Raw genomic sequence first — 72,089 nt, 5'->3', positions numbered from 1 at the left:
AATTGCATGTCATGTAATTTTTCTTTAACGTTAATATAAAGTAATAACTCCAACATGATTATTATTTCTACTACACAGTCAATCTCAAAAAAATATTGTCATTGGGTTTTTAAGTTTTGAATCCTCAATATTTTGCCAGAAAGGCAAATGTTAATACCACTGCCTCTCTACCAGCAAGTATGAGACTGTTTCAGTACATACCTGAAAACCTATGCCATTTTTTTTCTATATCACATTTTAGTGTATCAACCTTAAATAGTTATTTTTCCTAGTGCCGAAAGAAAATACACAGTTAACAGGTACTTAAGATGCCTGAAGTAGCGAATGTTCGCAATGACTCGGCAAATCTTCTCGACATCTCCGTGACTGGGGGCTTAAGATTCAAGTTCTTTTAGTACAGGAACTAGTTGTTGTGTATCGTTCTATTGAGGCAAAGTATAGTGCGGCAAAGTTGGTAGGTTGAAATTGAGATACTTTTGAACAAGAATGTCGTAAATCTAATATTTTGTCGAATGATTTTTAATTATTTTGGTGCATTACATTAATAATATTATTTGTAATACGTACTAGTAATAAATAATTGCAAGGAATTGTTGTAAAAACTTTTATTAGTGTGCGTTTTTAATTGCAATATTCTCATTTTATCAATGTTGTTGTAGTCTACAACTTGGTTTAGTAAATCACTTAATATTTAAAAATTACAGTAAATTATGGTTTATTGTATAACAAGAAAAATCGTACTCTACATTTTGACAATCATCTTCCAAGCCCTATACCGAATAATTTAATACAATTTGCACACTTTTCCTTCATAAAATTCACCCAAATTACTGAAATTTCTCTACCTACATGGTCTAGCTCTCTTCCTACATGAGTTACGAGTTGGCTCGCCGCGGAGTCACAAACTGTAGCACGTGCCTTCCCAACAATTTTACGCGGCGCGGCTTTACTCCACTCTCATAATGCATTGGCTACTACGATGTGATAACTGTACAGTTGTAACTATGTAATAAGTGTACCTAGTAAATAGTTACATTTTAAAATATGTTTGATATTTTTTGACTGACATTGTTCCGTTTTGACCCAGTCCAGGTAAAGGCAACACAAGATCAAGACGCAAAAGCGAAAGCCTATTAATAGCCTTGCGAGCTTGATTTTTCCTTTGCGTTCATTTGGCTTGTCTGCACAATGTTATAATACTACTAATCTTGGGCTAAGTTGATGTCGCTTCATCTCCTCATGACTAGAAAAAACTACAAGAAGAATCACTAAATAAAACACAAACACGCTTCCAAAAGAACTTTTTCGAAACCAAAATAATATTTACCGTGAAACGGTAACTACAAGATTTTTATCATTGACTTGTAAAAGGGCGTATTGTGGATCCGATTCGATTTGCCGGTCTGTCGAAGCAAGTTATTTAATTTATTCCCTACCAACTGGCCATGACTTAGCTCACTTGTTCAGGAAACAACATTCTGTTCAGAAAATTTCTGGGGTATATAAATTATTTCTGCGAATTGAGAATGGAGGTAATTGTTGTAAGTATGTTAAAGACATTAAATTGTGCTTGGTTCATAATGTTATTTGGTTTAAAACTAATTAAGTGTAAAGAGATATTTCAATAAGAGGTAAATACCCAGTTTTTTGTCTGTTTGGTTACAATTTTAAAACTCCAAAAATCCATTGAACCGTTTGTTCAATGGATTTTGATGAAACTTGGCTTGGTGGTCGAAACCAGAAAGTTTGTACATTGTTTACATTTTACAATACATTACAGAAAAAATGCCCGTCAGCAGTGCTGCGGCCGTAACTTAACGACAAATTAACATGTTTCATAAAAATCTATTTCATAGGTGAACGTATCATCCCCAATTAAAGTACTTCTAACTCAGGAACACGGATAGCAGCTCAAAATGTCGCAAGCTTAGGCTACAGTTTACTACACTAGTTAAATGCGGGTGAACAACAACTCAGCACCTCTGTGAACGGTTTTAGAGAACTATCTGTTGTCTGTTTAAAGGACCGGTGTTCCTCCACGATACTTTATCATTTACTAAGGCAATCATAGCGTACTGAAAATTATTATCACTTACAACCTTGCATGATTGAGGGAGTTCTATAGAACAGTTCTTGAAGGTATACAAAGTCTCCAACCCGTAGTTGGCCACTGTAGTGGACTCAAGGCCTAACCCTTCCCTCATTACGGGAGGAGAACCTGCCCAGCAGTGGGACATTAATGCGCTACATTTTTTTTAATAATAAGGCAATCAGAATAGCTTTGAGTTTCTTACCAGCCCTTCTCATTCGCTCAGACCTTCTAAACTACAGGTATAATAAATTATAGCTGACCTTTGAGCATCATAAGTCAGTAAATAAATAGCATACATAGTAAAATAATTCTATCATGTGGTTTTCACTGCAATTATGCATCATCCATTAGCCAGAAAGAAAGAGCATATTCTTCTACTATCTCTAGCCAAGCTTAAGAAACCATTGTCTAGCGAGCCAGTTCACAAACCCTACTATACTTAAACTCGAAAACTTTTAATAAATAAAAAAAAAATTACCGCCACCACAAATCATGGTCAGTCTTACATAATAAAACAAACCTATTTATCTGGAAAACCTCTGTACCTCAAATAAGAGTGGCCATAATAAAAATTTATAGGCAATTTGTGGAGTGAAATACAGCCTTCTTACTTGAGGCTTTTGTTTGGATAATGAAAGTTTTCTGAGGCAAATACAAAGACAACGTGAACGTGGGTAGCCCCGGGAAATTACTGGGCCCCTTTATATTGTAAGACGTTGGATGGTGGGCAGAATACCCGGTATGAGCTAAACATAGCTTGTTTTCTTCGAATTTTTAAGCTTTCGCCTTGCAAGATTTATGATCTGGAAGGTTTTGAAACTTAATAATTTTAGCTGTTCTATTCTGGGTATTTAAATCAATATAAAATAGCATTTTATACAGTTTTTAATAGTTCCGTTATTAATAACAGAAAAAAATCGATAAATAGTCGTCACTTTACAAATATCCATTCAATCCATTCATCACCAATAAAACACCTTCGCCTAACAAACTAGAAAATATACAAGACTATTTACAAATTGCACTATATAAACCTTGAATGGAGCTAGTTATAATTGAAGCAAATATACTACGCATTCTTTATTACATTGTGTTTCTCAAACAATATTAGTCAGTACCCAAAACTAGCAGAGCTTAAACTCGTAGCAAGTGACGAATGCTATACAATGTTTTAATCCAACAGCACCCGTCATACGGAAACTAGATCAACCGAACAGTAACGCGTTTCTCGCAACGATTTCCCTGTATTTCCGTCAGCACACACGACAGACACTGCTCGGTTGACAACCCAGATCATTTCGGGGAGACTGACCCAATTTACACAACTGATTTAATGGTGCTGCATGGTGAGGAGCTCGTGGCTTAGTTTACAACAGCCGCACGGATCGATCTCTGAGGTTAAGCTACGCTTGCCGAGGTTGTTCCGTGGATGGGTGACCATCTTATACATATCGAGTTCCTCCGTGTTTCGGAAGGCACGTTAAATTGTGGGTCCCGGCTGCCATTTTCGAAGATCTTTGACGGTCGTTAACAGTAGTCAGAAGCTTGAAAGTCTGACAATCAGTCTTACCGAAGGGTATCGTGTTAATACGCAAGTAACTGGGTTGTGGAGGTCAGTCGCTCCATGTAAAACACTGGTATCCAACTGCATCCGGTGAGACTGGAAGCCGACTCCAACGTAGTTTGGAACAAAGGCTAAGCGAATATATATATTTAATGGTGCTGCATCTGATGTGCATGATCATTTCCTCGTAATGCTTGAGAGAATGTTCTCCGAATTTGAGTGAAGGTATGTTTGATCTTGATACAAACAACCAAAGCTTCATCAAAGGAAATAGCAATGTTAATTATTGAAATTGATTCTTGGTTAAGACAGCAGTCTTGTATTTGCACTGCTACAATTGTATCAAATATGTATTCAAGCATGTTTTCGATAATTTCAGGAATAAAAGAAAGACTTCAATTCTAGTACTGACAGGATTTTTTTTTCTACTTTTGATTATGGACAACTTAAATAATAACGTAGGTATTAAGATTTTTTTTAAAACCTGATTAGCACTTGTGAAATTCGCAAGGAAAACAGCAAAAATAAAATCAAACGATTACTCTATAATACTCTATGATGCCTTATTTTAATTTTATTTATGTTTAATTCCTTTATTATTTTTATTTTTTTCGTTTGTACATATAAAATTATTATTTAATGTATTAATTTAATGTTTAGTTTTAATTATTATTGTTAAAATAGATCCCTAGTAATGTTTAATAATTGATGATTAAGAAAAGGTTCAATAAATAAATATATACAAGTTACTCTATAATACTGAGTATAAAAAATCACATTACACATGAAACTAGTAGTATGACAAAAGATTCTGCTTAGGCTAAAAGAGCAAGTCGATAGGAAGTCTCCACACATCGTCGGCTTAAATTCAAAGCCTTGTCATCTTAAAAAGCATTCTCATCATATACCGTCTTCCCCTTCTATTTTTAAAACACCAATTTTCTAAAAGTACAACAATCTTGGCAAAAATATACGAAATGACAATCAGTACGTTCCCTTGAACTCTTCCTTCAATCAATTTGAAGAGAGCACTTTATTTGCATCTACCCTCTTTCACAAAATTATGTAAATAGCTTAATATGCACTTTCTTGAGAGCGGAATTTATTAGTCCCGTTGTCATGACAACAGGTTTTTTCCTCGTTTCGGATTATTTCGACTCCCTTGTATTCAGCTATTTTAATCTTTTAAGGGGTTGGGTGACAATTGTATTTCTGCACGGACTGTGAGCTTTTCAAGGCTTGTTTATTTTTTAAATAAATCCTGCTGAAATGAAAGAACATTACGATTTATAAACATGGACATTTTGAACGATATTATCATTAAACCTAATAGCGGAACTAGAAACCAGATAATGTTACAACACAGAGTTTTTAACCGAATTACTGGTCTCTATTTAATGATGCGTCTAAGATTTAAGACAAAGCATAGAACTAAACAAATTGCATCTTAATTGATATTTAAATTCCGTTCCCATGATAAGCGTGTTTAAAAATACAAACATTTTATTTCAGACTAACGCGCGTTAGCTCCTGTATATTTATATTTTTTTTTACAGGGAGTAGAGTTTTCCAGTCCTATTAAAATAAGGATTAATCTTCTATTAATAGAAGCTATTTGTTCAACTCTGGAGTTAAACCACGCACTTCATAACCAAACCTCCAAACAGCAAATATTTATATATTTAACATAAAATCATATTCCACAAACATTTTATATTTACCACTCTCATAAAAATCATAGCCGCATTGTAAGCAGTTTCATACTGCGGGTACTCATTACTTTTTTCTACAAATTAACTGGACTGAGTAATGTACGGCTGTCATGTTACACTTTACAATGCACTGTACAACCACGGTTTAATTATAAACCGGGACTAGCGTATTTTTCATGATAATCTCGGAAGATTTTTTGTATTGTCTCTTTTTAATAAATTAAACTGGTTTTGAGCGGTTTGTGTGTATTATTTGTCGTTACAAGGAGTTAAATATCGTTCTGTTATTTGTATCCGAAGATATGTGTGAAGGTTTGTATATTTTATTTATCGTTGCCATCAGTAATTTATAATTCCATTCTATTCAAAACATTTGTACCCAAAGTTATAGTATTATTTAGTTGGTCGCTATGTAAGAAACTATGCCGTGAATGTCTTCTCTCTGTTTGCCCGTGATGATCTCGAAATCTACTCAACGAATTTTCAGGTGCTTTACGGTCACCGTCTCCCGTAAATAAAATTAAGTAAAGTGTACTTATTTTTATTTACGGGGTAGAATGAACTGTTAATTATTCTTTCTTAGAGGTTTTGAGTAAATAAACAGAAATATGGAGACGATTGTTGGATATGAGTTTAAATTTCAGCTACGAGCTTATCAGTAAAGATTGACAGTATTTCTAGTTTTGTGTGACCCATGATAACCAAGTTTGTTATATCGCCAGCAATATGAAGCGATCAACACCAGTAGCACGATTCTCTACAATTGGAACCAACGAGTATCGAGAGTTTGTCATTTATGTTGTACTGCCAAAATAATTTCAACGTCACCCGCTAGAGGTGCTGAATGTCATACGCAATTTTTCGATAGCTAGCTGGTTGTCGGTAATCGATAGTAGTAGAGAATTGAGCTACACATATCGCCGTAAAGCGAATCAGTAGTGTATAAACCAATAGCTCGACTGTTAATGTAATACAAATAATCTGGACACAATTAACACAGTTCTTCAGCCATTACTGTACGATTCTCACGATAATTGAAATTGACACAACTCGTTAAAACTTATAATGGTCACACACTGTACTCGCAGCCTTGTAAAGATGTGTCTACATTCATGAACTTTTACAGCTTCAGTATTTTATAACGGCACTGTTTGGTTTATTAAGAGTCTTAAAGTAATTTGTTACCAAATAGACCGACAAGCCAGATTGATCTAGTGGTTTTCGATTTTTATCGATACTAACAAATATGCAATAAGAAAGTATATATGATAGTGGCACGTAAGCAATGAAGTCTGACTTATTTTTTATTATCATTTTGGCAACAACGGTTAGTTACATACAAAAAGATCAACTTAGCAAGTTAATCATCAACATCAAAACGACTTACACAACTGGACGAAGGCTTTCCGCATGAGAAACTATTAATTTATATTAAACTTTAAACAAAAAATAAGTTAAAATATTCGTGTTAGTAATATCGCACCACTATGAACACAAGTTAACATTATATTCTGGTCTGTTTACTGTCAACGCGATCGACATCACCCGGGACATCTTTTTACAATTCAATTAACAAAAAAATATGTTAATTTTATTTTGTGAGGTCCCAACATTGTTAGCGCGGGGTGTGTTATTGTGTTATGTAAATTGCGACGAGATGTATGAATACGGAAGTAGAAAATGTATAAGCAATATAGGCTTAGGTGTGTAAAACGTTGTGTGAAGGCTTATTTGTTTTTGTTACCTTAGGGAGTATCGTTCTGTATTTAGAAATCAGTTGGGGGTAGTGTACACAAAGTCTGGGGTTCGAATCTTAGTTAAGTAAAATGTTTCCAATTTAAATACTTATTCTCAATATTGGTCTCTCAGGCAGTCGAGTCGCGTTAAACTTTGGTTCACAGTACTTTGCATTCAAACAGGTCCTACAAAACTCATACAGCGATACATAGAAACTATCGGAACGCAATACAGCAAGTATTCCGGACAGTCGTCATGTAACAGACGTGCCTATAACAATCACATCCAACGGCTTACAATGCCATTTCAGCCAGGGAACGATTCCGTGCGAGCAATCTACGCGGACCTCTGATTCACTGCCGCCGTGGCGGATGAAGCGATGCTTTCTACATGTCTATGGGAATACGTTTGGTATGCTGTAAAATTGTTTGTAAATGTACTTTAAACTTTGCTACTAGTTTATCTTGTAATAAAAGCAAATATGTATGTCCTGAAGGCTATATTATTAGGCTATTGTGGGGCTAAACCAGCATAGAGATGGTAAAGTACTTTTATGTTTACATGTTTAATTCTTTTTGTGATCTGCCTATGTATCTTGCGGGTCTTTTCTCTAATCAAAGGTCAATTAAAATATCTAAGTCGTTTACAGTCAGACTATTATTTACAGTCGGTCTATGTGACATGTGTATAGTATTCTAACATTTCAACGATTCTTTTAAAAGTATAATTGGTGAATAACCACAAATTTTGCACATTGTTTTTAAATTGTTTCAAAACATACGCTATAACTAGGTTTCCACAACACAGAATCAGAAAAACTTTGAATGAATTTAAAGTAAACTACTACCCCTGCAAGGTTTTATTGCTTGAGATTTTGCTTATTGTTATCAATTATATAGGTGCGTAACGTAGACCAGAAATAATTATAAGCATCAAAACAAACCATGCCATGTTTACCAAAACAACACCAATATCAGTATCACCTCTATTTAATTATCTCCAAGTATCAAAGTGTTCAATCAAAACTTGTTAAGCACAGGTGTCATAACTTGTGCCGTTACTAACTAAACTCATTTGCTTAGACCCTATGGTCATCACCGACTTATAATCTTCTACTTAATTACTGTTAGGACTTCGGAAGGGTAAATAAAGTTCGGTGAATTATTATATCGTCAGGGTGTAAGGGATAATAGGCTTGAGGACCAGTGGACAGACACGGAAAATGGAAAGTAGAGATATGATAATGTAATCTACTACAAGAAAACTGAAGAAAATTTGTGGATAGATGCACTTACGATTCGTTTTCTATATATTTTTAAGTTAGTTACTGATAAACAGAGATTTTCGCTAACTTTTCCGTCAATAATGTAAATTAATTGAATTAATTTAATTACATAATTATTTAGTAATTGCAAGATATAGATCCTGTTTAATGCAGTGATATTTAATGATCCGAGATATTTTGATTCAGATTCATACTACCATTAAATGATTATTTTTATTATCTTTCAGAAAGCTTTGCCGCAAGATAGTTCATTGGACTAAACCATTACTAAAAAACGCAGTCCAGACCAAGCAAAAGGCTTCCAAGTGGCTTTAAAACTTTATTAGTACAGCAAAAAGAGAATTACTTCTCCTAAATCATATATTTTCACGGCTAACATAACAGACAGCTACACCAACATCGTATAGCCATGGAATGTGTGGCATGTAGGGGCATCTGCCCCATTCCAGCCAAGATAGCCTCTAATTAAGTGTAATAACCGCCAAATCTAGCGGTACATCGCCACAGAACACATGGATGTTACACACGGACATTACATTGTTGTGTATGTGTGGGATTGGAATTATGGGATGAGATTATAGTAGTAATGGTGGCTATAGCTGTGTGTTGTGTTTATTGTAAAGACTTGGCGATTTTATAATCAGTAATTTTAAAACGGATGGCTTGACTATCCGTTTTCGTGAACGATAATCACGATGTTTTGTTTCTAGAGTATGCAAAGTGTGTTTATTTTTCTCATTATTGTATTTTTTTATGGTTACCTAAAGTTTGGTAATTTGTGGATTGGATAGTGATAGATTAGTGCAACGTGGATGTTTAAAAATACTACTGCATGCAGCTTCTGTTATAAAATGAGGCTTAAATTTAAAAAAAACCCTTGAAAGTGTACTCCTACATTGTTAAATATATTTTTTTCTTAGATACTTCTTAATTGTTTCGGATTTAAAGTCTATCTGTCCTATGAATTATTAGGAAGTCTCCTCTCTTTAAAATAAGATGCAAGATCTATTATTTTGCTCAAATATTTGTTTCCCATATAGCGAACAAATAACACTTTACCGGATGCATTCATTGGAAAATAAGCAACAGTAACGTAAATACACGACGCGTTTCTCAAAGAAAATATTTCGGTAAACTTATATGGTTCCCATGGGAGTAGAGTTCCGTTTTAAAAGGTAGACAGTTTGGACGGCGTATTTACATTGTCTTAGATATGGTTTGTTTTGACTGTAGAAAGGTTTATGTTTATTGAAAATGCAATTTGCTTAAGTAAAATGAATTTTGTCTGGTAGCTACCCACTAACAATGTGAACAATGTGAATTGGTTCAAAAAATTGGGTTAAATCAGAAAGTGGAGGCGAAATACTTCTTAAACTTTACAATGAGCTCACAAATGAAGGAATTATTATGAAGAAATTCATTACAGCTTAGGTACATCCTGGTTTCAATTATCATACATACTCTTTTATGTGATTATTAAATCAAAAATTTTAGGGTCTTTACTAAAGCATCAATAGTTTTCTCAATTGTCTTTGAAATAAAATTGACACACGATAGAAAAATAACATTCCTCAAATAAACATATTTGACAAACAAACCCATAAAATAAACCGACAGTCAATAGAGATTTATTAACCATTCAAATCATCGAGCAATTTCAATGGTCAATATATCATCGATGATCTAAAACAAACGACAAGCCGCTAAACTACAGACACTATATACCGATATGCTTCACTCACGATATTTAGCCGAACTTGTTTATTTGTCCCGCTTTCACACCTAAACGGCTCAGCCGATTTTTAAACTTCGGTCTCGCTTTTTTGCAAAGTCCAACCCGAACTTAGTCAGCGTGGTGGACTCAAGGCCCAATTCCTTCCTCCATCGTTCAGAACACTCTTGCCGTAGTTCGGATAGAAATCAGCTCAAAAAATATCATCAATTTTCATAATCCTTAATCCTTTGCTTTTTTTCAGTATGCTAGGCTGTCGATTAACCGATAACCAATAATTGTACAGAACACACATAAGAATACTATATATATCCACAAAACCGGTGTAGCGGTTAGTCTGTGGGTGTGGGTGTCGAATTATGTACAATTTTATTTGTGTTATAGTAACTATCAGCTTATTACCTAAATGAACTACAGATGACTAAGTTATTTTTAAATGAGTACATATCTGATTTAAAGTTAAAGCACTGTCGTCTACCTTTTGCCTAATTTGGCAGACTATTTACCCTTCCCGTTTAAATTTCCCAAGAAATGTTAAATAAAGTCCGTATTTAATTTTCAAACTGAACATTTCTGCTCGGAAAATGTCTCGCGATTCCGTAATAAGTAGTTTTGAGGCGAAATTATAAAGTTCCGTATAGCGAGCTTTATGACCCGGCACAGCTAAATGTATTCTCTACTTGCATGATAACCTGTAGGCTGACAACTTAGTAGAGAACCCGCAAGATACACGGTATACAAAACTAAGACCGGTTTTACTGTCTCTAAATAAATATTGGTTACTTTATCAATTGCAATATAAACAATTTTTGCGTTTGCTGTTACTTTATTTGTCGGATATTTTATATGGCACTTATGCATAAGCCGTGAAACTAGATTTGAGTCGTTAGACATCCGCTGACTAATGCAACGGACCGTGGGTTGCCTTTTGGGTACGGCTACTTGGTTTTGGACTAGCTTCAGCTCAGTACGTCTTACACGTGAAAGGATTCCCAGAGAAAAAGTATTTTAAGTATCTGTGTACAAAACTCATTGAAAATTCGTTTGGTACTTTTGGTATAATTGTATTAATAGCATCCTCTTGATATATGCTACATGCCAAGGCTCTCTATTAATTCGTAGGACTATACTTGCATGACAACCTATATTTTATTTAGAATGAAACTGTTCTCCATTTTGTTATAAAAGCTATTGTGAGAATGTATTTAAATACAGTTTTTATTTGAGTAAAGCGAATGTAAATCCATCAGGTTTATTGGATTGTTTAGAATTTAGGGTTTTATTTTTGATTCGGTTTTTCATATTGTAGTGTTTTAAATTATTATGATACTTGAAAATATGACGATTCTACGTCGTTAATTCCCTTTATCCTATTATTTTATTTAGTAATCCAGCAGTGTTTTTCTGTTTTCCTCTATAATGTTATTTTAATAATTTTTTAATTTTAATTCTGAGTACTTAATAGGATTACGTTATATACCTACTAAATTGAAGATTAAAAGAATTAAGTATATAATATTATTTTTTTACACAAGTAACTTTTCGAACACGATGGACACACACAAGGACACGATTTGTCGATACAATTTCTTAAAATGAAGAAGTCTGAAAATATTCAAATTAGTATTATGAATGTATGGATTTGAATGAAGCAGGAAGTTTGTAGGTATGGCATCCAAGTGGTATTATTTAATCTCTTTCTAAAACTAACGCGATTCCAATAACCAATCAGTTAAGCTTATACGTCAGTCAAAACAAGATTATTTTTATAGATGTTAAAAATATCAATTTTCTCTTCAATGTTTATAATACTCATCTTTTAACCTTTTGCCGTGGATGAACACGGTACGGCACTTTGCGTCGCGTCACTCCCAATAGCTGCTGGGATAATATTTAAATGTTGCTCAGTTATGACGTCAGTATGCATGGTATCCTTGTGACGTCACAGTGCATAGCTCAGTGCGTTGCAAATATACCGCCTTGGGATATGAATGAGTTATTTTCTTGAGAAGTCGTAAATCTTACGTTCAAGGAATTATTTTGTTGAAGTTACTCGTGGATTTAAAATTTACAGCTGTTGCACAGTGAGGCTGCCATTTTAAATATTGTGACACCTACGTCATCCGTACTACCATTTACCATTTGTCATTATTTATGTACTTTTTAGTTAACCACAAATAACATCTGAAAGGATCTTGTAGATCATTTCTGGATAATCCATTTTACCTACTGAATGTTTTTACCACACAAAATTAAAAACTGTCGTTAGTTTACCATAGATTAGCAACTATCTATATTTTTGTTACTTATTCGCATTCTTAGGTAATAATCTCTGGATAAACGTTTTACTCATTGAACCCATTTACCGCGCAGAATTACGGACTTTATTTAATTTTGGAACCACCTATATTGTTTTTACTTATTCGCATTTTAGGGTTCATTTTAACGTAAATTTTATTTGAGGGAAAAAATCTTATCCAACATAGTAACGTAAACCTTTCGAAATGCTCTTTTTCCACACACAATCAGTCAAAAGGCTCACTATTGCATCAGACTTGTTCAAACAAACGCATCGTATCGATGTAACCGCGGGCGAGAATGTACAACGTTGTTCAATCTCACGTGCACATCCGACAATCACTATTTCAAATATAGTTTTTCGCGTTTCAAATTTCACGTTTTGTTGGAATTTTTCTTTTTTTTTTGGACAAATCTAATCAATTTTTCTACCTGGATTTTGATTTGGATTGTTTTGTGATATGTTGTGGGTACTGAAGGTATTGTTATAGTGATGAAACCGAGCTTAAGATATTATAAGATACTAATCTTTTGTTAGGTGTCTTGAACTCTACTCTACTTTTTTATTTCCTAAGTTTTCTTTGATTTTTTACTGTGTTCGTGACCTTCGAAGATTAACAGTTAAATATTCTACGTCAGCAAAAAGTAATGCAAGTTTATAGTTAAATGTATTTTGTAGTGAAAGCTTATGATCCGTATCAACAAACTGAAGCAATGATTTTGAGACGTGGTTCAGATTAATAACTTATGATACCTATTAAAGACTAAAGTCACATGTTTACTACTAAGCTACATATTTTCCCGACTTAAAAAAAGAGGAGATGCTATGATCGAATGATTGTTTTTTTCACCACCATCACTATTTCATTGTTTTCTTTTTTCATCGATTTTCCCACCACCTGTGGGCGGATTTTAAAATTATTTTCCATAACACCTCTCAGTTCGCTTTTTTATTGCATGACCTTGGCAAAACTCAAACATAAAGTTAAAAAAATATCAAATTTTTTCAAAGTAAGATATTTAGTAATAGGGTATTTATAAAGTCCATTTTAAAAAGCAAGTTAATAAAATGAGTGGTGTACAAGTTTTTATTGCTAACGTTACGCCACTCAGTGTAAATGCAGATATTCTCGGGTTAGCGACCTCTGCAGTGCACTCACTGTGGACAATGTTGAGGCAGAAGGTTAGTTTTGATATGTGTTTCGATTTTTTGTATTTTTGGTGGCAATTTTGTTTTTTGGTGTGGTGTCGTTGCTAATTACAACACTACTTTTTATGTAAATTGGAATTTTTTATTGAGAATTATTTTCTTTTTAGCTCATATTTTGTGTAAAAAAAAGGGTTTTAATAGGTAACTAAGACTCTCTATTAGTATAATAAAAAACAACATGAATAATGAATATATCAATAACTTATGTGGGACTATTTGCTAAATACTGAAAAAAAATTTTTGCTAATAAGCCTTATATTTTTAATCGTCTCCGATTTATATATTTAAACAATAATCAAAAGTGATTTACCCAACGTATATTAAAAACTATAAATACGAATACGGTAAATGAACATTCATTCTTACGCACAATTGATGACAAAATTCACGTATCCTTTGATATGATGTAATATTCATTCTCCTACGTATTTCGTTCATTCAGGCATTCATTCAGTTCGCTCATTTTCATTACATGCTCGCATATTTTATTATAGTACGTTATTACCTTTTATATTGGGAAGTAAGTACCAACAAAAAATCGACGGACGAAAAAAAAACTGCTAACTGTAGTCACAGACACTGTTATGTGAGTAAAGGAATAATATTCTCTCTCGCTGTCTATTTGCTAAGCTTTCATGGTTATACTGCTAAATATCTTCATATTCAATTTGACCTAAGTGTATCGATATTATTCTTAAGTCACTTTATCGCGTTCAGACCTGAGTTTTGGGATGAAATGTCTAATCTTATTAGAAAATTGCTAAACATACACAGATCATAACGGTGTAGTCTTGCAAAACAGTCAGGTGCGTAGTAGGTACTCGTAACGGATTCTGTATGATCCTGAATCCTGTATGACAAGATGTATGGATGTGAATGAAGCAAGGGAAGTTTGTAAGGCTCATTCTAAGTAGCTTTCTCTTATCTCTTTCTATCCCTGTCGTAATAAGATGTTATTTTATGTATGTATGTAGGTATAAAATGTTTTCTAAATCATACTGTTCTTCTGATACTTTCCTGTACATTGACTAGTGTTTAGAAAATATCGTTTCACGAACCTCTAGCGTTGTCGGCGATCCTTGTTTTTGGTCGTTGTTTTATTAAACGCTGTTTTGAATGTTTCACGCCAACAAAATGTATATTTTTCGCTACTTTCTCCATTCTAATGTCTGGTATCGTACTTTTTGTATATTTAATACATTTTGTACTTAGAAATAAGTTTGTGTTAGTAAATAAATGGCAAACAATTGTATAGTGCTTTTATTGCTGTATTTTTCTTGAGGTTAGTGTCTAAAACAGCTCTTAGATTAAATTGGATTGGAGGTAGACACGCACAACATATGATATACTTTTAAAGAATTAGGATTCTTATAAAAGTAAGTATTTATTTTTTGAAATGAAATGTTTCTGAATGTGCTTGTGTGTTAATATTAGTTTATGGTGTTTCGAAAGCAAATAATATTGTCAAGTTAACATAAAAAAGAACTGCTGTTTTCGGAGAGGCTGTTTACATAAAATTCACCATGCAATGATAACAATAAGTCGACATTTATTTCTAAAAACAAACTCCAGTAATCGTACAAATCGTTCTAGATTCAGAACACACCGCTACAAGCAAAGATATCCCTTTATCCACCTTCACACAAAGTACTTCTACTGAAGCCTTAATATAGCTATTACTATGCATTTCCTGCAAACATACAAAGGATACAAGCAAGGATTATAGTGCCTTCAAGAGAAACCTTTTTATTTTATGGCTATCGAAAAACCATAGAACATAACGACGTATAGACGATTCTGCTTACCTAATCTGTTTTATGAAGCGTTAAGAGGATTTCTTCAGCCCTTTTTGTGAAACAAGTGTGAAGACAGTGTTGTTGACTGGGTTTTACACGTTTTATGTCAATATCTGTGTAAAGAGATACATTTTGTTGTACAGGCAAGCATTGTACAGGGAAACATTATTTTATTTTTATAAATAAAAGTTTTGAAGTTTTATTGAATTAATATATTGTTAGAGGAAGACAAAAGTGACATGCATATGTCATGATGGTGCAGGCGATCCGTCGTCTATAGAAGGGCCTGCGAGCTCATTCTGGGCTCTCTTTTCCACTGTGTTTCCTAGCTAGAGGATACCTCTGCTCGTTTGAATGGTCACGCTGTATTTTTCTCACTATTCATTTGTCTATAATTGATTCTTGAAGTGATTCAGTTGTATGCCTAAAGAGTAATTTTGGTGGCCAACAAACTTGTTACTTAAGTTCTATGTGATTGGTATTTTCTTTTATTTGCTTCCACTTCTGGTTTTCCTAAAATTACGAGTATATTTAATATTAAAAGTAGTTTTCGCCGATAGCCCATTATTTAGGCACTAGGCACTATAAAAACTCAAGAAAGGCTATGCGTTTAACTATTTTAATATCTAAATTAAATTAAATCTATTGTATTTGATAGCCGCAGTTTGTCTGTAGCAATCGTCTGACGGGTTATTCAGCGTAATAAAGCGTATAAAAAAGTGAAGTCGCGCAGGTTTGCTATAAAAATTGTCTTAGCCTTTAACTTTTTGTTAAGAAAAATAATTATTAAGAATTTTACCTTATGGGGAAGATATAAATGCTTTATCAGAATCTCCGAAATAATATTAATTGATTATTTTATACAGTTCAATTGATTACTTTATAGTCTTCAGCTTATTATATACCAACTGAGGAAATTATTTTACTTTTAGTAATCCAAGGGCAAAATACTCATTATTTCTTAAGTAAATACATACTTTCCTTCTCTTTATTTATTTTACTTCTTTGCCTCGTGCCTGTTCAGAAATATTTTCTTTCCTCTTACCTATTACTACAAAACAAAGGAAGCTCTATCCGTTTATAACGCTTTCAAGCCTAAATTGTTGATCTGATTTATGTATTTTAACGGTTACAAATTACAAAGAAGTCAATACATCCATACTAATATTATAAATGCGAAAGTAACTCTGCCCGTCTGTCTGTCTGTCTGCTACTCAATCAAGCCTAAACTACTGAAGCAATTTGCATGAAATTTGCTATGGAGCTATTTTCATACCCGAGAAAGGACATAGGCTATATTTCATCACGCTACGACCAAAAGGAGCAGAGTACCATTAATTAATGTGAATGATGAAAAAATAGAGTTTGAATTTAATCTATTCACACACAGAAAATAAATATATTCTTTCAGTAACCATTCTCACCCTTCTAAATAATACGTGTGATGACTTTCCGTTCCACACAAAGCCTTTAAGAAGTGCATATACCTGAACAAACCGTAAAACAGGTTCAATCATTGGAAAGCTTTTTTCACCAGAATCATTTCGCCGCGTTTTCCCTCTGTGTCTGTTTGGACACGGAGTTGAGGTGCAGAAGTACAATTGAATTAAAATTGTTTAATATTGAGGATTATTATTATGTTAAGTTTGAGTTAAATATGTGAAGTGTAAAATATATAATTCCAAATAGCTAAAAATATTGTTTTTTTTAAGTAATTAAACAAAGTCAATTTTTCAGACAAAAATTTTAAAGCTGATTAAAATAAAAATAATGTACCGTAACGTATTATGTGTACACGTCGCGAGAGTTTAAAATCGTTAAATAATTTGCTGTTGACTATTAAGTTTCTCATTTTCGATAGTTTAACTATTGAATAGTCGACATTTTTAAGAGAAGAAAAAAGTATTATAATCTATACTTTAATATTATAAAGCGGAAGAGTTTGTTTGTTTGATTGTTTGTTTGTTTGTTTGAACGCGCTAATCTCAGGAACTAATGGTCCGATTTAAAAATATCTTTCAGTTTTAGATAGCCCATTTATCGAGGAAGGCTATAGGCTATATAACATCACGCTACGGTCATTAGGAGCGGAGTAGCAACGAAAAATGATACAAAAACGGGGAAAATTTTGACCCATTCTCTTAGGTGACGCAAGCGAAGTTGCGCGGGTCAGCTAGTATCAAATAAAAAAATTATCAGATAGTTATTTACTTACTCCTTACTTATTGGTACCTAACAAAAATAACACTTCTGAAAAGATTTTCATAATAAATGAAACGGTACAAAGCATATAAAAATAACGAAACACAGTACTCACTTAACCTACCGCATACCCTTTCAATATGAGGTCCTTAAAAGAGATAGCTTGGTAATGTATCAAGTGAAGCGAGCCCACCGGTGGGTGCCTAATGATGTGTGAATTGTAATCAATCGCACCGGGTTCGACGCCGGGTCGACATTGTTAATCTTAAAGTTCGTTTAAGATACTCCTTTGTGCTTTATTGATGGTCTCTTGAAAGGTTTTCAGTTTTTCTGGCACTTTTCTGTATAATGATGATGTCCTGATTGGAGCCTTTGATGTTTGGCCTTTTTTTAGTCTTTTGATGGTTAGTGAAATAGGTAGTTTTCAAAGCGTGAATAGTGATTTTATTTGAATAAAATAGTACTAATAATTGAATTCTGTAGCTATGTTAGCTTATTAGGTTGGGGAAAAAGTCTTGAAGCCAAAGAGATTTTATTACAAGATCATACATACCATAATGCGAAAAGATTTTTTCTGGGACCTAATATTAATAGATCAGAACACTTTACTCCTCTTTTGAACGATTTATTACACTATATTATTCAATCATAAGATTTTGACTATGATTTTTTGACTATGATGTTTGCCTGTTTGTAATAACCCGAGTAAAAAAAAATATTTTTTAGTTTGTTTTAACTATTTCAATGACAAGCTTATTTTATCTACTGTTGCGAAAAATATGTTATTATTATTTACAAACAGGTTAATATTATTTAATAAAATATATTATTATAATGTCGCTCCCTATTTGTTTATGTAAATATACTTTGTTTGTGTCTTTGTGTATCTTTTTTAATACATAAGATTATTATTCCGAAGCTCGATTTTTATTCAATTCAGTCGTATGTTTGTAATTTTCGTCCAAATTAAAGTTTCTTTATGAGTTTACTGTAAAGTTTGTTGATAACTTATATTATACAGTAAGGTTATTATAGCCAAGATTACACCGTCGCCGAAGGATAAGCTCTGAGTCCCATCATCAAAGAGAATGCAACGCTGTATGTTAATATAACATAGTTTCAGATGTTCTGTACATTCCCTATTCTGTTGTGGACAGTATTGGTTTGACAGCGTGTGCGTTTGAAGTCTTGTACTAAATGGAATTGAATGATTTTAGAAAGCATAAGTATAAAATAATATTTGTTACAAACTTTACCATATAGTTTAAGAACGAATATTCAAATTACGCTTTGTTTCATAAACTATTCTACTGAAATTTTACGCATGTCCTCGACGCAAACAAACCTGAAACGATAGTTTACTTTTTTATACGATACTATTCAACTATATTTAGTCTCTTGCATTTCAAAATATAAGAAGGTTAGTAACTATAGTAATTTCATGACACACTTTTTTTGCTATTTTTAATCCTGACGGCTTAAATTTTGTCTCAAACTTCCAACCTAATACCCCTCTTTTCCTGAAAACTGGATTACATTTAATACCAGAGTCCTCACTACAGCTCCTCATTTAGCAAAACATTTGCCTTAAAAACCTGCAACTAGCAACAAACAATCGATATTTTAACAAAACAACAACGATACCGTTTCTTTTGTCTTAAAGAACAAAAACGCTCATAAAACGAAACATCGTCTAGATTCTTTTACAAAAGATATTTCAGCGATAAAATAAAAAGGTTTTTTCTATAAGCCATTTTATACAGTCGTATGGATATTAGAGATTAGTCCTAACGTTCCTACCTTCTCGATAAACAGGGTTTTGTAAATAATATAAAACTTCTTTGAATATTTAGTATCATTCGGTCTAAGCTTGAATATTTGAGGAGATCCATATAATCTGAGGTGTGAAATATATTGCATAAATTGTCCCTTTAAGGTACTATCGTATTTTTGTTTTATTCGGACTCTGAATTCTAATGTGTTGGTAGCATTTTTTTCAATCGATATGAAGGTACTATACCGATTGTAAATTTTATTTATTCATCGTATTGGCAGTGGTCAATCTGGTGTCAGAGTTCTTCATGCCATCTAAAGGGATTAGACGGATCGATTTTGAATCTTTATCCATATAAAAAGTATCTCACGGGAATTAACGCGAACAGAAATTTTACCTTAAAATGCTTAACGTTTCGGCGCAGGCTGCGCTCGCCGTGGTCGCAGGCTGATTGTTCCCGTATTGTATTATACATTAGGCACAACGCGAAAGTTTAAAAGTTATAAAAGGTACAACAATGTGATTATTATACCTTTAGAAGGATAGGTAGTGTGACGTCATACACACAAAGTATGGATGTTTAGATAGATTCTTGTTGCAATCGCAAAAACAACTGAACAGATTACTATAAGTAATCGGATTTAGCCAAGTTATTTCCAATGAAACCTAGCCTAGTTTAAAAAGAACGCTAGAACAAAAGTTTAAGATAATATTTGAAATATGATTAAATAGAGAGGTATCCATCGGAAACCATTAATTCTTTTCTATGATAGCAAAAACTAATGACGCGTTAAACTTGTAAACTTCAACGAAGCGTTAAAAATAGTCCAAGTTATAAGCGCTAGCTGTATTCAATCCAGGTAAACATAGGTACAGCACAGTGTAACTCTCCTATTCATAAAAATATACGAAGATAGCCTTCGTATATTTTTATGAATAGGCTTATAAAGTGTTTTGTTTCTTTCACTCCTTAACGATAAAAAGAGAAAACATATTGTAGTAGCTTTTTAACTAAAATAGGTTTATAGTATGAATAAGAGGGTTAGAAGATACAATTCTTAAATAAGTCAGTCCCTGATACACAAGGACTGCAGAACTGCCATTGGAAGGATTGACATTTTTGTGTAGTCATTTACTAAGATTTACATAACAAAGTGACTCATTATGGCAAAGCAAGAGACGTAAAGAATAAATTGTTATTTCTTCACACATACAAATTGTCTTGTTAAACGATAAATCATGTTTTTAAATTAATTTCTAGATGAAAGGTTTATCTTTATCTTAATTAAATGACCTTAGTAGCTTTGAGAGCTTAAAATTGAGGTCTCAAGAGTACTAGAAATAGCTTTTCGCTCGTGACATAAAACCGTATTATTTTCCCCAGTTACTTTAACCATCTTTAACGAAGTTTCGAGCAAAACTGTGAAACTTTAAACTTGTTCGCAATCGTATAAGTCTGGGGCTCGGGGCTTAAATTGTCGGTTAATCTGAAATATAATTATCGCAGTTAAATGCTTATTGGTTCAAAAACAATATTATTTAAGTTATTATTTAATGGTATACTTTTTAATTAAAATTCTGACTTTTTAAAGAACTTCGCAGTCAAAATTTACATATTTGTAGCCTACTATAAAAAATAACTGTCGGTGTTAAGTCCCTAGGATCTAACAAGCAAAAAAAGAATTAATCCGAATGTCAATGGATCTCACATCTATACTAATATTATAAAGCTGAAGAGCAGAGAAGCTTGTATGTTTGTTTGTTTGAACACGCTAATCTCAGGAACTACAGATCCGATTGGAAAAATTCTTTCAGTGTTACATAGCCCATTTTTCGAAGAAGACTATAGGCTATATAACATTACGCTACGATCATCAAGAGCGGAGTAGCAACGAAAAATGTTACAAAAACGAGGAAAATATTGGCCCATTCTCTTAGGTGACGCAAGCGAAGTTGCGCGGGTCAGCTAATGTATTATATAAATTATAACAAGTAAGTAACACTTGTTCATTTTATGAAGTCTTTTTATATTTAAAATCTAATTTTATTCGAGCAAGACGCAGAAGTTAGAGTTAATCAAATAAATGAGCTAAAGTGTAAAAATGTAAAATATCTGAAATTCATGGTGTCATGAATTTAAGATATTCTACAATTTCTATGTAAAGAAACTAATAAAAAAATTCAATAACTAATCAACAATATACGCAATCTTTACAATTCACTTACAATTAATCAAAAAGTCATCGACGTATAAACAAAGCTCAATAACAGTGTTGACTCACGTCATGTGGACCGAGCATGACGCGCTGACGTCACACGTGACTGTTAAGACGTATGAGCAAAAAATATCAACAGTCATCATTTTGAACATAGCGCAATGAATTGAAGACAGTTTACAATTTCTATTAAAAGAAACTAATATAAATATTCAATAACTAATCTATACTAATATTATAAAGCTGAAGAGTTTGTTTGTTTGTTTGTTTGTTTGAACGCGCTAATCTCAGGAACTACTGGCCCGATTTGAAAAATTCTTTCAGTATTAGATAGCCCATTTATCGAGGAAGGCTCTAGGCTATATATCATCACGCTACGACCAATAGGAGCAGAGCAGCAGTAAAAAATGTTACTCAATAACAGTGTTGACTCACGTCATGTGGACCGAGCATGACGCGCTGACGTCAGACGTGACCGTGAAGACGCCCGCCAGATTACAGTATTGACGCAGCCTCTCATCTCTGATGTGTACTTAGTGCAATTGATTGTCAATATTGTACTGATTGTACGAGTTTGACATGTCTGGTTTGGTTTGTGACTTGTGAAATAGAAAATGTTTTTGGAAATAGGAAATACAAGTAAAAACAATGCGGTTGAAATACTGTAAGTACAAAAAGATACTGAAAGACAAGCCAAGCTCTTATAGCTGAGCTAATATAGTATTACTATAATATCGACAAATATACATTTTGAGAATCTTAAATGTAATATATCATAATAGATGTATGGAAATGAATGAAGCAAAGAAAATCTGTAAGAACGTACCAAGAGGCGTTCTTTGGTCTCTGCTTATTCTTATGAGAAGCAGGCGCGATTTAATGTATGCATGTAGAACCTAAAAGTGAATTATGATTATTGCGAAAAATTACTATTTGACCTAACTAACTCCATTAACGTTTTACAAACTTAAAGGCCACCTAGTTGTTCTGAAAAGCTAGTTAAGTAATGATGATATATTAAAATCAATTAAATGCTATTTATGAGATAGGTAAGCAGGCCTTGCTTACGTTGCATTCGCACACTTATAAGCCTTTTGAATTAAAGTTTTACATAGCTTCATGACAGTTTTCAAAATCGTTGAAAATATAAAGCATATAATATATTTTTTAAATGATCTTATTTATTTGTAACTCCTCCATACATTACATTTGGTTCACCGCTTTCCTTGCCCACATTATTGCCCATTTCACATGGTTAATTGAATTATTGTTTTATTACCTGCATCCCATTTACACTGTCCATTACAGCTGCAGCATTCCGCATTATTAAACAGTAAACTTAATTAATATTACTCGTTAAGATTGATTACCCTGGTTTAATCAGATCAAGTGTACCCGTTTAATCGAATGTCAGTCACCTGTCAATACTTCGGACAGTTACGATTACAGAATCCAGGACGATTTTTAACCGACTTTGTAAAAGAGTATTATTGTCTGAAAGTTTTGTATTACATACATACGAGTACATAAATCATAAAATTTTTTGATTTAGATTTTCATCATTGCTCTACATCTGTTAAGAATGATGTTGAAGCGCTTATAGCTAGTTGCAATCACCGGTCGGTAAACAATCAAAGAGTTAAGCAAGCTTATCGCGGGCATTTTAATTATGGTTGGTATCGTAGTAGTATATAAACTGAGCATGATGAAGCAACGAAAATGGTGGGATGATCTGGACAGTTGAGAAGGACTGGTCGGAGTAGAGTGATTTGGAAGGAAAGGAGGCCTTTGCCCAACACTGGGACACTAATAAAAAAAACTGTTCTCTTTACTAATTCCTAAATTTCACCTACATTTCTTTGGTTTCTTCTCTGAGGGTTTCTTCTCACATTTTATTATCTCCATACGCAATATAAACCCACGCTACACTAACCGTGTCCCTATTCTGTGATAGTATGCTATGGTACTCCATGACTTATGTATGTCGTGATAATGTGTGAATTTGTAGATAAGTATCCTAATTTATGTGTTATAGAAACCTCCACCTTACTAATACGTGACTTGACTTTCGATCCATTAGTTTGAAATATATAGGTCAATTATAATCGCGGTTATAAATGATTCGAAGGAATATTAATGTTATTACTGCACACAATTCGAATTAGCAACGGAGTTTTATTAGTGAGAGAAAAATAAACATGACTCTTAAAATACTCGAAGGATGTGATAAAGTATTTTGCAAAAATACACATCCAAAACATTTTTTCTGCACAATACGTAAATTGACTCCCCGTGCGTAACAAGGAAAATCACGTATAACACTAGGTAATAGTGTTATTTCATTTCAACACCTTCTAATTTTATAAAAATAAATCAAACAATCAAACATTGGATTGTCTAAGCATTATTATGAAGATTTCCACGAACTACTGACTTCATCCAAAAGCAATCACATGCACTTCCAGGCCAATATCGATACCGCTCTACAAGTCTTCTTCAACACGCCAGAACAATAAATTATGCACTTAACTCACGTCTCGTAATCGGTTCACATCTTGAACCGTACAAACGTTCCTTACCAACTCAAAACTCACTTATTTTAACTTAAGTTTAACTTCGACTGTACGTACTTTGGGAATCCTTCACTTTTCGCCAAGTTCATTCTTAATGAAGAGTTCTGTTAATATTTATGAGATTGTTTCATGAAGTTACATGATTTTAAGGCTGTTGTCAGGTATTCTTTACTATACGGTAAATGGTTATAGTAACCATAACCATAGGATATTGGCCGTGCTATCGTTAAATAACAATTTCTTTGGTTAAGATTATTAACACCCCCACCACAAATAGAAGTGAATTTCTACAAGATTAAGGGGTCTATTGTTCTCGAACTAAGTACACACACTTACAAATTGAAAATTTTAAATGTAAGAAATAATCAGATACAATTTGTAGCAAGCCTGGCTGTCCCTAACGTAAACAAATATTTCAAAACAGATTCACAAAAGAAACACAGCGTTCGTTACCTTATCAACATGAACAAAAAACCTTTCCATTTCAAATCGACGCCGGCGACGATTTCCTTCGCTTCCGGCCTTTTTATTGCGCCAGGTGACCGTAAAATATAAAATATATGTTCCTATAAACTAAGTCGTAAACTTGAAAATTTCGTAAAACAAGCTTTTCCTCTGGACATTGAATCGGAATGGGATGAAATGTATGTTATACTTACTTATCTTTATGCGTTTGTTGTTTTCATAAAGGAATGTCTTTTGGTATGCATACGTTTATTAAATATTTGTCGTTTATGTTGATTTGTCTTAGGTATTGAGTGTCTTTTTCGAGAAAGGAATTAATGAAATTTATTTGACTGCAAATAATCTTTATAGCTGTAATGGAGTAATTAATTGAGGTAAAACAAATGGTTTAGTCAAAGCAGAATCATTTACGCCTTTCAAGAATGTAAACGAAACTTTCGTATTAAACTTTATTAGGAGTGAAGTGATTGTCCCTGACAATAAACTGGATATTCCCTGTTCCGTGAAGGGAATGGCAGTCACATTATGCTAATTGTTCAACAGCTTTATTTCCTGTGTAGAAAAGTTTCTACTTTTTACCGATTGTAATATTGGTCTTATTAAGAAGCGAACGTATTGCCAAATAGATCTACGAATAAAATAATATAAATTGAATTCATTCATGACCACTGCTAGTAAGAGATTCTTCCCGTAATAAGGCCTTGTCTCCACTACACTGGCAAAGTCCGGGCTGGGGACTCTGCATACCTTCAAGAACTGTTCTAAAGAACTCTCAGGCATGCAAGGTTGCATCACTATGTTTTCGTTCAACGTTGGAACAAGTGATAATTATTTCTAATAAATACATAAAATCGAAAAATCATTGGTGTGTTGCCTCGGGTGTGAACCATCAACCACTTACGAGGGAGGTACTAAATTATACCACTTGCCTATCTACTATTTACCTAATATATCTAAATAAATCTACATCAATCGTAATTTGTCGGTAATAAAATAAGTCATCACAAACCACGACTATATATTTAAATTTAAATACAAAAACCTCCCAAAAGCACACTTCAATAGAGAACTGTTTCATTTTGTACAAACTAACAGAACAACAGTCTAGTTGACAGTCAGCTAAATTATTCACACACATTTTATACGTCCCGGAAATAAATGCAGAACAAAATCGAACGTGTGACTATTATTTACTGAGTTCCTTTATACATTTGAATGCACAACCATTTGGCAGATGTACTCGGAAGTGAAGTAAATCAGTACATCGTTTCTTTCATTCTTCTTCATAAAATATTGAGTCTTTGAATTTATTGTTGTAGTGCAATGATGTAATTTTTTTTTAAGTTTGTATTCTTGTTGCAATACAATTTACCCTTAACTCGTTACTACCTGTATTTCCCAAGAATATCCTATAAAACATATTTTCTTTGTTATTAACTTGTTTGTTGTGTATGAAGAGATGTATTAAATATTCCCACATTTCGCCAATCACTCCCATGTAACTTAAAAAAAGATACTGGCTCTTTGTTTTTCCAGGGAATTAAAACCTTGTGATCAGCAGTTGCATACCCTGGCTACCACTCAGACCAAGAAAGCAGTAATAACTTTTAAACATTCACGTTGCAAGTCACACTCGCCGTGGTTATAGGCTGACTAAGGCAAGCCTGCGACCAAATCGAGTGTAATCTGCGTCGAGGCGTTAAGCAATCCAAGGAAAAATGCGTGTTCATGTTTATTCCCCATCTTATTATTAATGAGACACAGAAGCAGTCTACAAAACTAATTAGAACAATTTATTACTTAATCAAGTCGGACATTGACACTTTAATCTATCATGTCTCTAATATTGACATAAATAATTTTCCAAAAGTTATAACCCGTTTAGAATAGAACCTTCGAAGGTTGTATTTACATATATTTAATATTCATCCCCGTCTAGGCTGGATCAACTGGCCGAGATTAGAACCAAATGTTTTAGCTAGAATAACAAGTAACTAACATAATATTATTTTCGATAACTAATTGAACGTGATTTGAATTTTATTAAGTTATGACATCTTTTTCAATTTTCTCTTAATCGACACATATCGTATTGGAACTAAACCAATGAAATATAAATTTTCATACACTGCTAGTTATGGATATGAATGAGGGGAGGAGCGTTTGTAAGGGTCGGGTCGTACTAAACGGCGTTCTTTGGTCTCTGTCTACCCCTATGGAAAGGAGGCGTGTTTTTATACATTAAGAACGTAGTCGTACACGTATGCACAAAGGCAAAAAAAATAACATCTATATTTTAAAATTCCTAAATCTAACTTGCTTTTTTGGTCGTTTTTAATAAATAATGGTACCGAACCTTTCCGTACGCGAGCCCAACACGCACTTGACCGGTTTCAATATTACTTTAGTCGTAGCAGCAAGTACGCAGTTTTTCAAAAGTTGCAAAAGTCAAAAAAGTTTTTCTAAGTTGTTCGAAACATTTTGGAACAAGTTGGTAAAACGTTTTTTCCATCAAATTGTGTCAATACAACCTTCAAGTTTTTAGCTTTTCAATTTTAAATGGGAGTTTTAAATGTCTGAGCGTTTTCATTAAGGAAAATGAAATGCTAAGAAGGTTTGCTTTCTGTAGTTCTTTTTATTTTTAAAATGTGTTATACCTAATATCAAAGTATAAATTAGTTTTAATTACTTCCATTAACATACGATTTTCTATCGCAATTTGCTCTGTATATAGTTTAAAATAAAAAATTGGATCAAATAGAAAGTAAGTGAAGTGCAGAAATAAATAATGAAGTAAAGAGCTTGTTGCTATATATGCTTTAATCGTGATGAAAAAATAAATAACTAATATCTAAGAAACGTCGTTGTCAGCCGAAAGCTATACTGAGTGATCTGACTAACTGATAAACTATACAAAAGCTAAAGAACCAAATAAAATACTGTAACCCACTCGCTAGATTCATCAGTGTCATATAAAACCACACGGCCTAGTTATCAAACGATATTAATAATTCCTACCCCATACTAAATAACACAAACAAATACGACATGATAAATCATGCCGACTTGGCCCACCGTCTAACTTTCACCTGTCAAAGTACTGCTTGTATCAAACCAGCAGTAGTGGGAAAAATCGCAAAGCAGTTTTTCATCAAGTCAATATCGAATGAACTCCATAAATAATGGTATTCATAACGCGACGCCTTTTACCGCGTCGAGGTAAAAAAACTCGGCGAAATAAATCTGTGTTGCCAGATTATTGATTTACCCTTAAATACGTTACGGGAAATCCCATTTGGACGTTATATTTTCAAATGATTTGTATTCCACGAATCGTTAGCTTGATACGGCGGATCATTATTTTTATGGAGCTTTTGTTATGGGAATTGGCAATGGTTTATTGATATAGTATTTTGGGATTAGTTTGTTTGTTTGTTTCACTATGTGAACTGAGTTCATTTTGGGGGTTTATCCCACTAGTCACTAATACTAACACAACGAGGCTAGTGTGATAGACTCAATTTTTTTATTAATGATATTTAGCTACCCGGTGATAAGTGGAACATTAAAACTGCGGGAGAATTAAATTAAAATATAAGTTTTTTTTTAATCTACGTATTTCGGAATTTAAAAATGTTAATTGTAATAATTACGTACTACTAACACTAGCGAAATTCGAATCTGCCGGATTATTTCGATAGAATACTAGATTCCCTGTTCCATAATTAAAATACGATAGAAAAAATCATTAAGAAATAAGTAAAAGAAGGAACACTTTCCAAACCCCTTAGTTTCCAATGGAGAATGAAAACTACTTCTTATCGTAAAAGCGTACAATACGACAAAGGAATCTAGGAGAATGGCTACTAGTTTTATAGAAAAAACAAGTGCTTCTTAAGTATTAAGAAAAACTATATTGAGAGAGTAAGAATTCTAGTTTCGGAAAATATTGTCTAATTGTCACTAGTCACTGAAAATTCATGCATGTTGAATATTTTAGATTTTTTTTCTCTCTCTCTGACTCTTTGGTTCATTTTCTTAACGTATATTATTTGCAGGATTTGGCGTTCTCGTAGATATCACTTTGATACGTGAAAATACTTCAGATTTTCTAAAAAAAGTGCAGCTATAATGTGCCTAATGTCCACACATGTTGTAAATAAATATTAAGAACCAATCAAGGTATTATTTATCCAGTCTCCACATTGCCGTATTATTGCTTTTATTAATTACTTATATACATCGTCCTCTTCAACTCACCCTCGATCGGTATTGTACACTCAATATTCGAAAGACATGCTTAGCAGTGGAAAAAAAAAAAACGAAAAATATAATTGCAAAAGTTACTCACAAACAAAATTTATTTTCCGTTAAACAGAACTGTTATAACGGTACATACAAATCCATATAAGCCTCTTTGTACGTAGCAAGTAAGAAGCTTATTGCACAATGCACAATTATCATGAGCTCATTTGCTACAAACATACTCGAAGTGGTTGTTTACGATACTGTTGTTTTGTTCCCGGTAATGTAAATTGAAATTATTCGACGTTATTGTCTAGTATATAGGTTTTGAAAGTGCTTTTCGTGTTAGTTTCCTATATGATTCGTTGTACCACTTAGCATTAGTAGTAGCTGACAAACAACATCAACCGGTGCGAATCGATCTCTAAGGTTAAGCTACGCTTGCTAAGGTTGTCCTGTGGATGGGTGACCATATTAAACATATCAAGTTCTTCAGTGTTCCGGAATGCACGTTAAATTATGGGTCTCATCTGTCATTTTCAAAGATCCTTGCCAGTCGTTACCTGTAGTCAGAAGCTTGAAAGTCTGACTGCCAGTCTTATCGAAGGGTATCGTGTTGTGGAGGTCCGATAGGCAGTCGCACTATGTAATATGCTAGTACACCTGAATCAAGAAACAAACTCAACAGCCGAACCGATTTTAATAAAATGGTGCATATAGCTTGAAGAGCTGGGGTCAATAGGACCTTAAAAAATGGTGGAGGTCTTATATTATATTGAATACAGTTCATTTGTGGACAATTCTCTTTAGTCAAACACTCAAATAAAACTTTAAATTGCTTCCATACATATTCGTCGACCAAAACCTAATAATACTCTAAAAAGTGCACTATCACGTTCTCTAACTGAATCTAGGAAGTTTTAAACTAATATCGGGTAAGTTGAAGCGCCCGCTGAATGCCAGTGACACAGATTTATACGTGAAAAGTCTGTCATTATGAGAAATGACTGGAGTTTCCTCCCAAAGAGTTCACAATCGGAGGTGGCGACCTGCCCGCGACGTTTGATTGATGATCAAAAAATAATATTTTTTCGTCCCGATTTGCACGTGTTTGGCACTCTGTTTACTTTACTCGGTAATCTGAGTTCTATTTGGAGTAATAGTTAAATATGTTTGTGAATATGGCCTCGATTTTAAGTTTTTGCTTTAAAATATTTTATAGTGTCGGGTTGATTGTACTGGTCACTACCTCACTACCGCTTAATTGCGCGTCGACAAGTTGTAGCGATCCACAGATATAGGTGTTTTGGGTCTAGTTGTCCGATATTTACATATTTGTAAAAGTCCTCAAGACAGAAAAGCAATCCTTGGTGCGAAATTAACCTTCTACAGAATAAAGTTATTCTTCTTCTTCTTATCGTATGGTTAGTGGTCAACCTAATGTCATAGTTGTTCAAGCAGCCCGAAAGGCCTTTGACGTGGCTTAACGACTGTTATCTTAACTGACAACAACCGGGACCGACTTTTTACGTACCCTCCAAAGCACGGAAACGCAACTGGCTATGGGCGCCTAAAGTTATACTAAGCTAACTAGATGATCTTTAGAATGAGGAAGTGTAGGACGTTGCCAACGTTGTCATGATGGAATGAAAATCTACACCTTGTATACTGAAAGAGACAGTCACTGACCCACCGGCTATTCTTTTCCGGCTCTCAATCCAATCCGATATTCTCCTGCGACTCTATAGACGGCATGGATTGTAAATGGAAAATTGAAACAGACTTTTCATGTCAAGACTCAAGATTTAGTTATTCACACCACTAATGCGACATTTACGGATTAAATAACATAATAAATAAGAAAATAAAACCTTAGAATTTTTATACTAAAGCTTTAGTTTCAAATAATAAAATAGATAGCAAAAACTAATACATTATTTAATTTAACACCTCGCATTACGCCTTCACCTCTAATTCTGAAAAGAAAAAGTACGTATTTCGCTTGGACCATTTGCGGTGGCCATTATTTTAATCTACAAGATAAATCGTTCATTTGTTACGTGCTACCATAAATCTAGGTAACACTCAGCTAAAACCAATAAGTTGTTGTTTTAAAATTCCTCTAACAATTTGTTTTGTACTTAATAGTCTTTTGTTTTAGTTTGTACGAGCTGTTTGCAAAGTCGAAGAACTAATGGTAACTTTGACAAGGTTGCAATTGATTAGACGGTGATAAAAATCTAAATGTTTCTTTTTTAATTTAACTGAAGAAATATCACCAGCAATGTGTCGTACCCAGTTGAGGTATTGATTTTTTAGAAAGAATAAATCGTGTATCTATTAACATCAAGTGTTAGCTGTGCATCTGTTCACGTCAAAATGTTGTGTCTCTTTATTTCCATGTCGAAAATCCGGTTGGTTCTTCAATTCAATCGAACATTTCTTCTTATGCCATGTTTTCCTTTACGAACTTTAAAAATCTAAAAGTAAAAAATGACTTTCGATGAGACGAATTTGGTTCCCAGCTTATAACCTGGAAATGGCGCCCATAGCCAGTTGCGCTCACCGGTCGGTAAACGATCTGTGGGTTAAGCAACCCTTGGCGCGGTCACTCTATAGATGGGTGACCGCATAGTGGTATTTGAACTGGGCGTCTCCGTGCTTCGGAGGGCACGTTAAAAGTCGGTCCCGGCTGTTGTCTACTAAGATAACAGTCGTTAAGCCATGTCAAAGGCCTTCGGGCGGCTTGAACAACTTTGACACTAGGTTGACCACTAACCATACGATAAGTAAGTAAGTAAGTACCTGGAAATACGATACATCCTGGCCCAAAAAATCTTTTAACACCGCGACAATCTCACGAGCATTGAGTGGTAAGTCAGATATGTATATAAACAAAATATTTACGTTAAAAAATAAAGAGCTAAGTACCCGATAGTGCAAAACGCGTGAAAGTAGGTTTGCATAGCTTCACTAAAGCCGACAGCTTTATCGGGTTGACCTACTCCGCGCACCTATCATTTTTGCAGCAAAATCCATTTATAAAATGAACGTACTTTGCCTTTAGTTAGTGGGAGCACTCCGCTATTTACCGGTTGATCGGCTAACTATCAGGGTATGTAACCGCTAATTGGCACTTGTCGCTTTTTTATTTTTTGTAGGTAATTTGAAGTTAATAATAAAATTTACGTAGTATTGTCACACGGTTAGCAATATCTTAACTATTGTGTTGAATACATTTAAAAAAAAATCTGACCTCTTTTTGGCGCTGGTCTTAAACTATAGAGATGAAAATTCCATCAATATCGGTTCAGCAGCTTAGCAATTCAAGTGTAATAAAGACAACTCCCGCACTAAGAATTTCTCTTATGTCGTGAGGACTTCTACAAACATACAAGGCAACGGACACAAAGTACAAACAGACCCGAAACATTTATTGTAGATTGCACAAATAATTTTTTTCCGTGTGAGAATCGAACCAACGCGTGCTCCCGACGCTATGGTAGCGGCGTGGTGACCTAGACTGCGCCACGGAAGCAAAGCAAAGATCTTTCACAGAATGAACAAACATATTGTTAAAAGTATCAAAAGGTCATGAGTTTAAAATGTTTTTAACGACGTTCAAAACTTTAACTCCACGTGGTGCAGTTTTATTTCATACTCGCATAACTTTGGCACGACAGTTTAAAAGCTCGTAGATGCATGGATGCATAGACGTCGCATATTTATGACATGGTGCGATCCAAGATTTATTTTGTTCTATGTGGTGTTCTATAAATTTTGTACTCTATGTAGGGTGAAAGTAGTTCATACGTTATATAATAATATATTATTGTACTGGCTCTGAGGCACATTGTAATGCAGACAAGAGTGGTCGCAAAGAGGTCTTGGTTTCGAATTTCTGGCCGAGCAAAATTATTATTATACAAAAATTTTGCTGTCGATGCTATAGACCTTCATGCTACTATGAGCAGATAAAGCCATCGGTCCTGCACCTGAACTTTTACCGGTCAAGTCAGTTACCATCCCATCGAGATTCAGGGTGATGGAAAATTACTCGTACCTGCGTATTGTGCACATACATTAATGTTGTAGTATCCCTCAATAAATAAATATTATTGAACAACTCACACACGGTCATTTGATTCCAAACTAAACAAAGCTTGTACTATGGTAATCAAATAACTGATTAACATACTTATATACTTATATAGATAAATTGACAACCAGACTCAGAACAAATACTCGTGCTCATCACACAAAGATTTGTCCCGGGTAGGATTCGAACCCACCACACGAGAGAATAATAATACTTGTAGTATTTGTTTAATCTGTATACCATAATGTCTCATTTAACTGAGTCTTGGCAAAGATACAATACATACTTGGCATTTGGCATAACAATACTTGGCAAACATATTATGTAGATTAGATAAATTATTATATTCCCCAAATTGACTTATTATTAAGCAAGGTTAGAATGGCATTGTATAGCTAACTGCTTAAATGTCTTGTTCTTCATCCGGCCCTGTGGCGCAATGGATAACGCGTCTGACTACGGATCAGAAGATTCCAGGTTCGAATCCTGGCAGGGTCGCTTAACTTTTTGGATAAACTTCAAATTTTTTTTTTGGTTTTTAAATAAAATACTACAGATAAATCTTGTTAAATCATACTTTCCTATAGCAACAATTTTAGTCACAATTAATATGTTAAAAAGTTTATAGTCTGTCTTAACATTAAATCTCCTACATTTCACGGTTAAATTGCAGCACCAATTTTGGTAAACTTTAGTATAGGGGTGGTTGATAGTACACTGTCAATAATAGAGTATTAACCACTCTTGTGCAAAATTTTAGTAGCTTCATGAGTTTTTTTCTTTTATGGATTACAAAATGATTTTTTTTTTAGTATCCACGCAGGCAGAACCGCAGGGGTGCTGTTATCAACAACCATCAGAGTAAAGGGACTAAACTTCGAAAGTCTCTCATACATAATATATATACATACATATGTAAATACAAACATAAACAATACCATCCACCTACTATGCAACTTCTCACAAATATCACACACATCACAAAGTCACTCACACATAATATTTCCCTCAACATTACAGTAACATCAAGGAAGGGAACTCAAGAAACTAACAACAACTGGCCTCGGCCGCAACTTGAGCGAAACGGCTGCGATATCTCCACAACTTAGCCCGATTTATGCTCTAATTACTACCAACATCCCTTTGTGACGTCACTCGAAAGCCTTCTAATAATTAGGGTTGATGTGAAGAAAGTAGTTATTAAAGAAAACTTGCGAAAGCAAAAGGTATGGAAATGTTTTGCTTTTAATTGTAACTGCATTTTTTAACCCGCTTGGACGGTGTTGTGGACCCAAGGCTTTGACCCTCACTTATTCTAAACTAGAAAGTTATCCTTACACAACTGTGGTACAGTAATAAGTATTAATTATGCGAATTTTATAGTGTTTTTAGTTTGTGTTATTGTCTTTTATTTAATGTTTTCTACGTTTATGATATTTTAATAAATTATTTATTATTTTTGGTCTACGCCTAGCTTTATTGGGACAAATAATTACAGAGTCTGAAATGACAAAACTTATAAAAAGCTCAAAATCCCTTCTCTATATTTGTACGGTCAATATTTCTATGATAAGAAGAAAATACAAAAAATCTAAGAATCGTTTATAAACTTAGCATTGCAGCTTGAATTACTTATTTATTTTTATTTTTATTTATTTATTTGAACAAACAAACATTATAATAAGTGATAATTGCTAGTAAACTCGCCAAACTTTGACGTTTGATGGCGAGAAGCGCACTTTTACAAAAATAATAACGTAACAACAAACTGTATACAGAAAACAATATCACATATCAATCAATACTATTATATTATAACTACATAGGTGCTATAACTGAAACTGTTTTTACTTATAATTTTATTAATAGGTTAGACAAGCATATATTTTTCAATTTTGTTTTTAGTGATGTTTTTTTTTTATTGTTATTTATTTTGTTTTACTTGTGCTTCATAGTGTAATTTATCTAATGATTTATCTCTCTAATAATATCCTGTCCAATAACACGACTATATAAAAATGTCATCATAATACATCATTTTATTAATCATGTGCGTCATTTACAAATGGCACGGGACATTGAGGACCGTCGTTATGACGGCGGCTATTATCGTAAATCGAAATTACCATTACATCGTGGTACAAGCTATGAAAGTCTGAAACTTGTTAATGAGAGATATTGAAAATTGATTTTATTTAAAAAAGAAATGTTGCAGGAGGAAGACTTAAAATACTATAATGAGACTGTTTGTCTATTTGACGGCCTACGTGGCGCAGTGGTTAAGTTGGTATCCACACCAGTGCGTCGGGGGGTCGTGGGTTTTATACCCACACAAAACGAATTCGGATATGCTCTTTTATCATTGTTTGTATATTTGTAAAAGTCCCCGCGACACAAGAGCAAGTTTGATATCGTATCTTCAACTATGTTCGAGCTGAGTCCAATCACAATCGTTTCAGCAGTTTAGTTATGAAAGTGTACCAAACAAACAGACAGACTTTCGCATTGATGACTGAATATGAACGAATTATCATGAAATGCGAATGTTTACTGTTTTTCTTATTACAACGGCTAAGAAGGCCATTGATATTTTCTCAATCTCTTCCGCTAATACCTTAAATCCTCACATCACAGCTATTAGGAACAGAATTATTGATAGTGTGATGTCCATAACCGTATGTGTTTGTGTTGTGTGTCCATCAACTCGTACATAAGCAGCAATGTATTGTAATGTATAGGTTAATAGAGTTCTGCAGCTGTAGATATTGGCAGGATTTCTATCGAATCTCAGTTATATTGAGATGTTAAGAAGATTTATGGTCCAAGATGGATGCTGGAATTAAACTATTGTGTGATGTTATCTAAGTTAGTGTAATGCGAAAGGTATTTTGATATTGTGGCCGTTTTAGCACTAGATTGTTTTCTTGATAAAATATTCTTATAGACAGTTAGTGTACTTGCTTGTTTGACTGATAAATCTAAAATGTGGAAAACTGGGTATCATAGTATGGGCAGCTATATGTAGTGATTTAGTTCGTTTGATAACAGTGGCTAAGCCATGTCAAAAGACTTTCGTTGACCACTAACCTTACGATAAAATAATAAGGTTATTATACTATATGTAAGATTATAAAGGTAGGTATAGTCTTCCTGACCTTTAAGTCAAAATATCTGAGATATTTAAGCAACAAAACCTTTAAATAAATCGTCTGTTTAATGCTAAACACTATTACGAGATAAAAACAAATTGAATCCACCAACAAAAAAGAAAGTGAATAACCCGATTTATTCCTATCAGCACCCCACTTAAAACCCCGTTCTCATTTATAATGTAAAAGCAAGCAAAGCCGGGAGCCCACAATAGTTTCAGTGGAACGTTAGTCACGTTCATTGTGGGAGAAAATGGGTGCTATTTTAAGAGTAATAGGGGTAAACCTCTTATTTTTTACACCCACTCACTATGGGAGCTCGGAGCATCACGTGTGGGGAAAATCTTTCAACTTATGAAGAATTAGTGGGGAATTTGCCGTGATAGCTTCCTGAAATACTAAGAAAATATATATTTTATTTTTTACCCGTTTTTGTCACACTGATGGAAAAGGGTCTCCTTGCAAACGAGGGAGTGGTTAGGCTTTGTGTCCACCACGCTGGCCATGGGCGGGTTGGGGACTTTGCATGCCTTCAATAAATGTATTGACCCATTTTCAGTCATGCAAAGTTTCTTCATGATGTTTCCTTCACCGTTTGAGCAAGTGATTATTATCTCATAAAACTTCAAAAAGCCGTTGGTGCGACTCGTGCCTCGGGTTTGAGCCGTCGACTACTTGCATGGGCCGTGCAAACTTTTACCACTCGGCTATCACTGATTATTTATACTAAAGTACTATTTTAATATTTAACTGCAACCAGTCAGCCCGTTACCACAGTCAATGCAATTCGATCGAAACGTGGGGTAAACAAAACGTAGTGTCCTACAGTTTTTAGTATCGCAAGCTCAATGCTATGAACATGAAAATATAATAGTATTATTATTAACTGAGAACAAACCATGTTAACTCAAATGAACTGCCAACGCACAAACTATAAATACGAAAGCGTAGGATGGAATTGTTAGGCCTGATTAAAATCTTATGTTTCAATAAATATTTTAATCTAACTCATGAACAACCCACGAATATTTTATATAAAGCTTATACTAAACTAGCTAACTTGTGCAGCCACGTTCGTGTACAAACTACAATATTATATTTAAGCAGTTAAAAATGTCATTTCATACATTCAAATCTCAAACTTATTATTTTTGTCGTGAATGAATGAAGTGTTGTTGAAGTGTGTTTAATGTAAACAGTACCTTAAATATGATTTTCAGTCCACTATATCCAAAATGTTATCAAAATTGGCTTATCAGTTTAGCTTTAGCTTTATTCCATGAAACAGTTCAATTTTAATCCTAAATTTCTTGAATACGTTAGGAACTATTCAAAAATTTTTAAGAGAACTTGTGTTGCTGCTAAATCCTTACACTTAAGCAACAAAATTAAAAGCTCAGACAATACGATCAAAACCACATGGAATATCATTAACAACGAAACAGGTCGTGCTATCCAGCGCGAAAATAATTTTGAACTGAAAGTAAATGACACGATTATCACCAACAACTTAGAGGTTGCTCAGACGTTCAATACTTTCTTCGCTGATATTCCCACAGCTACAACTAGCTCCTTGAATTCCTGTCCTGCCAAGGCAGAATGTTTACTTCGAAATAGTGTAGAAGAGTGTGGTAGTGTTTTTTTCTTCAAACATATCAACTCTAATGATGTAGTTAAGGCTTTTAGGTCGCTCAACTCCAAAAAAACACCTGACCTCTGGGGCATCTCTGTTAAATTAGTAGAAAGTATCATCCTGGAAATAGCCTCCCATTTGGCTTTAATATTTAATAGGTGCGTAGATGCTGGTGTGTTTCCGGACTTAATGAAACACAGTAAAGTAGTACCACTCTTTAAGAAGGGATCTAAGAGTGAGCCCAGCAATTTCAGGCCCATTTCCATCTTGCCTGCGGTTAGCAAAATCTTTGAAAAGGTCATATTAGAGCAGCTCGAAAGTCACTTTAACTCGAATCAGCTATTTCATGGTAAACAGTATGGTTTCACAAAGGGTAGGTCAACGATCGATGCAGGTATTTCGCTCGTCAAGCATATCTATGATGCTTGGGAGACATCCCAGGACGCCATTGGGGTGTTCTGCGATCTCTCCAAAGCATTTGACTGTGTCCAACATAATACGCTCCTTAGGAAACTAAACCACTATGGAATTAGGGATACAGCGCTCGATTTACTTGCGTCATATTTGAGTAATAGGATTCAACGAGTAGATATCAATGGTGTAAGGTCTTCAGGTTCAGCTGTTTCTCTCGGCGTGCCTCAGGGTTCGATACTCGGTCCGTTTCTTTTTCTCGTATATATAAACGATCTCCCCTTTCAGGTGCAGGACTTATGTGATATTATATTATTTGCAGATGACACTTCACTCATTTTTAAAGTAGATCGTTCGAAGTCTTGTTTTATTGATATCAATAGTATCCTTGAACAGGTCCACAACTGGTTCACTTGTAATAATCTGTTATTAAATTCTGACAAAACTAAGTGCATTAGGTTCACTATGCCCAACGCGAGGAATTTAGGTACTAACATAGTCGTAAATGGGCAAACTATCGATTTGGTAGATTCGGCAACTTTTTTAGGTATCAGTCTGGATAGCAAGCTCCAATGGGGCACTCAAATAGCGCATCTCTCGGGGAGACTCAGCTCCGCCGCGTACGCAATCAGAAAAGTAAGACAGTTTGCTGGTGTGGATGCGGCAAGACTGGTTTACTTTAGTTATTTTCACAGCGTCATGTCTTACGGTATATTACTGTGGGGTAAGGCTGCTGATATAGATGTTATTTTTGTCCTTCAAAAAAGAGCTATCCGTGCAATTTATAGTTTAGGAGCGCGAGACTCCTTGAGAGAGCTTTTTGGGCAGATAGGGATACTGACGGTGTCATCACAGTATGTGCTTGCAAACTTGTTGTATATAAAACAAAATTTAGGGACTTTCGCAACAAATAGCGATAGACACAATTACAACACTAGAAACAGACACAAATTAGTAGGTCCCCATCATCGTTTACACAAGGTGCACAATTCGTTTGTAGGTCTCGGCATTCGTTTCTTCAACAAGCTTCCAAAGCACATCATGGATTTACCCCTGCCAAAATTCAAAGTTGCTGTTAAGGAACATCTCGTTAGGAAAGCTTATTACAGAATTGATGAGTATCTAAACGACAATAGCTCTTGGGATTAGTCGCTCGCTTGATTAGGATTCTTTGAAATTAGGGAACTTTGCTATAAATTGTATAAACTCAGTAGCAGTAGGTCTAAATATTGTAAAATATGGGCAATTAATGATGCAAATAGGTGATGTTACGTACAATTTGATGTTATTCATAAAACTGTCACTTTTTTCTTTTATAATGTTCACAACCAGAGTGCTCACTTGCTGCCCATATTCTTATTATCACATGCTAGTAGGTGCTCCCAACATACGGTATGATCAGAGACTAATAAATAACCTAGCTATGTTCATTTAACTTAATTGACGTTTAGTCTATATCGCTGATTGTTGGCAGCTCCTCGCATGATCAATTATTGTATCAACCACATTGTAAAACTTTTTGGCGATTGAAAAGAGTGGCCGTGAGTTTCTCGCTAGCTCTTCTCATAAGGCTCTACCCCCTTTCCGAGCTAGTGGTAGATTCAGTAATTGTAACGACTATCATAAGTGTCAATATTTGACCTAAATGAATAAATTATTTGATTTTGATTTGATTTAGCTAAACGTAACAGAGGGACGGTTTTTGCATATATAGTATTAGTATACAAGTATGGTTAACAGTATGATGTATTACTAATAACGGCTAACAGGGCGACATCGGGCAGCATCGGACAGCTTCGGTTACTATCGGACGTACAATCGCGAACAAAAAGCGCCATTTGTCTTGTTTTTTATGTTACCATATTTTGGACACACGGAGCAAAAAAATCGATGTTCTGTTGCTATGTCTAATGGCCTCCTATCTTAACACTTTTGTTGAAACCTGGTTAATGCAAATATCCAATAGTGTCCAAGTATGCATAATACACAAGCACACTATCGAATCTATCTCTCTCATAGTTACATGGTATGGTATCCGACACTACCAGGGAATACAAAACTCAAGACTGACACCTGCTCTCTTAAGCACGGTGGTTTAAAACCTGATTTTTTTAACAGAAAATCTAAGTTTTTTTATACCTGGCCCTATTTTCTGGAACCTAAAACGTCTAGGCGGCAATTACATACACAAAAAATTGCCTCTAGAGACAGTTATTATACTGTAACACTGAACTAATTTGACCAAACATTTAAAATTACCTTCCAACCGTACACCCGATACAAAACAAAATAACAAAAAGTGCGTTTGATTGTGAAGCTCACATGAATATGCATCGATATGTATCACTGGTGTCACGGTGCCACCGGCCTGTGCAAATGAACCACGGTTCAGACTTGCTGTTGTTTTAGTCCAACGATGTATTACAGAGCTATGGTATCTGGAGTATGATTAATAAGTCCGTTGTTTGTTCAAAATAAAATAGTAAACTGATACCTATTTGCTGCAGAAGAATACATCTACCAGCTTTTCTTTAAAGTGATAAAAGAAGAAAAGTTAGTGTTATAGAAATTGTGTGTGGGTGATTGACTTTCTAAATTCTATTTGATGTATATTTTACTTCCTCGCAACAGCTTGTGGGGTTGATTTGCCGCACTGACTTGCTCGCCAGTACACAGTCTAAGTAAGTTATTGTATAGTCTGTGATCTGCCTTAAGGTGGACTACCTTGCATGCAAAATGATGTCCTCCACAACCCTTGTTTTCAGGTCTTCCTTGCAGCTCAACGCCTCGTTACTATATTCGGACACACAAAGATACACGGCGCGTACTATAACCGCATTTCATAAAATACACTTCTACTCGACACTTTTCATTTCTATTCCACACCTGTCAATTGAACTGACATGTGCCGAGTATCATATTTCATCTATCTCAAATACATATTTCAATTCAAAACCCATTTCAAATTGCAAACACATGAATACCTACTAATCCCACACGAGGCACCTTCAGGTCTTCAATCAGACATCGCGATAAACCTTCCTCAATTTCCCGAGAGCAGAGGTGATCCATGATCATACATCAAACAGACGACGGGTACAAAATTCTTTTAACACTTTATATCTATTTTAGCGACGTATATTTATTGGATGTCAGTTAATATAAAGGTTGCTTGCACTGTAATACAACGATGTTTGATTTCTCCAGTTAAGTTTTTGGAGACTGTTCCTGAGTATTCCTCCCCCATTTTCCCATCCTAACCCCGCGCCACACGCATGCAAAATGGTGTCCTCTATTTTAGTCGCTTAAATGTTGATTTTTGAGAAATCACATTATTTGGTTTATTCCGCAACAATCCGAGATATTTGATCCACATTTTCAACTACCACTAACGTAGCAGAAAGACTCGCGTTTACAACATAAGAATAAATGATGGATACAAAAAATAATTCTTAATATGAAGCTGCACTATTCCTCTGCATGTTGAAATTTCTTCACAGTTTTACCAGTTAACTGCATGTGCTTTAGTTTAAAAAAGAAATACAGAACTCGGGAAGAATTCGTAGTTGTTGGTGAAGATTCACAAAAAACGAGAATGAAAGCTTCTAGAGATAGCGCGATTTTTTTACCAGTAAAGTACTATTATTATTCATTCTGATGTTACTAAAATTACTACAACTGTTGGTTACTAAAATTGAATTTTACCGCTGTAAAAGTATGAAGATTTTACCGCTGCTCTTTTATTTCTCTTCGTTTTTTTATATTTCGTCGAGTTATTATTCATTAAATGCTTATTCATAAGTTTATATTACACATTATTAACACATACATTATTTATATGTTAACCATTTCTTTTCCAATCTTTAATGACCGTTAAAATAAAGTGCAGCCCGCCCGTTGAACGAACGAAGTAAAATAAAATATATGGAACCCCGCGATAATCTATCATACCGACGGTTTAAAGCAACAACTTATTTTTGAAGCATTTCTGAAGGCAATTTTAGATGCTAAAGGTAATGGGTATACGGTATAATGTTTCTTTTGCGGTGCATTTTAAATAATCCATACTTGCTTGTACTAAAACTTCTAGCTTACGAATATTCAAAATAAATTTAAAAATCCAAGAAAATTTATAAAGCTACTCGTACAAAAAGAATAGGCATATAAAAATTGAGTATCTTTTCAATTTAGACGTCAGTTAAATGTATTTGTATGTAATTTGCTTGTTTACTTTTGTTTCAACAAAATAGACAAAGTAATAGATTTAATCGCAAAAAAATATATAACCTAGTTTTTTTGCAAGTAAAACCGCAGATAAAAGCTAGTTGAATATTGTGCTGTAGGTATGGTATATATTATTGTATATTAACTTTTTCAGGAGTATTTTGACAAATAAATGAAACAAACACTGATATCAACTGCCGGATGCCATCAAAGTGATATGAAAACTACCAAACACTGAAAATTTCCACGAGTGAAAAATATCATTGTGGGCATAGATGCCTGTAGCTGCGTGCCTAGTCCAGATATGGTCACCATAAAACTTATTTTTAAATATGGCATATTTGTACCTACCAACGATACATTAATTCGGCGAATCAGTACAATATTCTTCAATTCGTACTGCAGTGGTTCTCAACAATTTAAAATAGGAAAGATTTTTTTTCTAGCCATGACCTATTGCCTAGATATCGGTTTTGGACCCAAGGCACCGATACTCTCGAAATGATTTAAGCGTTAGAAATAATAACGGTAAGTAGAAATTTGTTGCCTGAAAGTACATAAAAAGTGTGATAGTAATGGATTACGTTTATTTATTTATAAAAATAAGTAAATAAATAAAAATATTTTTTTTTGTTTTTTTTTAAGAAACAAACCATGTTTAAAGCAAACTATTGTAAAACATTCCTTTTCGTTTTCATGTATCTGCAATTAGATCAACTAATTTATAAAAAGATTATTTAAATGTTTGTCTGCGTTCATGTTCTTAAGAACCACTTCAAACTATCAAAGGTTGAGAGCCACTGCTCCACGGCTCGAAAGTAAAGGTTTGCCACTAAATTCACATTTTAGCAATATTCTTCGCAACGAGAATAGTAAATTTGTTAAGTAAAGCTCTATCAGGCGCTAATTGTGGGGATAAAAACCCAATTATCTTGGCTTCAATCTCAGGAAAGCTTGTATACAATGATTTATAGTTGCTGGAAGATACACTTAAATTTTTCTGCGATATTTTCATGTATATTTTCCTGAGTAGATGTCATTCTATAAACCAGTTTTTCTACATTGCTGTTTTAAAATATACTTGATCATTCTGCGATATTTAGCGTAATCAGTTCAGTAGTTTTGTCGTGAAGTAATAAAAGTAAACAAACCATTTTTAAAGAAAACTATTGTAAATCAATCCTTTTTCGTTTTCATGTATCTGAAGTTAGATCAACTAATTTTTATCTATCTTTTTTTGCAGGTGACATACATGCATAATAATAAGCCAAATTGAGAACTTCCTTGTTATTTTAGACGGTAAAAAACGGTCAACTAAAGATTAGGTAGTTCTCCCCTACTTTAAAACCGCTGTCAATCAATATAACCCTACCAAATCTAGTGGTCCTAACTCCACAGCCACTATGTTCGCGGTTTCTTTGCCGACTAATTAAAAGGCGGCGGTTACGCAAATTACCAGCATTATGGTTTCATCAGGCCATTATTACTTCCGTCTTAATGGCTTTCCTTTGGGAAAGTGCTACAATTATATTTTATGTAGGTGTCGTATGAGTGGCTTGCTTTTTCGACTTATCATGTATTTAGCGATTGCTACTGGTTGCTTATTTTTTCACTTTTGGAAACTATTGCCAGAAAATAAATGTAAGACTTTATGCAAATTTATATCTATTTTTCATGCATCCATGGCATAAACGCTGAATTGGAGTAATAATAATTATTACGGTAGACCTTTTTAAACCGTTGAAATCATTTTTTCGAAAACCAATTATACGAGTGACTTCGCGTCTCAGATAGTAGAATAAAAACCTTACCTAAATTACTTTTTACTAAACTTTACCGCGACTGGTATATTTTTTGGGTGAAGTCGTGGTCAGAAATTTGTGTAATTAAGCGCGTAGCGATCATGACTGTGAAGCAATTATTTCTTACTATCGACAAATTTTTGTGAACGATGATGTGTTCTACAGAAACCTTTTTAAAAGTTATTTCAAACGGTAAATACTCAGTAGTGCCAATAGTATAAATCTCGCAACTGGTTGTTTTTAACATGATATCTTACGGAAAAGAGGCGAGCCCTTTATTATGAACGCGGAGGACATTATGTTATGGCCCTTGAGTTAATGGCGAGATACATGCTCTCGTGCCGCCGTATTTCTATACGTGATTGGTGTCGGCAATTCTGTCGATAATGATGAAAGGAATGCTGTTAATACTAATGTTATAAATGTGTCAAATATTAGGTCGGGGAAAAAGTCTTTTCACATTATAGTATGCATGAACTTGTAATAAAATCTTTTATCTATACAAAAAGCTCGATATTTGGGTACCTCACGAACTCACTGAAACGAAGCCAAAGAGATTTTGTGACTTTACTATGACTTTCACAGCTATACCGCTGAATGAATTTTAGTGATATTGTGCAAGAAGATAGTTGAAGACTAAGGATTAAACGAAGGTTTAATCGATTGAATCGTAAGTTTCAAATAGTTATATGTGTATCGGATTTAAAACTATGGATTTAAAGACTTTATTATATTATGCAAAACATTCTCCTAAAATCAAAATACGGATGTTTCGACCTACTTTTATTTAACAAGTTCTAACAAAAAGCTTATAGCGTACACGTAAACCACACAAGCCAATATTACAATCAATTTATTCTAAGAAATATTACTATCTAGAAATATAAATTGGAAACAATATTAAACCATTCTAACTACCATAACCTACCAACGAAATTGCTCTGAAATACGTTACAGGATGTCATCGCTCATATCTTAGTACAATAAATACGAAATATAGCTTTCAAATGAATACAGAATTATTCATCCAAGCCCTTCGTGGGCTTATTATTAAGCCCGCTCGACTATGATGATGCTAAAGCGTCGGATGTCATAACGAATTATATTGGGAATCCAAAATGGCGGATTATAGCAAATCGCCGACTCTAGTTTTATATTTTTAAAGATAAATGTGTACTGCAGTTGACAGGGATATTGTTTCGCAAAAATGTAATATATTATATTTATATATCTCGCACTGAAAATTGTTCTTGTGTTGCGGGGACTTTTACAAATATACAAAAAACGAACACAGATCAGACAAACAATTATTTGTGGATCGTACAAATAAAAAATCACTATATTTCATTTTCATTACATTTCTTACAACGCAAAAGTACTTATAATTATAAAAATCATAGAAAAGACTACCACAAAAATCAAATTATTTTACATTCCGGTTCCCAAATAGAATATATTGCTGTTCCTGTGCATAAGAAAGCCTTCCTCAACAGATAGGCTATTCTACACAAAAAAGCTGTTTTTCAACTGGAACCAGAGTAGTTCCTGAGATAAACAAAATAAAAAAATAATTTTCAGCTTCATAATATTAGTATAGGTTTGTAATTCTCACATCAAAGAATAATCAATCACTAACGAAACAATACAATCAGCTCATAACATAACATCAACAACAATCACAAAAACAAAAAAAAGCCACCTTATGACGTATTCACATAAAGGTACAAGAACACTACACCGACCGCACCTGTAAAACTCGACCCTTCGTGTCACAGTGCTTTCATAAAGGTTTTTTCTCACAATAACTGCTCGGGTGGAAAATCCCCACTAGAGGTAACAAGAGGCCTGGGACAACTCAATAAATCTGTTAAGTCTTTAGTGATGGGAACATGGTGTTTTTTAAGGAATCTCGAAAATATTTTTTTTCTTTTTGATTCTTTTCAAGTTGAGTATTATGAGAAGTTTTCTCTATAGAAATTTAAAAGATTGTTATAGAGCTTTGAGCTATGAATGAAGATGATCCTACGTTTCAAAATATTCTTCTGTCTGAAAAAAATTTAATTATCTGTAATACATGGGCACAAGCCAATGATGATCATAATAGATGATGATTGAAAATATTTTTTGTTGTTATAGATGGGATATTAGCTTTGCTTAGCTAACAATTCATTGATACCATATAAAATAATGAGTTGGTAGTTGTTTTTAAATAAATAAAATTATGAGTAATACATAGTTTATTAAAGCTCTCTTCATTTCATTTTAAACTAAACTGCTTAAATATTGAAAAATAAAATGTTTTACAACATCATAAGTTAAAAACTACCAGCCGTAGACGATATACTAATAATAATATATCAATAATACTTTCCTTCACGGTTAAAACGTTGAACTTTTAATAGCAACAAAGTCAACGACCTTCAAAAGTCACGAACTCTATAGTTTGACCACAAAAAAGCAAGACTATCAACAATATTTCAAAATTGCGTGTTCTAAGATACTATTAACTTACTTAAGGTTCATCCACTATTTCTTAAGTATAGTAAACCTTTTTATTACAACTATTTATCGAAAAAACTGTAATAAATATGAAAGTTTTACTACTTCGCTGAGTTCAAAATTAGTTTTCTAATATACTATGACAAAACACGAAACTCTAAGATCGTTTATGAAATTTAAATCAAACTTGTTTTGACTCTCTGTCTATTGTTGAAATAAAAGTAAAAGTTTTTATTGCTTAATATTATTTTTTTAAGAGTTTTAAAGATTTTTCAACATATTTTTACAACAGTTTTTGGATGACAACTTTTTTTTATTTGTAGCGATTAGCACAAGATTCAGTCTTTTTTTTGCTTAACATATTTTGTTTTTTATCGTATATCAACATATACTTTGCTCTTAATGGTGGTCACCTAAAGCCTAATAACTAGTAGAGAGACCTGCACAACTTCGCTTGCGTCACATAAGAGAGAATGGTTCATAATTTTCCCCGTTTTTGTAACATTTTTTACTGGTACTCTGCTCTCATTGGTCTTGGCGTGATGATATATAACCTTCGTCGATAAATGGGCTATCTAACACTGAAATAATTTTTCAAATCGGACCAGTAGTTCCTGAGATTAGCGCGTTCAAACAAACCAACAAACTCTTCAGCTTTATAATATTAGTATAGATAGGTACAAGCATACCCAGGCTCTGTACTAGTATGTTGATTGTTGTTGAACTAAAAAATAAAAGAAATCCACTTTTCCCATCCCTATGCTCATCTTTCTCGAGAGTATTGTAATTCTCCTCGATTTTTTGTGAAATGTGTCGTGTGTGCCCGTCACTAACAATGACGTGGGACTTTCGATGCGCATTGTACGGCTTAATGCCGATTATGGGCGGTTTTATTAAATTTATTACGATTCACGTTTTTTAATGCAAAAGTTGTAATTTAAATGAGTATTAAGCATGTGTTTATTACCTGAGTGACTTATGTCGTGTCCGACATTTTTAGTTGAAATTGATTGTTGGAATATTCCATGGTTTTTATAAGTTGAGTTCATATATTTCATATTTAATGTTAGAGGGTCTTAGCTTTTAATATGCGAAAACAGCAGGGTCTTTGTTACTGAGTCGGGTAAAAAATCGAAGTCATAATTTTCATCGCGTTTATTGTTATATTCACAAATTTACATGAAGCATCAAAGTTTACAAAAACATAATAAATGATGAAATAAAATACATCATGTATAAAGTTTGTCTCAACGTTTAAATGAGATTTTAAACACAAAACTAATTTTCTTGATCGACTCAACCGCTACCATATTTTAAAACTAACTAATCAATAATCAAACATTACAGTCTTCAATTCATCACCTCGTAAATTTATATTTAACAAACAAACATTGGCAACATTAAAATTGTTTAGCGATAGAAGATAAATAACTTTAATATATTGGGCCCTTCAACTTTTGCATACAGTAGCGAAATACCCACCAAAAACGCTGGGACCCAAATCTTGGCTAACGATGCGAGGACACGAAACAAAATTTGTCTTTCACCACAAAAGTACAATTTATCACCAACGTCATCATCAAACAAATGAAAAACCAACCTTATGCATTTTGTATAAAGTCGATTTTCTAATGGGATAATTCTGAATATGCACAAAAAAGCTGAAAAGTAGGCCGCAGTTGATGCGTTAAGAATGATATTGTGTGTAAACCAAATAAGGCAAGAAATATCTATGGGAGAATTTTTGGGTATAATTTTATGGAGATTTTTTTCTTTTTAGAGGCATGTTGATAGTACACGGGACATTAGTTTACCCTTTTATGTTTGATGTAATGCTATTGTTATATGCGGTCTCCTTAGAGGTCAAAACATTGCTATGGTACAGTGCCTTTTATAAACCATGTCAACAAACTCTACAAAATTAGCCCATTTACCAACTTATTTTTTTGTCGGTGGGGAAATGCACTTACGCATTCCCGGCTTGAAGTTGGGGCCTAGCCGGGATATGTGGGACTCACCCGAGACTGGGTACTACCCACTAAAACCCCACCGGAACAACGCCATCGCCATTATGGGGTGGTGCGGGTTCACTTGCGTATTTCATGCCCCATTTACCTACTAGTCTAATCTGCAGCGTCTTCTCATTATCTCGATGACATCCATACACTTTGCAATTTGGGCCTTAAATCTAAGATCAATTGTATATAAAGCAGTCAGTTTGCAACTATTGCTAGTACAACAGACTAGTGCCAGAAAAACTACCACAAAGTATTTGATTCTTCTTTGCACGGGGTGGCAGTGTAGAATCAGCTTTTTAGTATTTAAGCAATGTAACATTATTTAAATGAGTACAATATATCTAATTGCTGCACAAACAACATCTTATATTCCATCCTTTATGAACTACAAGCTAAATTTTCTTTATCACGTTACTACCCGTGTAATAATTATTATCGTCACAGCAATGACAATTTACCATTAAAAAAAAACTGTCAAACAAGACATCCCTGTCTTCAAAGCTAAGGATAATCATGCCAGCCAATTTGTCAGTTGCTAAACAAATCCATTTTTATTACTGGCAATAAAACAGGCTTCAAACGAGTTTGTCTAAATCACTCGCGTATCTAAGGGCCCAAGATCTTAGTTCCTTAAAGACAGGCTGACATCAATCACGAGGTACTTTTAGGGCCACCTGAAGTGGAAGATGTGGGTTTAGTGCAATTGTTTCTGAGATTTACTACTGTGTATAATGAATAATAGAATACCGGAATTAACGCCAACACGCATTTTACCTTAGAATGCCTAACGTTTCGGCGCAGGTTGCACTCGCCGTGGTCGCAGGCTGACTCGTGGCGTGTTCGCGTTAATTCCCGTATTCTATTATACATTAAACATACAACGCGAGAGTTTTAAAGTTATGTTTTCTACTGTGTGTTTTATATTGTTAACTAGCTGACCCGCGCAATTTCGCTTGCGTCACCTAAGAGAATGGGTCAAAATTTTCCCCGTTTTTGTAACATTTTTCGTTGCTACTCCGCTCCTAATGACCGTAGCGTGATGTTATATAGCCTATAGCCTTCCTCGATAAATGGGCTATCTAACAGTGAAAGAATTTTTTTAATCAGGCTAGTAGTTCCTGAGATTAGCGCGTTCAAACAAACAAACAAACAAACAAACAAACTTCTCAGCTTTATAATATTAGTATAGATTAGTATAGATAGTTTCCATAAAACTTGCTAAAATTGATTATTTTATTTAAAGCACGCTATGTATGACCCAATATCTTAAGACACCTATGATAATGAAGTGACAGGTGCAACGGCGGTTCATAATGACAAGATTTACAAATGTGAATAAAGCAATAGAAGCTTGTAAGTATTGTAGCAAGTTTCGTTTTACTACCAAGCAAATCCACATCTCCTGAATTAATGTCCCAAAGTCAAATGCTAGTCTCAGATCTGATAGCACAATGACACAGGTATTATACGTAACAATGACCATGTTTAATCTCCACAACTATGGCTATTTAGAAATCTGGACGATCAAATGAGGACGTCATTCCGAATAACAAACGAGTTGATGAAATGCTTTGAAAGGAGCGGAACATATATATGATAATTTCTTGGGATTTTTCGAGATTTAGTAGGAACTTTAGACAGATTTCGAATATTTATAATTATTTGTATTTGAGCTTAAGTTTTCAAAAGGTAGATAACCTCGGAGCTATTAAACAATATCTGGGTTAAGCATTCTATAGCGCGAACGTTTTATACATGGATAGACACTTAGTTGCATTTAAGCAAATACATAGAGTACTTGCGTCATTGTCTTGTGTGACTTGTCGTAATTTGCAGTCATCACTGTTGTTGTTTGCTGAGATAACAGCTATTAAGCCATTTCAAAGGCTTTCGAAAGCTTAAACAGCTAGGACAAGATTAACCACCAACCAAACTAAAAAAGAAAATAGATCTTTTCTTAAATAATTGTTCTAATGGGTAATTAAAAAAAATAAACCCATGACATAGAGATCTGCTAATGGTCCTTTCATATGGGTTTTATTTTCCCAATAGAAATATATTTCCTTAGTTACTTCCAAGAAACTATACGATACTTATAACTAACTAGCCATTGTTTTCATAATAATATTCTTTCATTTTCTCGTAATAGGAAACTTTGAGAAACACCTTGTTCTCCGTATAAACCAGTGAGAATAACTTTATACTGTTCTTAGAAACTTGAACAAACACTTTCTGTAAGGAACATTTTATTTTCTTTACAAGTATTTTTTTAACTTACTTTTCCCGTTAAAAATCAATGAAAATGATTTCAATTGAGATAAGATGTATTCTCCGGGGACTGCCTCGTGGTTATACCAAAAAAAAATCGTGATTGTTACACTGGTGTAACCAGCTTTTGCATTCACCGTATGACTCTAAACTAAAACTTCTTGCGCTATTTTTAGACAATTGGGCTTAGTTGTTTTTCAGTGCATTTGACGGCCAATCCTAACCATAATGCTTTTTGACACACAAATTTTATTTCCACAACTAGCTGCGCACATGCCATACAAAAATTAATGTAATGAGTTAAAAAACTCTTCTACATTATCGTCAGCCTGCATAATCCGCTAATGCTTGTCATTATTCATATAATTCTTTGTATTTTTCGCATAAAGAGATACACTTTCAAACAAGAATAAACCTTGCAAACCTCCATTTGACCTAAAATGTAAGAATTCCTTATTCGATCCTCGATCCGCTTTCTGTCACCTATCACTCACTCAGCTTCGGAACCTCACTCCTTCATTCAATCCTGTAAAAACAGTGTTTTTTCTTTAACTATTTTAAAGACTGTGTAAAGAACAAGAGGCTTGGTTGAACAAGTATACCCGGAGTTACGCAGTTATTGACCTACGGAGTCATGTAACTTATAAATATGTATAATTTAGGAATTTTCTTAAGTGTCTAGTTCGGACTTGAACGCAAGACTACGATGCATCGTCTTATTGGTAGGTTTACAAGTTTGTATGACGCATCGCAAAGATGATTTGCATTGCACGCCACGACAGTCGTCGAGGGAATGATCAAGGCGTGGAAGCGCGACGCCTTGCCACACGATATCGTATCACAGTTTTTTGTGCCATCTTGTTTGTTTTGTAGTTCAGGTCCTGTTTTTATTTTCTTGCAATAAAAATATTTTGATCCTCAATTACCTAATAAGTCTCATTACAATTCTTGTAGAAACTTTTAGGATGATGATGATGATCTCCAGCGGATTCCGGCCATGGGGATCACTTGGACTACTAATCAAATTGGTGCTGATGCGGAGATGGCTCATATAGCCAATTTTAGCTGAATACTCATCGTGCGCAATGCGAGCACGTAAGTTTACCGCTCACATAGTTATAATTAATGGCAGCAGGTGGACGCGCCACTATAATACGGAATCTATGAAACCAAGCGAAGTCATAACATTTCTCAAAATCCTGTATTTCAACGGTTATGAAGGTATATGAGGCATTCATTTCTTTTAAAATTTCGCATTGCACGTTTATTATATACACGAGTACAGGAATTAATGCGATCACGCAGTTTACCTTAGAAAGCTTGGTATTTTGGCGCAGGTTACACTGGCCGTGTTCAGACTGTAATTCCGGCTATTGCATTAATTATGTGATGTATCAAGCATTGCAAAGTAAAGCCCAGAAAATACTAAAAATAGGGCAATTTAATACATTGTCGGTGACATATTCACGACTTATTCATGGCTCCAAAGGGCTCCCAAAGATTTGTTAACGTAACGTTTCGCGGTATGTTTAAGGATTATTCGATTGTGACTCGAAATGAATGGGAAATGGGTCAAAGGTCTCTTTAAATATTTGGGCTTTTTCTGTATTCGCTTTATATAATAAATTTGTGAATAAGAAAATATACGAATTGCCCTCTTATGCGTCTGAAGTAACGATGTAAAGAAGTACTTGTATATTTTGGGAAAAATATTTCTGATGAAGATTTCGCTCCAATAAATACGAATGTTTTACATGAGGATATTTTAATGATGGCTTTTATGTATTTAAAAATAACGTCGAAATCAAGACTGGCTCTTAATGATCAGTGAATATTGTATTTAACATATTATTGAGCTACTGGCTTCTTAATTAATTACCCGACAGAGATATTTACAACGACGAACTGAATTTAATGTATGAGGAATAAATAATAACATTTTATTTGTTTATGAGCTGCGATAACGGTAATGATTTAAGTTGTGACTGCGGTCGAGGATTCCTACCTAAGGCAAGACACCAATATCTTTTCGAAGCTATGTGTGTATTAGAACTTATGGTCACTTGTTCCAACAGTGAATCCTTGTCTGGCTGAGAGTTCTTCAGAACAGTTCTTAAAAGTGTGCAAAGTCCCCAACCCGCACTTGGCTAGCGTGGTGGACTCAAAGCCTTAACCCTCGCTCATTCCAGGAGGAGACCCTTGCCCAGTAGTGGGACATGAATAATTTTGATTTTTTCTTATACGCTCGCTATCTCTTGCCGAACATAAACAGTTTTCAAAAGGACACAACGATTTTATGGTTTAGTATCATGAGTTATAATTCAGTTTTTTTTATTATTTGTATGAAATACAAAATTGTTGCTTCTAATAAGAACAACATAAGCAAAACGGGTCACTCAAAAATGAAAAAAGTCAAATGCAGGCTGCCGCAAGCTGAATACAAAATCATTTTTTTCCGGGCATCCTTTTCAAGCAAACAAAATTTCATATAGCAAGTAATTATATTATAATTATGAAACAAAAAGAAACCAATGGCTACGATGACTTTCGTTAAAAGTCTTAATTTCCCCGCAATATGGAGTTCTTATTAAAAATCTAGCAGAGTGTTTGTTTACGCCGCCATCCATCAAGTCGGATGATTAATTGCTCTACATTATCGACAGCTGCTCCCTCTATTCATAACTCCATTACGCTAAGAAGTACCGTCTTTGTTTTTAATCTCCCTGCAAGTTCGTTGATTGGATGTGTAATTATACTCATTATTAGCTTTTGTTTGTGTATCAATCATTTTTTTTAAGAAATGTCGGTTGGAAAAATTGAACACCTCATCTTATGAAGGTTCTAGATCCGTAATTTTATTTTACACAGAACTTATTACTAAATTTATGTCATGGTAACTTCTTATTACCTTCTTATCGTATGGTTAGTGATCAACCTAGTGTCAAAGTTGTGCAAGCCGCCTGCAAGCTTTTGACGTGGCTTAACGACTGTTATCGCAATTGCAAATTGCAACTCCGAAGCAGGGCTCAGTTCAAATACCACTATGCAGTCACCCATCTACGGAATGACCGCGCCAAGGTTTACTTAACTCATAGATCGCCCACCAGGTCGGATCGGCCACCAGGCGCCTCGCCATGGTAAATAGCGAGACGAACTCGAATACGAACGGCTCCGTCAACGTTTTTGGAGTTTTAATCTGTTTCTATGATATCGATGTATATAAATCTATCTAATTAATTCTTTATTATTTAACCATCAATTTCCTTTCATAATTGATTTTTTGTACAAAAAATTCCCACACCAACAATTTTCAATAAACGATTTTAAACTGTCGCGACTTGTACACATAATATTATAATGTAATGGGTCTTAATCGCGATTGAAAATTAAAGGTTAGAATACCACCACAAGTCAGCTCGTGACCACGGTCGTTGTAATGCGATCGAAACGTCGGGTGAACACATAAGGTATTCTAACCTTTAATTTTCAATAATCAGTAAACTAAAAGCCGCTTCGACGTTCGATCCGCTGCAGTTTTGACAAGGCTGCAACGAGACACGATCACAATACATGTACAAAGTTCAAACTGAACGCTAAGTAAGCATATACTTGCACGAACTAACATAAAGTACGGCTGGGAACTTTGTGGACTTTTTGGCAAACTCTAATGTTGTGATTTTTCCGTCGCATTTCACATTCCTGACGCTCTCTGAGAGTAGTTTTCGTTCGTGATTTTTAAGTCACGATTCTCTTATTTATTTATTGTATTTTATGTGTAATTGTATTGTACAACACATTAGTAACTAGCGATTCGCAAATCGGAACTTTGGCATTAAACTACAAACAAATATTGATTTGAATTACTTACAAAATTGAAAAAGAAATCTATTAGAACTCATTCAAACGAAATCACATTATTATATGCTTTTCAATACATACTTACACACTATTGTAGATCTTTAAAATTTTGACTTCTTTCTCTGTTTATCACACGGTTTATCTACGGTTCTCAGTTTATCACACAAATGTTTCCCCTAGCTGGGATTCGAACCTACAACACGTGTCGAGAGCTGATAGTGAAGAACTTATTTTTTGGCAAAATTAAAATTTCAAAGATAACTTAAATAATTTCATCTCATTATATGTAAAACATCACATCAAAGTCTTACATCAATCTTCTAATCTCATAATTCCATCAGATTACCCGACCCGGGAATAGAACCTGTAATACGATTACAAGGATTTGTGGCGGCATTCGAATGTAGCAATTAACGTGAGGGCGCTAATTGGTGCAAAGGTTTAAGCTCGCTAGTTTGCTTGTTAAGGGTGTGTACACAATGCTTAGTACTTATTATAGTTAGCTTATAATTGTAGTCTCACAAAGCTGTTTACTTTTGCGTTTCATCGAGCACTTTTTTTCTATTTCTATGTTATTAAAGTTATAATTAAAGTTCTAATATTAGCCTCTCAATCACCTAACAATCGCTATTATCGCTATCATTACATGGCTAACAATACAAATCAGAAAGCGAAAATAATTAATTGTCTTGTTCTGCGTGAATTGATAACATTTTAATTGTTTAATATAGGCATTATACACCTAAGTAATAAAAATATTCGTAACTTATATAAGAGAACATGAGAACTAACGCAATTACGCATTTTACCTTAGAATGTCTGACGTTCGGTGCAGATTATATAATAAGCATGCACCTAAAATATTTAAAAGTTATATTAGCAACTAAACTCTTTGACAATAGAATTAAATTAACTGAACAGTCAGCATATAACATTTGAAAATTACTCTCAAACATTTCAACCCTCAGTGAATTTCTAGCTATCATTATTTCCATATGAAACAGTCGTCGGTAATGAGACAATTCCATAAGCCTATTGCTTCTGCAGGACTGACCACGCAATATTGCTTCACCGCGGAAATCGATCAATTCCTATCATAGTTCCGCGAAATCAGCTTATTGTTCAATAACTTAGAAATGTGACTATAGTGTCAGTATCACGACATACTATAAAATTTTGTTCCATTGTCCTGTGTTTGCTAGCATTAAATCCAAAGTTTACGGATTTACATCCAATTTTTACCGATAAATAGATTATTGGGAAATATGAAAAGAAATAAAATATGAGGTGAAAATTTGTAAGGTGAAACCGGGAATTATGAACATAGTTCATAGTTCATAGTTCATTTATTCAATAACAACATTTTACAATTGTGTCTGATATAGTGTACATAAAAAATAGTAAAAAATAATAATCTAGTAATAACGATTTTAAACAATTCAAATTATTAATAATAATACATATTCTATTCATTTCATTAATCCAGTTTCAAAACATAATTATTATTAAAATCGTACTGCAGTAATACAGTGGAGCGCTATGTCGCTATAAAACCAATCTTATCTAGAGACCAACTACCTATATAATATGGTGTCAATGTGCAGTATAAAAGTCGTCTAATGAGTAAAAACACTTTTTTAACAGAAACTGTTTCAGTTTATTTTTGAAAACATGTGGACTGTCAATAACCTTCAGTTCTATTGGCAAACAATTAAATAGTTTGATTGCTTGATATCTACAAGAATGTCTCATAATGTTTAGTTTAGGTTTACAACTGGTGTACAAATAATTTATACTTCCGTGTGTCTAGAATAACGTAGATGTATCAATAGATTTTCAATCTTTCCCAGCAAAATCTACTGACCGGTTTCCGATAAAACTGTACGTCTCAAGGCTTAGTGCAAGAAATGTCTCACCAAAAACTGTGTTCAATTTAAAATATTACTTCGCCGTCTAATGCTTGATTTATTTTGTATGAAAACTTTACTTGTTCCGTACAATTTCACGGCTCAAAAACTGTATGAAACTTTGTCAGTTTTGGCACAAACATCCCTTGTACCGTGAACATAGACAAATACTTTTATCCCCGATGATCTCGTAACGTATCCGATAAAAGAAATAAATGTATGTTCGTACATACTTCCCGGAAAATGTATCAATACTGTTCTGTTTTCTTAGTCACGGAAATGATCAACTAGGTTAAGCTAAGGGATGTGATATTTAGTATTGGATGGCTGATCGCGACTTTCCAGAATGCATACTAGCGTCAGTGACTCAGTGTTTTATGTTTCGTATAATATTTAAAACTGGATTTCTGACCCATACCTAATATTACGTAGAGGTCTCGTGTTTGAATTTCATGTCTGAGCAATGCACCTGATGCTCTTGGACTCATTATTAGTTTATTATGGTTTTGTAGTCATGTTTTCGTGCGCCATGCTATCCAAATGGTTAACTCATTTCTGTACTCCCAATAATAAAAATTAAGTTACTTATATTTTCAAAGATCCCCTTCTTTAGGACTAGATAAATAACGACAAAGTTAGAAAACTGACATTTAAAAACATTGTCATGTCAGGAAGCAAGCTTCTCTTCTTTTCGTGTGACATTGATTTGTTCCTAGTATTTTAAATATTTTTTCAATTGGACCACACACACCCAAATAAAAAATTATAAGATATAAACAAAAATATTTTTAAAATAACAGATTTTTGTACCAATTACTGTAGAGCAAAATTTGCAAGCAACAATATCAGAAGTAACCAAATAATAATTGTAACTAATTAAATGTAACTAATTAAAACCAGTTTTCGGGAACAGTCTCTTTAATTACACACAAACACTTTAATTACAAGCTCTGTAACGTCACAGGCGTGACGGAACGAGTGACGTCATCGTATATCACGTCACGTTGGAAGGCCATTGACCTTGTTTAAATTGGACTAGCTTTTGTTTTTTTTTCAGGTTTTTTAAACTATAGCTCGATTTTCTACTACTATCAATTTCTGCATGAAAATCTGATCAGCGCTTCAGACGGGCGTCGTAGTTACTATTTTGCAGTACATTCTAAATGTCAATCTATCGATACTTGACAGCACAGATTGTACAGAATTGCGCTACTGCGCTAGCTTTTAAACTTTGTATCATCGATAGTTCGTCGAAATATGGCTGAAGAGAGAATTTTTTTTTCAAATTGGAACGATATCGACACAAGACCGAAAAAGTATTTTTTAAATTAAATATCGGAAAAGTTTCGATGATTTTTCGTTTGATATTATGTGACCTTTGAGATTGATTTAAAAACTTATGAATTACTAAGTATTGAATTTTTTTACAAGTTTAAATATATTATTGAGGAAAATGTAAAATGTGTGCTTTTAATACAAAAACCTCAAAAGCATTAAAAAAAAATGAATAGTTTATTACAAACATAATATAATTCATGATCATACATAAAAGACATAGAGAAACACAATATGCTTTTTCTAAATTGCATATTCAAATAACACGACACACGCGCCATGTTACAGTGCAACGTAACAGTCAGTCAATGTCAAATGTATCCGCTTTGCGTCCATAATGGACCGCATTTATTTCACATACGATACCAACGCATGATTTGTGGTTAACACACGTACCGCCTGCTTATATGCGGATACTCGGATATACGCACGTGTTCGGATAAACTGGTACATCCTTGTTGTGTGTGTTGCTGGTGAAGTTTGAAAACATGTACATCTCTCTCTGTCTGTCTTCTTCTAATATATGGTTTACAGTGGGCAAATTGGGCCATTAATATTTTTTTGGAATCACTGCAGAACCTCTGAAGTTTTAGAAAGAATCGATGAACACATTGAATTTTTGAATTTAATTACAATCGGGTAGTTGTTATAGAAACTCAATGCAACTGTGCTACGTTATGGTTAGGTCTCAATTCTTAAGTGTCATCATCAGCCTAGCCTTTCATCTAAACTATGTTGGAGTCGGCTTCCAGTCTCACCGGATACAGCTGAATATCAGTATTTTACATGGAGCGACTGCCTATCTCACCTCCACAACCCAGTTACCTGAGTTATAACCCGATACCCATAATAAAATTCTTAAGTGTCAATTATTTTATTTGATTGAAAATTGTGGTTATAAATCAGTGTTCATTGATATGTTTTCTGTGATATGATATTTTGAATGCTTATATAGTCAATATACATTTTGTCTTAATTCAATTATTACCACAACTCATATCAACGCTCACGCCGCACCGTGTACAATAAATCGACATTTTCAAGCCGCGAGTTTCCGCGTATGTGGGGTAGGCACAATCTAAATAATTAAATGAGTTCATGCGTGATGCACGATTATACTGCATTTAATTCATTATACACTTTTCTGATACATATGTATAATATAATAAATAATAAAGATTTTCACGCCTTCACTGCTTTTGAACTCGGATTGTTTATCAGGTAAATTTTTGAAAGGTATATTTTTATATATCTGCGAAAACTTTGTCTTGTCACATAATGTTAGCAGATAATATATATCCATAAGTTGTGATAGCCGTGGAGGAGCTCGTGGTTTAGTTAACAACAGCCGCGCGGATCGATCTCTGAGGTTAAGCCATGCTTGCCGAGATTGATTTGTAGATGGGTGACCATCTTATACATATCGAGTTCCTCCGTGTCTCGGAAGGCACGTTAAATTGTGGGTCACGGCTGTCATTTTCGAAGATCTTTGACAGCCGTTAACAGTAGTCAGAAGCTTGAAACTCTGACAACCAGTCTTAGCGAAGGGCATCGTGTTATCCCAGGTACCTGGGTTGCGGAGGTCAGATAGGCAGTCGCTCCATGTAAAACACTGATATTCAAATGCATCCCGTGAGACTAGAAGCCGACTCCAACATAACCTGGAAGAAAGGCTAAGCTGATATATAAGTTGTGATAGCCGTCCTTTGCCCATTATTAAACCACTTGTGGGCTATATTGTGCTTGTGGCTATATAGGTTTCTTCCCGCAATGGGAAAGGAACAACGCGAGCTTTTCGCATATTTTTGAAACCAATAATAATTATGCTTTTTACTTATACAAACTACAAAACAATACAATAAATCATGATAAAGTTTTGTACGAACAATGACACAGTTATTAATCATTTACTTCATGTTTTCCGATTGCTCAAATAAATGGAGTAAGTTTCACTGAATATTCCTTTGTGTTTCAGTGGCCAATCACAGGAGGTTAACAGGTGAATGTACTTTAAGGTATTATTTTTTTTTTGTTTTTTTTTCCTAAATTGCTTATTGCTCTTGTGTCGCGGGGACTTTTAGAAGCATACAAACAACGGACACAAAGTACAACCAGACCCGAAACAATTATTTGTAGATGGCAAAATTAATGGTCCCGTCCAGGAATCGAACCCGTGGAAAAAAATAACAACTAGTTACTATAATTTGGCCTCTGCCTACGCAAATGAGAAAAGTCGTGATTTTACGTGTGTATGAATGATAGCAATAATTTACACCCGACGTGAAAACATAAAATGTCTCGATACAAATATTTTGATCAAGAATATTTTTTTTATTTAGTACTGAATATTCCTTTACTCCCAATTATTGAAAAAGCTAACTATACCTATAGCTTTAAACTAGCGATTTTTTGTACCTATTTCCTTGAAATATAGTCGTTTTTTGTAAAAGACTTTTAAAGTATTTTCTATTGACCACATTCTTTCATGCTCCTAGCATTTTCAACTACTTTTAAATACTCATTGCACACTTACACTGTAATAGATGCTCCACAAAATCAATAAACAATTTTCTTTTTATTTTATTTACCTTCAGTTCCATTTCTCAAGATTGCCAGTCTCTTATATAAATCGACCACTAAGTTGTAGTAGCGAGCAACAAGTATAAATGTAAGATTTATTATACAATATAGTTTTTTATGTTATATTACTTTCACAGAAAACCTCGTAAAGCTATGGACGAAGTTTGGTCGTATACTTGAAGGAAATTTTCGGCCACTTTATTAACCGTAGTAGGAATAAGAGTAAAGTGTTAGTTTCGGAAATATTTTATTCGTTTTCTACGTATGATGTGTAACTTCTTATCGTTTCATATTTTTGTTAGTTTGTTCAAGGTTAACTAGTTTAAAAATTAGCTTATTTAAAGGTTAGTCGCAATCCGTTCTGACGTCATTTTATTAACAAAATCATATATACTTTTTTTATAAAATATACAGTGGATATAATAAAAAAAGCTATGATTGTAGTTCTGTCATATCGCTTCCAATTTAACATCGAAATTTGGCGGCTGGATATGTGACCAAACGACTTGAGTACAAGTTACTGTAGTACGAAACAATCTGAACGTAGACGCAGTATAGAAAGGACTACTGATCTACCGATCGGGCGATGGTCTTCGCCTCACGCCTCACACATTTTCCAAGTGGACCAGAAAATCATTAATGCGGCCTAGTGACATTGAATGGTAATTTGCTCTGCAACTAACTCAAAATTGGTTTGCAAGTGCACTTAAGTGCGCACTTTTCAAGACACGTACACCAGTACCTCGATTCTCTACCACTATTGACTACCGACAACCGGCTAGCTTTCGAAATTGTTAAATTGTCGAAAATGTACTGCCAAAAAAGTTTCTACGACGCCCGTCATAGGCGCCGAGAAATTTTCATACAAAATTTCTCGCTCACAGGTCGGTTGTCGGTAGTCGATAGTAATAATGAATCGACCTACAGTTCCGCCTATAAAAGCTACCAGCTACTACTACTCTTGTTAAGTACATATTGCTAATCAACTATCCTAACCAGTAGTCTAACAGCATAACATCACAAACAAACAAGCCAATAACACAGAATTAGTTCACGTGCATCAAGAGTGTATGATAAATGCAATTACAGAGCTTACCACAGCTAAATGCACATTTGTATGCGGTTGCCTCATTCAAATCTATACTAATAATAAAGCTGAAAGGTTTGTTTGTCTGCTTGTTTGTTTGAACACGCTAATCTCTGGAACTACTTGTTTGAAAAAGTATAGATTTTTTATTTTAAAAATACGTGACTAATATTTTTCAATTATCTGACTGGCACCGAATGAATGCATGCACCCGGAGAGACGAGCTAGCATAGTCACGTAGTGGGTACCACGAGATGGTTGCGAGAGGAAAGACCAAACGGAGATGGCGGGATGACTTGGAAACGCTCCTGCATGGATGTCCAGACGCAACAATCGACCGAAGGAAATCCAAAGGTCTTTGCTCAGTAGTGAGACACAGAAATTTGCAAAATGCAAAAAGACAGACTTGTTAAAATTTTTATTTTCTTTCCCTTGGGGTAATCCCTAGTTCAAGCGAGTGAAGTCGCGAGCGGCCGCTAGTCGCTAATATAACTCCAATTCAGATGATATTGCTCGCTAATTAGTAGTCAAATGAAAATTCATCAATGGACTAATATGGGTTTGATGACAAACTACTAATTACTTGGTTGATATGTTTAGGTTTTGAATGCATGTGTTCCACAAAGCGTGACTATGTTTTGTGAGCTTATAATAGGCGTCTACATGAAGTATGACGCTTCATTATCGGTCATTTTCAATAAAGTGCCTTCATCACAATAGCTGAACGAGCATTGCAATAAACCGGGCATTATAACGTGGATTTATATCGAAAATATACCATTACGTAGAAATCAGAACATATCTACAATAGTTTATCTTTCCCTAGAATCAGACTTATCACCAGAAATCAATAAACGGAACTACTTTAACAGATCCCGGAATCAAACTCTAGACTCTTAGTCGACTAGCACACTACTACATAAACTAAAGAAGCAGCCATCATTATTATAGTCACAGCGTTATATAACTATCATAACACAGTAATCAACACGAAAAGGGATTCTAACCGTATCATTTCAAGCCATTTAGTATTCTTTATAAGAAATTTAATACTAGATATCAGTGTCGCAACGATGTCAGTTTGATGGCAAGGCAATTTATTTATTTTACATAATATTTTTTTAAATTAATTATTATTTTTATTTTACATAATAGGATACGGGAATTAACGTTACCACGCATTTTACCTCAAAATGTTTGACGTATCGACGCAGGTTACAATGGCCGTGGTCGCAGGCTGATTGTCAGTCAGCATTTAGTAGTAGTAATTTCCGTATCCTATACATCAATACAGAGACCTAACTTAACCTTCACACTATCACCGTCTACGAAGTGTGAGTCAATCAAGCATATCACCGTGACCGTCATTACCAAACAATAAACCAATTAACATTTGAATCAAAGGTTACATTCACGGAAACTACTGTTTAATCAAACTCGGATAGGTTACAAGCCTCAGTAATCATTTACAATTAACGGATAGGTTATTGGTAAGGGTCCGGATTGATTTGCAATAGTTTAGGTTCCGAGAATTTTGGGTTAATAGGGTATATGAGACTAGAATTATTGGATAATCGTAATGTGAGTGTGTTATGAAGTTGCTTGTTGGAATTGCACAGTGGTTATTCAGTTAAATAGTTTCGATTTAATTAATTCATTTAGTAACTACACTATTAAAAATTCTAACTGTGAGCAGTGATATGCGAGTGGTTTAAGTTGCTCCTCTCACGATAGCGTTCGTAACCGAGGCAAGACACTAATGACTTTTCAAAATTATGTGTGAATTAGAAATAATTGTCACTTATTCCAACAGGGAAGGAAAACCTCGTGATGCAATCTCGCATGCCTGAGAGTTCTTTATAAACGTTCTTGAAGGTATGCAAAGTTCTAAACCCACACTTTGCCTGCGAGGTGGAGACAAAACCTCTCTCTTATAACGGGAGGAGATCCTTGCCCAGGAGAGAGTCAGATGTCAGGGAGTGGCATACAGTGCTTTTTAGGGTACGTAAACCTTACATAGATTGAAAAGCACGTAAACACTCTACGTATATTTAATTAAATTCTTTATAGTTCGTGTATTTTACACATAGTTTTTTGAGATATTCCAAGCTTTGCTCTGTGTTCGTTATTCTACACCATAGAGGTTTTAGATGAATTAAAATCTCGACAGCACCGCTGGAAAATACAACAGGTATTCTGTTAACTTTTCACTGTATGTAGCAAAATAATATTTCAATGTACTATGATAGTATTATCAAGTACAGTACTCGTAGATAGATATATTTTTTCTCCGAACTTGAAGCATAATCAGGTTATATTTCTTTTGACTTTAAAAATCATGATTGCATTTTAGTTAATTTATTCGAAACCTTAATTAAACTCTGAAATTGTAACTAAGAAATCTGTATGTGAGTGAAACTGATTAAACCCGATAATTTTAAGCCTATGACGAACAAACATAAATTAAGCACCTATTATACAGGGTGTAAATGACAGCCTACCGAAAACGAAAAAAAATGACTTTAGACACGATTCTGGTCCTTATGGCGTTGAAAATTTTCATCGGTTTTTTCTTGATTTTTCCGATTTTTTATGCGTTTTTTTTATTTTTTTTTGGTATTATTTCGTTAATACTACACAATGCAACATGAATATGAAAAAAAATCAGTCATATTACTGTTTTTCACAAAAAACAGCAATGGATTAAAACAACGTATAAATTCGCTATCAGCTGTTCGGCCAACGACACCGCGCCGGCGGCGGCCCGCCCCGGCGTCGCCCGGTTTTTTAAATGTTATTTTACAAATAACTACTGAGACAAAATCGTAATTTAGAGATAAACTAGAATCTGTGCGGTGTTGGGCTCGACCAACCCAGTAGCCACTATAGTCCGACGACTTAGTGGAGAGGCTTGGCAGTAGATTTACCAAAATCATATTAAATAATACTTTTTATATTCTTCTATCTATTCCCAAAATAAAGTAGATGTATCAACCAGGCCACCGTCAGCAGCATAAACCACTGATTTTCTAAATGCTGCTTTATGTATAGCCGCAAACAAACCACAAAGGTATCTACTAAATTGTTGTACTATAGATGTCAGTGAGTGACATGCCAGTGCCTTTCAGGGTACGTAAGCCTTACATAGATTGAAAAGCACGTAAACACTATACGTATATTTAATTAAATTCTTAATAGTTCGTGTATTTTACACATAGTTTTTTGAGATATTCCAAGCTTTGTACTGTGTTCGTTATTCTACACCATAGAGGCTTTAGATGAATTAAAATCTCGACAGCACCGCTGGAAAATACAATAGGTATTCTGTAAACTTTTCACTGTATGTAGCAAAAGAATATTTCAATGTACTATGATGGTATTATAAAGTACAGTCGATAGATATTTTTTCTCCGAACTTGAAGCATAATCAGGTTATATTCCTTTTGACTGTAAAAATATTGATTGTATTTTAGTTAATTTATTCGAAACATCAATTAAACACTGAAAACCTTGTAACTCAGGAATCTGTATGTGAGTGAAACTGCTTAAAAACTTAATTTTAAGCCTATAACGAACAAACATAAATTTAGCACCTATTATATATTATTAAACTAGTTATAACGCCTGCGGCTCCGTCCACGAATAATAATAGCAATTGAATTAGGTTATCTGTCCTTTTACGGGATTCAATAACCCTGCCAACTTTGCTGCCGTTCTAACATAAAAGACAATTTATCTCTTTCGATTTGAAGTTTATAATAATTTCTAGGTATTTGATGTAAGCATATATATATATAGCAGTGATAGCCGAGTGGTATAAGTTGACACCTCCCACGCAAGTGGTCGCAGGTTCGAACCCGAGGCAACACACCAATGACTTTTCGAAGTTATGTGTGTATTAGAAATAATTATCACATGCTCCAACGGTGAAGGAAAAACATCGTGAGGAAACCTTGCATGCCTAAAATTTATTGAGGGCATGCAAAGTCCCCGACCCGCACTTGGCCAGCGTGGTGGACTCAAGGCCTAACCCCTCCCTCATTACGGGAGGAGGCCCTTGCCCAGCAGTGGGACAGTAATGGGTTAAATTTATTATTTGATGTAATACTTTCTAAAACCTTAGGTTACAATCAATCGATACAAAAACTCGTCACACAAGAAAATCCGCGCGATCCTCACTCATCTTCCTAAAAAGCCTATAATGTACCCTATACGATATGAGCGTTTTATAAATCGGCTTGTTCCGTCCGAATAAGGCCTTTACAGGCATCGATATGGCCTCCTTACGACCACTTATTTTTTATACCCGTCCTTTGCGTATGTACAACCATGGCTAACTTTTATTCATGGCTACTTTTGTATAGAGATTATGTTTTAAGGTTATTATGTAGTCTGTTTTAGCAATATGTAGATGAATGTGGAAGAGTTAAGATTTGATTTGATTGTGTTTTAGAGGTGAAAGTAAAATTGGATTTAAGTCTTTAAAAAATCTACTCTATTTTCACACTAACGATAATTTTTCTTCTAGTCAGGACTGAAATTACTCCTTTAGAAGACTTTGTATTTTTGAGAAATAGTTTTGACGTGTTATATTTTTATTTGTACATTATCTGGCAACGCGGTAAGAATATCGGTCTGTAATATGACAAATGATAATTTTTTAATTGCTACAATAAGTAAGATATTGAAACGCATTTTCATCCGTCGGAGACATTGTATTCTGTATTTATCCCCTTGCCACCACATACACATGCAAACGAATTTCAGTTTCAGCAAACAAATCCATAGAGAACGGCATGTATTGTATAAAATACTCATATATTTTATGAAGCGGCTCTCATAAAGCATTTAATTCACTGTTTTTTGATACACAATATTTATAACAGCCAAGACTTGGCGCGATACCAAAAATTTGAAGCCATTTTCTGCTAGACTTGGCTATATATTCAATTTTATTTAATGTATTTTTGTCATATGATTTTATTACGCGTCTCTTTGAAATTTGTAAGGAAAGATTTAAGCTGCATGACTCAATATAGAGTTTTAAAAGAAAACGATATGAAACATGCTTCTTACCGCACTTATTTATAACAAATGCGAAGGTTTTTTTGTTGTTAAATAAATTAATGTTTAATGTTCAGAAAGCTCTCATTCAAAAACAACCAAATAATATTTCAAGATATAAATTACTTACACACTCTCTCTCTTTCCATGCAAATGAATTGCCTACATTATACTTGAAAATATAATTTACAAGTTTTGCACTACCGAAACTGATATTATAAATAAATACAAAATGCTTGTCAATACATTACGGTTTCACTACTAACGAAATGGTAGATGACCCTTTAAAAAAATGCACCTACCAACTGGTGTAAAAATAGGGGATAAAACTTTGTACAAGTAGAGCAAGTCAAAAAACCAGTTGTACTAAATTTCCTGAGTGGTACTGTCTTCAAAATATAACACAAAAAGTCTTTCTACGTTAAAAGTACAGAGTTTCGTGATTGCAGTGCGCGTTCTGCTCACTGTACTGAGTTACAAAAAGTGATAATCATGCTTAGCGCAGAACAACCACTTCCTTACTTAAAACTTCACTAACTGGCTAATACACACGATACTACCACAAAATATTACGTAGCTACAGACGAAAAGTCTTAACAAAAGAGAATATATTTAACGTATCAACAAAAAAATTACAGGTAAACATAATATGTAACCTTATATCTGTGTCTCGGTTCTCCTTTCTGTAAGGGGATTAAACAAATAGTAAGTTACTACCATTAAGTTAGTTAAAAACATTCCCTATTAATATTCATAAATAATGTTTTAACTATTAACATGCATAAATAATGTTTTTGTTCTATATCATAGAAAGGTCATACAAATTTAAGAACTGATTCGAAAATCGTTTTAATTCTTTTAGTACTTCTAAATAATTCAAAATCCCAGAAACATAAATTCCCTACAAAGGTTATTCTTCTTTTCATAAGCGTGAAAAAAACACACAGAGAAAAGGAGAAACATCTGCATACAGTTTGTTTTGTGGCGATACTCCGAACAATATAGTAAAATATGTAGGATAAAGATATTTTCAGTTAAAAGCTTGTAACACTAACAAGCTCCCCTTATAATGCTTGTACACACTGGACTTTTTGCATACTACGGTTATTTGTACACAATTGTTGGTAATGTATTTTTTTAGCAATTATTGTTATCAACCAAATTTTTTTTTCTTTCCATTGATTGCAATAAAATTTAAATAATAATTGATGAATGAAATAAATATGATTGATCTTGCCGGAGGGGGTTTCCAATTGGCCCCAAGTGAGGCCTTTGCAGAGCAGTGGGACCCTTAGACAGGCTAAGAAAGAAAAACGATAACTTAATCATACCGCAATGGTAAAAAAAATGTTGTTATACCAAAGCATTTGCTTAGTTTCTTTCATGTTTCCGACAGCAAAAATATGATAAAGCAGCGGCCTTATAACTAAATCAAAATCCTTCATGTGAAGATGAAAGTTTGACACAAGACGAAACACAGGAAAGGAGAGAAAAATGACGTGGAACAAACAAAGGTTTACGCGAGCCTTGAATTTTATATGAGTTAAGTACAGTTTGTGCCTCTAATATCAGTATTTGTTAAGCCTTAGCGAAACAAAGGTTATTCCCTCGAGAAAATTCGTTTCAAAAATCCAGATCAGCGCGTGTGAACCGAGCCTTACTTAAATAAAGTGTCTGCAAAGAAAAACTTGTCCAAACGAACTGAATAAAGTTTTGCTACGACGTAGCGGCTACGAGGCTACGTCGTAGAGGCTGTAGCATATGCTACGTTATTATAAACTTGAAGTGCTTGTAGCCATACATATTTTATATGAAGAGCTTAAGTTCTGGCTTGGCTTGGTTAAAATGGCTTTTAGTAATACTTACACGGTTTACCTCCTGCTGAATAAATTTATAGTGATTTTGAGGTTTTGTTAAAAATAAAGTAAAAATGTATTCCAGAATATGCAGTGTTTTTTGTGTTGAAAGTGTTTTGTTTCAATTTGTCCAAACTTTCAAAACAATCGCTCATAAATATCGTCAGCTGCTATTTTTAAAGTGTCAGTGCCGCTTTTCCAATTACAATTGATTGGAAATTCCATTGACAGTTTATGTAAATTAAAAAGAAATATAGTTCTGACTACATATACCAATTTTTTATGCGTTAGCAACATACATACCAAATTCTAACTTCAGCAAAATAAATAGGTATATAAGTATATTATTATGTATATGTGCAACTGCACATACGTATCGTGAATACATAAATTTCACCTTATTCCTACGAGAGGAAAGGAACGCTATTTGTCACTATCGTCATCTAATGTCAAATTGTGTTATTCAAACAGCACTTTAAAAGTACATACATACACAAAATCACGTCTTCTTCCCATAGATGTAGGCAGAGAACAGAGGAAACTATATCATAAAATTATTTAGACTAAAAAACAAACACATTAAAATTGACGGCTTTCAAAACGAAATACCAAATTCAGTAAGCTTTGGATGTTCGCAGAATTCGCAGCGATTTGATTTGCGTACGACTATAAATGTTCCCGTTTGTTAGCCACTCACTCTTCCGTGCAATACACGAACTAGCCCCGCGGCTATTACTGACTATTTTATTCTAAAAACCCGAGAATTTGTGAAAAAAACGATATGTTTGAACTGACATATAAAGCTGTGGTTACACACTGTGCGTATAAAGCCGTGGTTTCACTGTGCATAATGATCGGTATTGCGATTTTTCTACAGTCGTTTCTTTGCAGTATCGAGGGCTTAACATTAAAAATACCATAAATCGCACCTTCTACAAACAAATCAGGTCTTCAAATACACATAAAAAAATATGTGTTTCTAGAAAATCATCAGTAGTGAGTTAAAATAGGAAATGAAAATGAACTTTTATTTCTCCCAAATAAAACGCGAACGGAGCCGCGTGGGTCCACTAGTACAACTAATATTTTTAATGCATGTCATAAAATTAACATTAAAAGCACTGTTCTGTCAGTCATATTTTACGAAGTCTATAACGTTTAAAAATGTATGTTTAATAAAATATTGAAATAGTAAAAGCACACCTGAACCTAAATACAGATACATTTGAAATAGTGAATAGATTGTAAATCATCAATGTATCAAATTTGTGTTTGTTTATTGATTTTCTCGTTTGTAAATAAGGGTTGAATACAGGGTGTGTGTAACTCAAATTACAGTGCGATCGTCCGTAATTGTCCCAATCAAAACATCCTGTATTTGTCCGATGTTAATCAACAAATGTTGGAATATTGTTATTATCGAATTTTAGCTGCGAGATTAATTTGTAGCGATTGAAAATGTTCTCTAATGATTTTGGTCTCTGCAATAAATATTAACTATTAAAATTTTAGTAGCCTGTCTCTGTGGTACGGTCGGTTTTGTATCTGACTGCTAAACACAATGTCCTGGATTCGATTTATGGTTGGGCAAAGTGTTATTGGTTTTTTCTAATTAGATTATTAACATGAGTAGGCCGAATTCTGTTCGCCTCTTTTTACGTGGGACTAACATTGTTAATAGCGAAACGCGAATATATTTTCATACACGCATTGCTGGACCTTGGGTGTGTATGTATTTTACCAGCTGTTTATTAAATAAATACAGGAAATGTCCCCGACAAATCTAAACGAAGGTAAATCCGTTAGATATTTTAGAAAGTTTTAATTCGTGCTATTCATAAAAAGCGAATAAAAGTCTTGTATTCTTAAATTATTACTTAAGTAAACATTGCAACTAACAGTTCTAAAGATATTATAAAACAGAATCAACAAACAATAAAAATCATTCAACCCGCAGCATAAACGTTAGATAATACAATATCGATTACTCGGTAAAGTATTCGATTCTATCTCTCGAGTAGGAGTCGATTGAATTCACGTCACTACTACGAACCAAGGTTTAAGTGGATTGCCGTCCCTTGTGGAATAATTGAACGATGTTTTTGTACAATTCCCAGGGAATTCTATTTATGTACGGACACATAGATGTGGGGGAACAAAACGGCAAATGAATTAATTGTTTGTGTGCTATAATTTATGGCTTTGCGTTAAAAACTTTGTGGCCGATATCACCGCTTTTAAATACGTGTTTTTTTGGTTTATCAAGTGGATGATTGACACATTATCAAATACATTTTCGTAAGCCGTGGTTCATAAGTAATAAGTTCTAAAAGCAGTGTACTCAAAAGTTATTTTGAACGATTGATATAACATCTGTTATTTTTATTCGACCACGTATCGGGAGATCTATTGTGTACTTTCCATGTTCACAAGAAATGTGATAAAAAACTTATCACCTGCTCTAACGGTGATGTAAAACATCGTGATGAAACCTTGAATGCCTAAATTATTTTCATATATCTTATTATAATTGCCTAAAGTATATAGGTTTTATATTCGCCTCTCAAAAATATCATGTTCATTTCCGTGTTGCGTCCAAAAGTTACTAAAACGTATATGTTTTTTTCCCCGAGTACACCCGTTTTAATTCGTTTTGTTCCGGCACTTGGGACTTAGCGCTAATTGAGAGCGCACGGTCTATTAATAATGCCTGACCACGGACAAACTCGATCAGGCGCAGCGTAACGAGATTTTATCGTGGATATTTTCAAGGACATTACTGTGGAGGATGTATGTATTTAACCAGTAATATGTGGATTAAAGATTTAGTAGACAACTGCCGCATTAAAATTTGCTCTTATTTCGCAGGTAAAACATATAAACAACGAACACAAAAGTTAGGTTTTGCAAAGGTACTGTTTAAAGAAATGTGCATTCATTACGATTTTTACCTTTACCGTTACAACACGTGATAATGATTTCTAATACACACATAACTTGGTAACATCTAGTGTGTAACTCTGGGTTTGAACCCTCGACCACTTGCATAGGAGGAAAATATATAACATAGGATAAAAGTTTCGTAATAATAATTGCGCTCTCTTCTTCTAAGAAAAAAGAAGAAGAAGAATATTTGCGCTTATGCAATAAGATCATCGTCCCGCGTCGCATTTAGTTCAGTAAAAACCGTTTTCTTCCATTAAAATTGTCATAGAACAATTTTCTGTTTCACTTATTCTCGGTATGTACAAAATTCCAATTAACTTGAAAAATCCTTTTATCGAAACGTTTGATTCAAAAGTCGGTAACAAAAGGGAACATTAGCGAATTACTTCAAAACAATTCGGTGGAACGAACCGTTTGTTCGTATTGAAACGATACAATACTTAGTATAAATA

The 72,089-nt window shown here is 34.1% G+C and overlaps 1 non-coding gene across 1 annotated transcript; it reads left to right on the top strand.

Annotated features, from left to right (window-relative positions):
* The first annotated feature begins 33,425 nt into the window (after positions 1-33,425).
* TRNAR-ACG (transfer RNA arginine (anticodon ACG)) lies at positions 33,426-33,498 on the top strand. Its single transcript has one exon. It is a non-coding gene; the product is annotated as a tRNA-Arg (tRNA).
* Positions 33,499-72,089: the final 38,591 nt, after the last annotated feature.

This window comes from Anticarsia gemmatalis, chromosome 18 (genome assembly GCF_050436995.1).
Source record: "Anticarsia gemmatalis isolate Benzon Research Colony breed Stoneville strain chromosome 18, ilAntGemm2 primary, whole genome shotgun sequence".
Classification (NCBI taxonomy): domain Eukaryota; kingdom Metazoa; phylum Arthropoda; class Insecta; order Lepidoptera; family Erebidae; genus Anticarsia; species Anticarsia gemmatalis.
Note: the sequence above shows the minus strand (reverse complement) of the source record. Positions and strands in the feature narration are given on the sequence as shown.